The 68,263-nt window shown below is 37.9% G+C and overlaps 2 protein-coding genes across 9 annotated transcripts in view; both read right to left on the bottom strand.

The window, feature by feature from the left end:
• Positions 1 to 8,818: 8,818 nt before the first annotated feature.
• PGM2L1 (phosphoglucomutase 2 like 1) lies at positions 8,819 to 42,242 on the bottom strand. Of its 2 annotated transcripts, XM_016208461.2 has the most exons (14): positions 41,822 to 42,242; positions 31,902 to 32,069; positions 29,198 to 29,304; positions 28,391 to 28,475; positions 25,053 to 25,136; positions 21,633 to 21,826; positions 20,391 to 20,580; positions 19,979 to 20,076; positions 19,009 to 19,189; positions 17,221 to 17,314; positions 16,770 to 16,899; positions 16,383 to 16,572; positions 13,662 to 13,795; positions 8,819 to 12,001 (listed from the first exon to the last, which is right to left on the bottom strand). In XM_016208461.2, the coding sequence occupies exons 1-14, from the start codon at positions 41,930 to 41,932 to the stop codon at positions 11,899 to 11,901; spliced, it is 1,869 nt and encodes a 622-aa protein (XP_016063947.1). In that variant the 5' UTR covers positions 41,933 to 42,242; the 3' UTR covers positions 8,819 to 11,898. The 2 variants fall into 2 exon arrangements, with proteins under 2 accessions (XP_016063947.1, XP_016063948.1); XM_016208462.2 differs by lacking the exon at positions 31,902 to 32,069.
• Positions 42,243 to 68,089: 25,847 nt separating this feature from the next.
• Positions 68,090 to 68,263, bottom strand: part of KCNE3 (potassium voltage-gated channel subfamily E regulatory subunit 3) — an 11,014-nt gene continuing 10,840 nt past the window's right edge. For all 7 annotated transcript variants that reach the window (XM_016208460.2, XM_087822213.1, XM_016208456.2 and 4 more), the window contains one exon: positions 68,090 to 68,263. This exon is cut by the window's right edge and continues 1,756 nt beyond it. The gene's annotated coding sequence lies outside the window, so the exon portion shown is untranslated.

Below are 68,263 nucleotides of genomic sequence, written 5' to 3'. Positions count from 1 at the left end.
ATTTGATATGGCTTCAATGTATGTAAATGTAATACATAAGATAACTCAAAGTTTTAGGCAGCCATAGACCCTCCCTGCCACCATTGCCACTGAGGCCACCACAGCAGGATTGCCTGGGGGAGGAGTGCAGGACAACAGGGGACAAAGAGAGGAAAACATGGTATGTCCCTCCTCAATGTGAAGAGTCGCCATTCCCTCTCATTGAGCCAGACTAGAGGGCTTCTCTTACAGGATTCCCAATCCTCACCTTGGGACCAACTTCTGGGGTTGGGACTACTGAGGATCAAAAAGGGGAAACTCACTGCCAATTTAGTGGTGCTTCAAATTCTGGTCTTTCCCCCCAATCTACCTGCTATCATTTACTTTTGAGACTACTTAAGGGCCTGTTCCATGCATTCTGTCCAAGTTTTATAGCTTCATTCAGGGGGTAAGATATCTTCCCACAATAAGAACTTCCTACATTATAATATTTTAATTCTGCATCAGAGAGGACTTTTTGAAGACACTCTAAGTAACAACAGGATTCCAAGTATAACTAAAACCAAACTAAAATTTAACTTAAGTGTGCTACAAGTACAAATAATTATGTGACAACAGAAGAGATATTTTCCAAACGTGGCTAAGTTTGTGAGGGCTCAACTTATGTTTCTGTTTGGTATTTAGCAGAGTTTTTTTTTTTTAACCTTATTATTAGCCAATCACTATTTTTGAATGTCAAAAGCCAAAAAATATACAGGGTGTCCCCCCAAAGTGTATATACACTTTAACCGCTGATAGCTCAATTTTGAAAATAAAATGTATTTTAATAAACACTGCCTTTATAATTATTCAAAGTGTGTGCATATATTTTGGGGAGACACCTTATATAATGGCTTTGAAGAGACGTTACTATTATTATTAGGTTTTTCATGCAAAAAGAAAATTAAAGTAGAAATAAAAAGGGTCAAGGAAAAGATCAAGATTTTCAAATAAATAAAAAGGCAGGAAAGAAGAAAGGCTTTTCCAGAAATAATAAACATCCTTGGCTTCATGTGATGGCAGTCTCCCCTGCTCACTCCACACCAGCCATGCTGGCCTTTGGCCTTTTCATTTCCTGCTCCTGCCAAGCTCTTTCCTGATTCATGCGTAATTTCTGACTAACTCCTACTCATCCTTTGAGTCATTTCCTCGAGGACATTTTATTTATCTGCAGACTAGGTTTGAATCCCCACATTATTCAAAGCACCCCCTATATTTTCCCTTGGTAGCATTTATTACCATTATAATTCCTTATTTCTATAATTAATGGCTATCTGCTCCACTAGATCATAAATTTCAGGTAGACAGGACTGCTCGGCAGAATGCCTGGCAACAGTAAGCACTCATTTTAAAAAGTAGAATGGAGTAGAAAGAGCACTTAAAACTATCCTATCAATCAAGCTCTTTATCAGGGGTCCTCTATGTGTCAGTCCTCTGCTAAATCTTTTATAATATCTATCTCCTTTCCCTTAGAATAAGCCTATGAGGGATGTATTTTTCTTCTGCATTTTGCAGTTGAGAACACTGTAGTTCACTGACGTTAAGTGATTCAGCTGCAAGGTGGTAAACATCGAACCCAGGGTCTCCAACTCCCAGTTGAGCGCCTTCCTCCATTGCATCATTACTTCAGGTTGTTCATTATCAATTCCTGGGTCACATTTAAGGAGAGTTTCTGGGGGACTCACTTCTGCTCACTTCTCAGTTTCCTCCTCTATATCATGACAGGATTCAACTAACGGATCAATGTTTCTAAATGTGTGGTCCACAGTCCATCAGCATCAGAATCATGAAGGGAAGGGTGGATGGTCTTATGAAAAATTCAGATTCCAGAGCCCCACCCAGACTCATTGAATTAAAATATAGGGAGGGGGAGGCAAGGTCCAGGAACAAGCATTTTAATAGGTTTTTGAGGCAATTCTTAAGCATGTCTAAGTTGAGAACACTTTGTTAGTTTCTTTTTTCCCCAAAGTTCCTTTCAGCTTTGATAGTCTTTGCTTCTAAGACATTAAAATTTGAGGATATGTCTTTGTATCTCTATCATCTTTTACAGAGCCTGGAACTCAATATGTTTTTAGTGAATGAATATATTTGAATTTGGAAGACAGATTCAAGTACTTGGTTTGGTGTTTACCAACCATGATGCCTGGGAAAAGTACTTCACCTTTTTGACCCTTAGAGTTGCTATTTTTCAGATGAAAATAATAATAACAGTCCCTATTCTGGCTCCCAACAGTTCATGTGGAAGATAAATTAAATCATGTTTTTGAAAGCTCTTGATTCCAATTTGAAGATCATTTCAAGTTGAAGAACCAGGTATAAAGTGAACACCAACAGGGGTAATACTTGAGTCTTTCAAATTCACAGATGGCTCATCCACAGCTCTCTCAAGTGGACTGATAGGGAGTTTATTGAAACACAAAACAAAACAAACATCACATTTGAAAAATACCACATTTGAAAATCACATTTCTATTCAAAGTAAGTAGGGTCTTTCCTGAAAACAACCTGATTTTTTTTTTTTTTTTAGGAGAAATCTGAGGCATTCCCATAGTGCCCCCTGGTGGAACTAAGAAGCTAATTCAGATTTACAGTTCTTGTCACATATTTGCTATTTGCTTAGCAGAGAGATTAATTTATCAATGTATGTATCTGTTCTCCACCTAGACTAGAACCTTTTGTGGAGGTTTTTATCTCCAGAGCCTAGCATTCATTTGTGCATGCATTCCTCAATCATTAGTGAGCATCCATGGCCCTGCAGCTGTGCTTGGCACCCAGGGATACAGCTGAGGAACCAGATGGTCCCTGCCCTTAAAGCCCTTATGGTCAAGTAGTGGTGACAGAGAAGTAAGTAGCCAATAGCAATAGTCATGTATGCCACGTAGGAGGAGGTGCAGGGAACTATAGAAACCACTTTCTTTAGCAAAACACAATGATAAGTTTGGAGAAAAAGCATGGCACGGTGAGGGATGGATGGCAAAAAATGGGGCATGAAGCGTAAACAGAAGCCAGATGGAGTTCGGAGTTTAATCTAAGGTCAATGTGAAGCAGCTGAACAGTTTTAAGCAGAGGAATGATGTGGTTAGGTTTTTGTTCTTTAAAAATCATTTTGACTATGGGTAGAACTGAGTGGAGGAGGCAAGACCAGAGGTAGAAAGGCCAGTTAGGAAGCTGCTGCATAGTCCAGGTGATAAATGTTTGGTTAGGAGCGGCACACAGGGAGTTTAAAATGCATTGGTAAAATTCCATTTCTTTCCCTGGGTGAGGTTTAAAGGTGTTTTATTCTTTGTATCTTACACTACATTACACAAATTCTGCCCTTGCTCCCTGCCCGCATGGGAATAAGTCTCTTCTACCTCCTCTCCACTCCAGCTTTCCTTATTTAGCCTCAGGTCAGTCCCTCCCACCCCCCTGCAGCTTATCTTATGACTTTGTTGCAACCCAACTCTGGCTGGAAGCCCTCTAGCAAGTCTCAAGTACTCCTGCTTCCCAGTCGTTACTCATATTTTTCCTTCGAGGTGAATTTATTCATATACCATGTGTGCCCCCTCCCCTTTGCTTAATCACAGACCACTTGCCTTTCAAAAATCAGCTCGAATTCCAATTCAGTTCACTTCAGCTGAACCATTTTTTTCTGAGGGTTTATTATCTGCTTGGCTTGGTTTTGGGCACTGGGGGTGGGGTGGGGTACTGCACTGAGCCAGCCAAATCCAGCCTTTGGGAGTTCAAAACTGACAAGCAGAGTCCAACACACAAACAGACCATTTCCTCATGGCCGGGAAAGTGCTGTAACAGAGGTTGGCAAAGGGAGCTATGGCAGTACAGAGCGTGGGGACCCCTGCCCTGCTTGGTTGGTGGGGTGGGGTGGGGGTAGAGGGACAGGCAGGAAAGGCTTTTTGGAAGGGATGATGCTTGAGTTGAAGGTTAAAGGAGGAGTTGTTTGCAAAGTGAAGAGGTGTCAAGGAGTGAGCTGCAGGCTGAGCCCCTCCCTGCCAAGTCTGTTGTGCTATCCCTGTGACAGGTAGAAAGCCCACCTCTAGCTACTCTGGGCTGGTACCCCCATTTCTAGAGTATTATATTCATTCTGGGTCCAGCTCTTTGAAAACTGTCCTTAGGATGATCAGGAAGGTAAGGGGGAACAAAAACTGAACATACAAGGAACAGTAGCTAAATTATGCATATTTAGACTGAGGGGAAATTTTTTTGGGTGAAAAGGAAATGGGCTTTTGTATAACACTGAGTTTCCAAGTGTAGCCAAAGGGCAGAAGCTGTTGGAGGCAGATTTCAGCTGAACACAAGAAAGAACTCTCTATTGGCCTTTCTTTAAAAGAGAGTAACTTGTCTTGGCAGGTTGTCACTGGAGAGGTTCAAATATGTATCTCCATTTGGTAGTCATATTGTAGAAAATGATGAGAGTTGGACAAGATGACCTTTAAGCTTCTGTCCAGTGCTGCATTCTCTCACAGCATCTTCCCCACTTTCACCATCATCTCTTAGAGACCTTCTGCGTAAACCTTTCCGTGACCTTCATCGCCTGCTGATTGAAGTCCATGCTCCACAGCATAGCACACAGGGCCCTGCTTCTCCCACATCTCCACTCACATCCCTACCCCAAAACAAAGCAATATCAAAACACTTAAGGTTCTCGGCACACTCATGCTGTGCTCTGTGCTGAAGATGTCCTCCCCTCTTCCTTTGCCTAGCTGTTCTGACACTTTCTCCAACATTCTGTTCTGGCACGGAAATGGATGCTTGTCTCCTTTTTTTTTTTTTTAATATTTCTTTATTGATTTGAGAGGAAAGGAGAGGGAGAGAGAGACAGAAACATCAATGATGAGAGAGTCATCGATCGGCTAGCCCACAACCCGGGCATGTGCCCGGGCCAGGAACCGAACCCCAATCGCCTGGATCCCAGGTCAACGCTCAACCGCTGAGCCATGCCTGGCCGGGCTGGTTGTCTCCTTTTGTCTGCACCATAATTTCCTACTGGTAAATTGTGTCTTGATGCAAGGGTGACTGCAGTGGCCTGCCTCCCATTGCCACTCAGAAGGAAGCTGAGGGGGTCAAATCCTTCCCTATCAGTCTCTAATTCCAGCTAAGAGGCAGGCAGGCATCAATAGACCAGCCAACTGGGCCTTCTCTCCAGGTGCTTTGAATCCAAAGACATAAGGAATAGTTAAAGGCGATTTATCTGGTGGTGCAGGGGCAGGGGAAAAGGTGTCTTGAACAGGCTGTTCCAGCAGTAACGTGTTTGGTGTGTCTTGTTTTCTACTTAATAGCCTTTTGAAGTGCCCTTGATACTTAGGCATTTCTAGGTCAATAAATATTTATAAAATGAATCAAGCACAGGGATAAAGGTCAAAGACTAAATTTAAAGCAAATTACATGCAAGGTTGGAATATTGAATGATCAGAACCAGAGGTAAAGAGAGGGAAATAAAGATAAATGACCCCATCATTAAAAGAAATGAGGAAGTGCTAATTTAGCGAGGACGGAGGAAGAATGGTGAATAAAAAAATTTTATTGCAGTCCCTCCTCCAAGAGATCTCCATTTATGTTATATACACTCTTCTCCGCTGGGGATGACAACAGTTCTATTATTTTAGGTTGAGTTAGCTTCCTGGTCCCTGTTTAGATGGGCCTCAGGCCAGTGGCCTTGCCCTTACCCTCAGAGACTGTTAAAGAACTTGTCAAATAGCACACAGCGGCAGGAGAAATCAAAGATGACTTGGAGGCTTCAATCCAAGAGGAGCCACTAAAAAAAGGCTGGAAGAAAATGCTGAACTCGAGATTTCAGCATGATGTGGGTAGTGATGACTCTGAGGCAGCAAGAAGTAGGTCATGCCTGGATGACACGTTGATTGAATGGGTTTACAAATCTCTAAAGCCGGTGCTATCACTACTGCATATTCCTCACCACGTGCAACTCTGTCCACAGGCAGAATCAAGAATTTAGTGTTTTTCTTCTGCAGACAGAAACATGAATTCATTCTATATTTACTGGGCACTGACTCTGTGCCTTGTACAGTTCTAGGCAGTACTAAAGTGGTGAAAAAGCTACACTCATGGAGTCAGGTCAGAATACTACTTATTTGTTCACTTGTTCGTGTGCTATGAACAACAATATTATGTTAGCAGATGCTAACAACATGGACAAATTAGGTCAATGGAAGGAGAGAAAGAGAAAAATAAGATGGACAAGCCTTTATATTAACTCTTTCTTCTGGGACTTTGGATGAACCAATCAAGAAATATTAAATAATAAGGTAGAATATTTATTTAGGCTAAAAGTAGATTCTAGGGCATGCTACTCATATATTTAAAAAATGTATTCTGTTTGGATAGCAAACTTTATGAGCTATACAGTATCTAAGATATAAAAATTACACAGAAATTCATGCGTATAAGAGACCTGTTTATTACGGACAACATTTCATTTGGCTACAACCACAAGAAATCCACACACAAATACTTAAAGTGCAAATTCTCACAGGCAGTATTTACGATACACCCTGGTGTTTTCTTAGGGAAAAAACTGGAAGATATTGACAGAAACTGTTAAAACAAGGGCACAATTTTGAACTACTGCTACAGAGTCAGGAAAATAATTCATTCTTAACTGCACATATTTTATCTGGCATGGTCAATGATGTATACAAAGAGTTTATTTTAGCCCACAACAAGAAGGCCTCACCATATATAGATGCAAACTCTGGAGTGGCTCTTGTCAGATATATGCTGAATCATAACATTGAACAAAAATATACCAAATAGTATTAAATTAGTTGTGACTCACTTGGAAGGTAGCACAAGTAGGCTCAAATTGGCACTTGTATTAGTGATATTAAATCTACATAGACACTTTCTTAGCCTTTTTGGCCAATCCCTTGCTTCGAGTGTAAAATACTTGGCGTTATACACAATTTCCAAATAGAAATATGCTCTGCTTTCTCCAAAGACACTGAGTATTTGAGTGTGTGTGTGCTTAATAAACATTACTTATAAATTTCAGTAATGAGAGTTGGTTTAATAAATGCTAAATTAAAAAACTAATATTGTTTTTTTTCTTGAATTATTTGCTTCTTTAAAATAAAAATCCCTTTATTACCATTATCACCAATTATGCACTCTATAACAGGTACTATACTAGGTGGTGTGGATATGAAAAATAATAAAGGGAGCTGAAAGTCAAGAAGGATCTTGAATTCCAATAAATTAAAGAGAATAAACTGGCCAATACCTCTGACTATAAGGTTCACTGGTAACATAACTGTTTCAGGTCAGTTTAACTTGGCATTAATACTTTCAAAGGTCAGCTACTAAAGGGCAAAGAATATCCTATATATGTTCTATGTTTACATTTCTCACACTAGAGTCAGTGTGTGTACGCCCAGGGATATGCAACAGTTGAAGGGGGACTTGGGGGAGAAAACTGAGAGGCCACATGATAAACAGAGTGCTCCTTTCTGACACTACCAGTTTTGTTGAAGACTGAAGGAATCATTTTTATATCAACACACTTTTATTATGGAGGATTCAAAATTCACTTACATTTTTGAGACAGACCATGACATTTCTTTGCTCTCAGGCCCCTTCCCCTACATGACCCTTCTGCTTGAGGGTCATGCTGGTGGAAAAATTTGAGAGGCAAACTTTAACTATGTCACTTTGCCCTTATCTTGGTTGCTTTACTCATTCTTATATGTTTTTTTTTTAAGTACATAGTCTTTAATTAATAAAGAGAGAAGATGGCTTAATGAACAGAACAGTATGATGAATATTTTAAAGTAACCGATGGTTAACGCTAACTTTGTTTCCAACTAGAACTAAAGTCATGCTGTGAACTGAGACAATGACAGATTCTCTTCTTTCTGCTTAGATTCCTTATAGCTTATGGTGAGTGCTTTGAAGCACAAATATAAAAAAAATATATTTCCTCAAATCTTGTGTTTTGGATGCCCAAAGTACATGGAAACTGAAAATAAAATGCTAGATCAACTGAGCATTCATTTTGGTTAGTACGACTCTTTCCTCATCAGTTTCCAGAGCAATCTCAGAAAACAAGTGAATTGTAAAAGGCCATAATAATTTAACATATAGCATCCAGATAGACCACAAAAAACTATGAAACAGATTTAAAATTACTTCTTACAATGTCTTATTCTCACAATAACAAAACATCCAAAAGTCCATAAACCAACTTAGTTTATGAATAAGTTTAAAGCATTCTGACAGCTACAGTTAGGATTTCTTATTGGTGAGGTAATAGGGCAATAGCATTTCACAGTAACAAAATGTGAGAGGGTACCTAGGGAAAGAGGGAGGTAGAGAAAAAAGGCATAAAATTAAATTTATTCAAGCAGAATTTGGATTTGGATTTTTCAAGCATCATGAACAACAATGGAAAAGATCTGAAAGAAATACCAATAGCAGCGCCTCATAGAACAATTTCTCCATTAAACTCCAGCAATATCTTTGTTGCATCAATTTCAGAAGCAATCTGCTTAAGAAACAGAAGTTCTATTTCCTATATAAATATATTCCAAAGTATCCAAACTCTTAGATACTCTCTGCTGAAGTTACTACATCCAAATAACAATACTCTAAACTTAAAACAAACCCCTCAAATATCCTATAATGCTATACATTCTTCAAGATGAACAAAACTGTGCTCAAGTCTCACTTAATTTGCTAAATTAAACAAAAAAAATAACATGTAAGCAGGTCTTTATTCGCTGCACTCATGCATCTACTACTCAACATAAAAAAAGAACAAAAACTGTTGTGAGCTAAATTCTTATGGAGTGAAATTCAAATGTTACTTTCAGTGCTCTTTATGATATCTTTGTTCCAACCTGAGTTTAAAAAAAAAAAAAGGTTTAGAAGGAACCTGTAAAAGCCATTTAGTATATCTTTTAATATTTAAAGTTTTTATTCTCTTAAAAATAAAAATTCAAATAAAAGGCTTCATAATGATTCCTGCCCAAGTTTTAAAATCTTAAACTATTCATGTTGCCTTTCTCCCCCTTAAAAATCCTTATACCCTCCCTCCTATTTTATCCTTGCTGGAGATGGAGAACAATTTGTCACATTGTTCTTAGTTTAAGTTGTTCAATAAAAGGCTCAATAACTTAAGATTTATTAAACTATCTCGACAGCTTTCTCCTCTCCAGAGTTAAATGATCTTAATTGTTTTACTTTTTCTCAGAGGTCTTATTTTCCAATCTATATTTTATTCTGTTTTTTATTTCTGTTATATCCCCTCCCCAGTTCCCATATGATCCTAAGAAAGAACATTCTCTCAGAGACTGAATCAGTAAGAGGGGTACTTTTTCTCTTAAACTCTTTTGCCTTATACTTGTCCTCTTTAGTGCTCACTAATCAAAGAAAACAAAAGGTTCACTATTTGCTCATCAACACAACAGATAAACACAAGTAAACAACTTGCCCACAGTGAGTTTTTAGGGTGATAAACTTGCCCTTAACAAAAAGCATTTCCTGTGCCACCTAATTGACCTTTCTATTGTTTGCTTAGGTTCTGTTTATTTCCATCCTATGTTTTAATCTTGTCCCACTAATTTCTTTCCTTTTCTCAGAGCTCTAGAAAATCCCAGTTTTGATCTGCACACTCAATGAGAATGCGTTCATTTCCATGACATTGTTCATAAAGAAAAAGGTGAACAACGCAGAGCCCAAGGCTGAGACCTACTGGCCAGCACTTCCATCTGGCCTGGTTGGCTTGGGCTACTGAATTTATCTGTTAGGCAAGTGTACACCCACTATGTCAAGTACACACTAAATATCAGAGACAGACTTGAGAGTTTGGCTAGAATCAAATAATTCCCTCAATCTATACACTTTTGGAACACTTGTAAAACTCTGTTAATTTTAACTCTGGATTTTTAAATTTTTGAGATAAGAATCCAAGCTTTAATAACTTTTTGCCTTGATTAAGATGACTTAAATGCGGCATTAGATTAAAGCACTCAAATAAAACAGTTCTCTGTCCAACAGGATGACAATCAGAACATGGCTTTAGGGATTATACATGGGCTAGTATATCATTTTAGCTCCACTTTGTTCTTCAGTCAATGGAAAACAGACACTGAAACCAAATATACATATTTTCCAGATACTATAGCGCATTGCTCACACCACTTTGTAGAATATAGGCCATTTCCTAAATTATGGTCTACATTCCTAAAAGCAAATAAAACAAAAAATTCTACACAATTTCTTTTTCAGTGCAAAGCCTTTGAAAACAAACTCACTTAGAAATATGTGTTCTACATTTAGCTAGCTGTCTATTATCTACAGTCACACAAGATCCAGCTATAAGAAACTGAGAGAGGAACAAATTAACAATAGTGGCAATATAATAATTTGAAAATTATATTTGGATTACATGAGTTCAACCAAATGTGAACCAATAGCTACAATAAACCAAACCATGATTTAACAAATATTCTAATCAGTTCAAATTTTATATCATTTTTTTTAGGAAATAAATTCTCTAATACCAGTTATCTTCCATAGTAATTTGTTTAGATGATTACGCCCAAGGCCTTGTTATTGTTACCTCTTAACCGTACCACATATGTTTAAGTATTCTGTGAACTATATACAACAGGATACACTTTAAGAAGATTAAACAGAGCTTCTCTATTGTCTTTTTAGAAGACTGCAGAATCAACCAGTGACCTTACAATTTTTTTTCCATATTAGATAAGATAGTTACTCTTGTGATCAGAAATTCTATAGAAGCCAGCAAGATGTTAGGATAAACTGGATGTTAGTTTGAAAAGAAGTAGTATAGTGTTTCATAATACCTAAAATCTGAATGTTTTATTTCTTAGTAAAAGTAGCATTACTTCATCTGATAAAGGAATAAATCCACTTATAATATGTAATTTAAAAGACTTTTAAATAAATTCAGAGCTCCTTTCTCAGTTCAGATTTTTTCTTTACTCAAAGGCTGTGATAACTGACACTTAATTCTAACATGAAGATGCTTAACTAGAGTTACACTGAGCCTGGTCTTATTAAGATTTTTATATATGTTCATAAGATTTTAAAGTCAGCAAACCTGTTTAATATCGAGGGAAAGCACCTATGTAGTTTGGAAGATTTTCCTTAACTGTCTGAAAATCAATGCAGAAACACTGTTTCAGTTCATACCATACCCTGAGAAGGCACTGAGAAATTTGACAAGAACAAAGCTTCTAGGAATGTTGCCACTATTGTTTTATGTTCAGTAAAGGTTGGAATTTTAAATACACTGAATAAATTTACATTGCACCAACAGCACCTGAAACAGAAGAGCTGGACACCACATTTGTAACATCTGTTCTAAGCTAGAAATGCTAAATACCCTATTTGAATACTCTAATTTGTAAGTCACTATCTACGATATAACAATGACACTTCCACAGTATTCTGAGAGCAGCACTGTTTTCTTGCCAACTTTATGAAATAATTTCCTTAACTAACTCTACAATTATACAACACTTATCTGCCTATTTAAAAAAACACACATGCTATACACAATTACAAGAATATGAAACTAAGCTTACTTAATCACACTTTAATAAGAAAACTGGCTTTTGCACTGTTTTATTTCTGTTAAAGGAAGAATGACGTGTTACTATAATACTTTGAACATAATGACTTTTGTTCAAGATTATGAAAAAATTTGAATCATTTTCTCCAGATGATTTCATTTCGAAGTTATACAGTTTTTTTAGTCAGCCAACCAAAAAAGAAAGAAAATGAAAGGAAAAGGATACTTGGCCAGGTGAGATAGAGAGAACGCTTAACACAAGTTCAACGCATGGGGCTCTCGGTTGGTCTGTTCCATATGCCGGTGCAAAGAAACGGTGTCCACTACACACAACGCCAGGTCAGTCCATTTTTACTGGGCTCAAGAAAATTCTCAATCAAAGCTTCAATGAGTTTCCTCAGTTCTTCTTCTAGTAAGGCGGTGTCACTGAGGAAAAAGATTAAGAGTTTTAAAATTCTTGATTTTCATAGCCTTACATTTTTAATTGTTATAACTTTTTAAGAAGGCATATACCCGATGGAATGATTAAATAACTGGTAAACAAAAGATAAATACACTCAGTTAAAACAAAATAAGACCAAAGTGGGGGGGGAGGGGGAATCACACATAAAGAAATATCACAAACTGAAGTTGAACTGCATTAAGAGGAGATCCTTGGTACATGACACATGGATGAATTATAGTGCATCTAAAGATTTCTCCTGGGTGAAGCGATTTAATGGCTTGGAACACCAATACCAGGTATTAAGAGAAAACAGCTTCCTGACATACTTTGAAGAGTATCCTGCGGAGATATTACAGGATGATATGGCATGTCTTTCAGGTAGCAAAGGGAAGTATCACTAAAAGAATGAGATGTTTAAAAAAAGAAATGTACACTTACAAGTATGCCCTTCAAAATCATCACCTGAAGAGCTGCTGTTGCCCAAAACATGTCCAGAAAAGCCTCTTTTAAACTGCTTTCAGTTATTTCACATGTCATTCAACAAATCAGTTTTTGTTACTTTCATAATCATCCTTCATTTTTAACCAAATATAGCATTACCCAATTTGGTTAACTTTAAACTGTGCTCTTCCCCTGCCCCCAAAGAAAATGCAAAGATTTAGGGAAATATAAAATAATGTACCTTGAAGGCAATTCCAAAAAAATCTTTCCAAAAATATATTGATCAATGACAATACTATAGGAGGTACTACTTTTAATAAGTTTAAATAGCCTTTGAATATGCTTATTAAAGTTATTTATTCACATACTCTTAAAAGGAAATAAATTGGGCAGATTAAATCAAATCATATTAGATGTAGAAAATGATATTTGGCAATAAACAGATTATTGATCATTTCTTTATGTTCATCATTAAAGCTCAGAGAGCCTCTCTAGGAATATAAATTCACCAAAATTTTAAAATTCAATTCCCAAATGGTACAGCTGCTTTGGAAAATTGCCTGGCAGTTCTTCAAAAGGTCAAATATAGAAGAACCACCACAGGATCCAGCAATTCTACCCCTACATACATACTCAAGAGAAATGAAAACAAATGTCCACATAAAAACTTGTATACAAACACTTGTAGCACCATTATTCATAATAGCTCAAGTGTGGAAATAACCCAAATGTCCATCAACTGATAAATGGATAAAAAATGTGTTATATCCATACAATGAAATATTATTGGACCGTGAAAACACTTTTTTTTAAAAAAAAGGAATACAATACTGATTCATTCTCCAACATGGATGAACCTTGAAAACATTATGCTAAGTAAAAGATGCCAGTCACAAAGGATGATATATTGTATAATTCTGTGTCTATAAAATGTTCAGAATAAACAGCGGATCTATAATGGTATATAGTAGACTGTGGTTGCCTAGGGCTGGGAGAGAGGGCAATGGGAAATGACTGCTAATAGGTATGGGGTTTCCTTCTGATGTGATGAAAATGTCCTAAAATTGATTGTAGTCATGTTTGACAACTCTGAATACACTAAGAACTATTGAATTATACACTTTAATAGGTGAACTCTTTGGTATATGGATTATATCTCAATAAAACTTTTATGTATATATTTAAAAGGTCAACACTCACCTCTGGTCAGGTGAGGCGCACATTTCTGCATAATACTTTATCTTTGGTTCTGTCCCACTTGTCCGAAGAGTAGCAACACAGCCATTTTGAAAAGTAAATGTAATCATCTGGCTGTTTTTACTCACAGGCAGCACCTATGTACAATTATAAAAACAGCTTAATTATAAAATACAAAAGAAGATTACATATGTAATTCACAAATATACATTTACTGAACAATTATAATAGTACAGGCATTGGGTTATATACCTTACATACATGCTCTCTGGGTCTCAACAATAATCCTGCAAAGCAAATATTACTGCCAATTTATAGGCAAAGCTCAAAGAGAATAAATGATCTGCTCAAGGTCATCAGCTAAGTGGGAGAGCAAGAAGTTGAAGCCAGATCTGTTTGTATCAAAGTCTAAACTGCCTCTACATTTGCAAAGTGCTTTATAATTTTAAAGTACTTTCACAGTTTATTAATAGTCACCAAAGTAGAGTAAATATATCCTGGAGGACAGGCAAAATACTTCACTGGGGTGCAAAATTTTTAAAAATACTTTTTACATAAAAAGTTTAAATAAAGAAACAAAGCTTTACTGACAGTAAATATATGGATTAACACTGGTACCCTTCACAGATCGGTCTGTGAAGGCATCTCAAAGGAGCTGTGGGGGTTGTACTAGGACAGAAGGGTTGACAGAGGGGTTGGCAGTGGTGCCTCTCCTCAGGTGTCCCAAGCCTGGTCCTCTCCTTGAGATCCCTCTCTTGGTCAGTGCTACCACCATATACTAGTTGCTTAAAAACAGAGACCTTCCTCCCCTTTTTCACTCATAGAACATCAACTAGCAAATTCTGTCTATACTATTCTTTATTTTACTCAACTTTGTCCAGTTCTCTCCATGACTACTGCTACCATATTAAGTTCTGGCTCCCATTATCTCTCATCTCAATTACTGAAACAGCATACTAACTGATCTTCCTGCCTGGAAGTCTGCCCCTCTCTAACCTACTCACCACACATGCCATTTTTCCTCGCACCCCACACTATAAAGAACTACTTGTAATTATTTTTTAAAAAATCCTTACCCGCGGGTATGTTTTTATTGATTTTAGAGGGAGGGAGGGAGGGGGAGAGAGAGAGAAACATTGATGTGATAGAGAAACATTGATCGGTTGCATCCCATATACTAGTTGCTTAAAAACAGAGACCTTCCTCCCCCCTTTTTCACTCATAGAACATCAACTAGCAAATTCTGTCTATACTATTCTTTATTACACGCCCCGACCAGGGATTGAACCGGAAACCTAGGTATGTGCCCTGACCAGGAATCGAACAGGTAACCTTTTGGTGTGTGGGATGACGTGCCAACCAACTGAACCAGCCAGCCAGGGCTACTTGTGGTTCTTAAAGGAGAACATGCCTTCTCACCTCCAGACCCAGCACTTGCTGTTCTCTCTGCCTGAAAACATCCTCTGTTCCTCCTACATTTGGGTAACTCCTACTCCAGAACTCAGCTTGCAGAAATCCTCCAGAAAGTCTTCCATAAGCCCAACGAATCTGAGTAAGGGCCCTTCCTATGCTCTTCCATAGCACCCTATGCACTTATCATTTTGTAAAGTAATCTATCACTATTTACTTGTTCATTTCCCCACTGGACACTGAGTGCAGAAACAGTGCCTTTGTTATTGCTGTATCCCTAGTGTGCCTGTAGCATAGAAGGGTTTTGATAAATGCCTGTAGAATACACAGATGAGTATCAATCTGAAGTGTGGAGAAGAAAAAACTCAGAAAGTCTTTGACACTTACTTTGTGACCATCGGGGATTAACTATATCTATACTACCTGCCTTACAAAATTGTTGTAAGCATCAGTGAAGAACAGATAGAAAAGCTCTTTGAATACAAATATACACTTAAAAATGAGTTAAGAGGAAAAAAAGCATAACACAAGAACTACTCTAAGTACAGCAATAATAGAAGCGAAAAAATCGGCTCTTCATGTAGTTTACAAAGACACAAAAATAGATACACACATACGTGCATATGCACAAAATACCAATGACTGGGCACCAATATTTGTATATACACAAAGGGAATGTGGGTAGTATTCTCCACAGATTTCCCCAAATATATCATGCCCCTAGAATCTTGAATCAACATTAGAATATTATAAATGAAAATTTAGGCTAATAATAACAATAAATATGACTAGCAAACTATGGCATTTAAATATTTGTTGAGCCCCTGCCATGTAGGCAGGACCTCTGAGAGGTATATCAGAAAAGGATATCAGAAATGGATCTGCCATGTACAACACAGATAACATATGACAGAAAGGGTTGAATGACAAGAGGAAGGCACAGTATATAATCAAACCTCAGGAGAAAGATATTTGCTCATGGGACCTGGAGGGTATGTGAAAGAGGCAACATTTGCTTTAAGTCTTGAGTAATGGCAAAGGTGTGGACCTACGACAGTAGGAAGAAAAGGTAGGCTGAGGAAATAGCTTGAGCAACAATAGAGAAATGAAAAATAAAAGTATATATGTAAGAAACTATAAGTTGTTCTACTTGGCTGGAGGTATAGGGAGTAAAGTTGGAAAAGGGAGGTTACAACTAGAAAGATATGGAGTTTTAAAATTATAGGCTTTTAGACTTCATTTTCAGCATTATTTATTTAGCATCATCACATATTCTCCCTCCCTCATTCCTTTTTAAAATAAAAAGATACTTACTGATTTATTATTAGGCTGGCTGCTGTCATATCCAGTGGTAATGTCCCGTATATGCAATATAGCAAATGTCCCACAAAATTTTGGATATTCATTTGGAGAATCAAAATTGCGAAGCCTTTCAAATATACTTTTGATGGTATTTGGATCATAACACAAGAAATATGAAGTTTTTGAAATATGATAACCATACCTGCACAAAGATTTAAAGTGTTAAAATCAGATTTCAGATCTCTTTAGAAAAGTATATTATAGTATTATGTAGAAAGTGGCAGTCCTTAATTCAGACAGTTTTAGTACTTTTAAAAAAAGATTATTCCTTGAAAACAAATTTAACTGAAAGTAAGACAAAAAAACTTAGCATGTGAAATTCATAACAGTAGGGCTTACTTTTCATAAACCTTAACCAGTTGCTGTTTCAATGTTATATTCATGGTTTCCAGGTAAGATGCCATCTCAGCAACAACAACGGCTGCACTCACCCCATCTTTATCCAAAACTGAAGTTCCACACAGAAAACCTGAGAATTAAAAAACATCTTTAAAAAAGAGTAAAACTTAAGCTTGTAATAATTTCAATAGTTTTACATTTCTTCAGAAGGACCAATGAATTTAAAGCCTAGTAATAAATGAAGCCCATTGATACTGAAGGTATTTAGGGGACCTTTAAGGGTCATTTTTTTTTTCTGATGAGAAATGAATCTACACATTTCTGAATGCTCTGTGGTTTTTACCACAATTCAGAATACAAAATCAGAAGACAAAAATTCCTTTCTATAGAATTATTACATTAAAAAAATGCTCTCATTCAAATTTCAAAGATTTTAACATTTACTACATACCAATAGACTCTTCAAATGCAAAAAGGACTTCTTTCCCATTTTCCAGGAGGTCTTTTATTCTACTTCCAATCCATTTAAAACCTGGTAATGTTTCCTGAAATGCAGAGGAGGCCACTCTTGTTAAGTGACTCTCTCATAATACATATTAGAGAAAAGCCTGTCACTAAATGCACTACATAACACTCTCATAGAGATCTTCGGTTATGGTTTTTGGTCCACAAAGATTTACATAGTGGTAAAGATATAGTCATACGTGCACAGATACACGCACTGCCATGAATGATGACCTATTTATCAAGTATAGTAAGAGGTGATTTACACCAAATATAATCCAATATTTACAAGTGGTGATACATATAGTCACAAAGTAATGTATTATGACCATCTACTATTTATCGAACAGTGTAACAATTGCTTTACATCATTATCTTTTTGCCCATTATCTTTTTTAATGCTCATAAAAACTGTTGCTGAAACTGGCTCAGAGGTTCAGTAATTTTGCCCAAGATTATGCTGCATGTAAGAAATAGAGGCAGGATTCAATTGCACTGCTTTTCAGAAACTGTCCTTTAAGCTGTATTATAAACACTAATATAAGAGTACTTATGAAGGTTGTGATTTAGTCCCCTTGAGTAATCAAAGGCCATAAAGCTTTTTAATGATGCATTTTCAATATTATCACAACATATGCTTGAATCAAGTGTTCTTTACCGTAACATCAAGTCCTTCTTTAGTAATGAGATTTGAAAACTTTTCATCTGATGAGCTAGTGTTCCCTTCATAGTCATGAACTGTTTTAGAGTCAACAGAAAGAGCATGTGATACACACTGACTCTAGAGATCACCACTACTAATTTAAGATTCCTAATTCACCTCTCCATCTCCTCACTGGAAAATAAAATAAAAGCCCAAACCACCTGCCACTCCTACTCCCAACAATCAAAACAAGGAAGCAAATTTATAATACTGGTTTTTAGAATCACTTTTTTCTCTTTTGTGCTCATTATACATTTTTCTTGCCATAAATATAAATGATAAAAATGTTAACATGACTATAATTCAGAATCTTAGGCTTAAATAAATTTTCAATTCCTTCTATTTTGCTATTTGTATTTTAGAAAGCCTGAGGTTGAAAGCTCTATTTCATTAAGACAAGTACAATTTTCTTTTATTCAGCCAATTAACGTTAAGACCTGTAGCTTGACTGTGGCTCAAGAAAAATGTCCAGAGGTGACATTTTCGCTGATACTTGGCAAAGATGGTAGAGGAAAAGCAATTTCATTGACATCAGTCCCACTAGCTGTAAAAATGGTCAGTTTAACTGCCTGAGGCTCAAAAAGGTTAGTGACTGATGCTGAGAGGCATAATTTGTTTTTTGGAAGTAGAATCACTGGGTCTTAATTTGCAATTTAGAAGACTACTTAAAGTTTCTGAAGTCTGAATTTGAAGAGCCTAAACAAGTGGTGCCTGACACCTACCATTTATTGGAATGGAGTTTATGATACTGATGAGGTCACCAGGAGCCAGATTTTCTCAGTATGGAAACCAGATGTTGTTGTATGGAATAATAAGCATTAATGCAATTTTTAAAGAACATCTTATCTTAGTTTCAGGAATTCACACACTGGATGAATTTGGCTCAAGTGTAAAAAAGATTAAGTGTTAACAAAATTAGAAAAAAGTGGGACTTATAAATGAAATTAATAAAATTTAGTTTTGGTGGGGAGATGGCTTTAATTTCTAGAAACAGGTTTAGAAAAGTAGCAAACAGATATTATCTATTCTTACTTCAAAATGAAATCCTTCTTTAAGTGCAATTGCCTTCAAAATTTTGGAAGAGACTGTGGTGGCTAACATATAAATGTTCTTCACGTTAGCATTTCCTGATTTACTTTTCTTCCAGCAATCAAACATCCACCACCCAAACAGAGCTGCCAACTCATTTCCTGTGAAAACTTTCCAATGACCACTGCAGAGAGAATAAAAATTCAAGTCAAGAACTTTATAACTTCTCACTAAAACTTCTTGACCCCAAGACCTACAAGTTATCAGCCTCCACATAGGAAGACCCAAACACTATTGTATGGAATTTTTGAGAAAACATTTACTACTACTTTTCCAACTGACCAGGGGTGAGCTTAGGGTAGAAATGGAGCAATGTCTTTTGAAAAATTGTTACTTTTATTACCCTACTTAATGAGAAAAAAGTGAATAATATGATGTCCTTTCTATGTAAAGACAATTGTTACATTATAATGGCAAAAATGCACAGCAACTCAAAGGTCCAAGATTAGGAAACGATCCCATTGATAAGCAATCTGTGGTGATATTATGCCATTTTAAAATTTAATATTTTAAACAATAATTAAGGACAGGGAAAAATGCTTACAGTATGATATTAAGTGGAAAATTATATAACATATACATGGTGGGCTAAAAGTAGGTTTACACTTGTTCGTATGGAAAATAATACAAAAATAAACTATGTTTTGTGTACTCACAACTGTAAACCTACTTTTGCCCCAACCTGTATAGTATGATCACAATTTTGTAAAAACAAATATCTTAAATATTTGAGTAGAAAAAACATAGAAAGGAAATGTTAAAATATCAACCTAGGTGGTTATACCTGAATACTGGGCTTAGAGGAGATTTATTTTCTTATTTCTTATATTATTTCCAACAAGTCTATAAGACTTAAAATAAAAAATTGTTTTTCAAAATTTAAGCTTTTAATCAAATAACAGGTTCTACTGACTTCTCCTGAAGTTCTGCCACTGCCAGTCGGTCTGCATCAGGATCTGTGGCTACCACTATCCGGGCATTTTCTTTCTCTGCCAGTCTCAAAGAAAGTTCCTGAAACAGTGACCAAAAAAGCTGGGTTGTATTTAAGATGTTAAATTCAATGTTAATATTCCTAAATGCAGGCACTATACTAGTGATATAAATTTTAGAAGAAAGATAGTTCAGCTAAACTTAAAATAAGCCTAGAAGTAGGGATATCTACCATAGAGATTTCAAACAAAACAGTATATATGGCTCCAATATAATTTGAAAGATGTAAACTAATGGTTTCTGCTTTCGTAAGTAATCTTTGAATTGTCAATGAGTTCTAGCTATTTGATGAAGTTTAATACACTAATAATAATTTAAATATAGAAGAAAAATACCAGCACAGATTCCCCCTCTTCAGGATTTGGGCATTTAACGGTAGAAAAGTCTGGGTCAGGATCTTTTTGTTCAGGTACTGGAATTGGAGGCTTAAAACCAAACACTTGAAAAGCCAACTGCACATAGTCATGTCCGACCCCATGAAAAGATGTATGTACAAATTTCAAGGTAGTCTTTGCGTTTAATTCCCTGTAAAGGAAAATCATCATTCAATCAATCATAAAACTCATTACTTGTGATATAATTAAAACAAGCTAGAGAAAAAGCAAAAATCTGTTTTGTAGGATAGGGGAAATACACCCAGCAAGCCAGGATGCTTTCTAGCAATAGTGTTAGCTATTTACGAAATAGTTATGAAAATATGGAAATAGAAAAGGAAAGATAAATTTTTAGAGAAAATTTCCTGATCATATACAGAGAGAATACATATATTTAGCTAAACTTTTTTAATAGCTCTACTGAGAGGTAATTAATATACTATACAGTGCATCCATTTAATGTGTACAATGCAATGGCTTTCACTATATTCAGAATTTTTCAACCATTATCATAATTAACTTTAGAACATTCTCATTACCCCAAAAAGAAACTCCATACCCCATAGCTGCCACTCCCTAACCTTCCCATTCCTCCCAGGCACAGGTAACCCCTTAATGTACTTTCTGTCCGTTTCTATCTCAATAGATTTGCCTACTCTGGACATTTCATATACACAGAATCATATAATATGTGGTCCTTGGTGACTGGCTTCTTTAGCTTAGGATAATGTTTTCAAGGCTTATCCATGCTGTAGTATGCATCAATATTTCATTTTTTAAAAATATACCTTTATTGATTTCAGAGGGAGGAAGGGTGAGGGGGAGAGAGAGATAGAAACATCAATGATGAGAGAGTCATTGATCGGCTGCCTCCTACACACCAACCACTGGGGATCGTGCTCGCAACCCGGGCATGTGCCCTGACCGGGAATCGAACCTTGATCTCCTGGATCATAGGTCAATGCTCAATTGCTGAGCTACGTCCAGCCAGGCAATATTTCATTTCTTTTCACTGCTGGATAATATTTCATTGTATGGATATGCCATATTTTATTTCTCTCTTCATCAGTTGATGGATATTTAGGTTATTTCCACTTCTTGACTATTATGAACAGTACTATTTAGCTGTAATTTTAAATAAAATAAACAGCCAATGCATTTTTATTGTGCTTTCTTTCCCTTATTTGTTAATCTCATTGATACCTGTGAAAACAGATCTTTTTCAGATCTTCCATATATCTCCTACAAATGTCCTGCAGAGGATCTTTCTTCAGTGGGCTGGTATCCACTAAATTATCATTCCAGGAACCATTCCAGGGTTCCACACATTCTTCTATACATTTCAGAATTTCTTTATCATGAGGAGATGTGATCTGAGCACCCGTTTCCCAATAAACCTAGATAATAGGTAAATACAGTTATAAATACTTGAAATGTTGGCCAGATATTTTCTTAGCTACAGTAGAGATATTTGATTTTAAGAAGCACACCAAATTAATCAAGTAGAAAATGTCAACATGGGGCTAGTTTAATAAATACCAAAGTATACTGATGGAAATGATTAAAAGGGACTCTTCAACAAAATGATCATGTATAATTTTTTCTTTTAGAAGTATACTTTAATAAAATTAGGGCCTTGTTATGACAACATTATAATATGCATAAACCATAGGATCCAATCATACTCTTATATAACTATATACCTCTGATAAATCTAAGCAATCATGGAATATCCATAAAACTTGATATTATAAAACTTGAGCATTATAAAGTGGTCCTGTTATGTGATAAAGAATAAATTATTTTTCAGTTATAAAGTAGAATTTATGTCACACCAAGTAAAGTCTAAATCAGGAAAGACAACATGTTAATTTTAATATATGCATTTTCAGTATTTAATGAAAATACATATACTTCATTAAGTTGTCAGTTTGTCAAGTAGTTTGATCAACAAGACATTAGGGACAGTTAACAAAAAAGGCAAGAAAATGTATTTCTGTAATTCATGGGATCTCAAAGTTAGAAGGGACTCTGATTAGAGAGTATCTATACTGACTTCTACTTTGTATATGACATGAATTCCCTCTACTGCATCCTGAATGAAGAAAGGAATACAATTGAATAAGTATTATGTACAAGTTCTGTGCCAAGCAATATGATGAACTAGATGACCTGAGAATTCTCACTCTATAAAGACCTCAAAATGCTAAATACAGTAGAAAAAGTATTATCTAAAATGCATAGCTTAGTTCACAAGAAGGAAAGGGAAAACTCCAGGAAGTGGGGAACAAAGGAAAGAAGTGAAAATCAGAGTGATAAGGCTGTGGACTGATATATGGCTGCCTGGGGTTTAAGAACTGTCCATTTATTCAGTTCTTGAGTTGTAATGCCCATGTGGAAAGGAGGAAATTGGAACTGAGTCCTCCCCACTGCTCTGGTGGAAATATAGAATAGAAATAGTTCTGCCCATTATTATAGAGTTAATATGGAATCTAAGGAACAAAATAAACCGATGAACAAGATAGGACCACAGACATGGAAGCATGAAACAGACTGACAGACCTCAGAGGAACGCGGGAAGGAGGGCGGGAAGAGAATAACCAAAGAACTTACAAGCATATAGGCAATAACCCATGGACACAGACAATAGACTGGTGGAGGCCTGGGATATGGTAGGAGATGGGTGGAGGGTGGCAAAAGGGCTAAAATGGGGGACATCTGTAATACTCTCAACAATAAAATAAATTACAAAAAAAAAGAAAAAAAGAAAGATAATGAGGAAGCCATGTCTGTTTTTTCTTGGGCTCTGGGTGATTTAAAAAAATTCAAATCTGAGGTCTAAATTAACACAGAAATTGCTCCCAGTCAGTGAAACTCTAAGGTTCCTGAAGAAATTAAAAACAAAACCAAAAACTGCTGTGAAGGGATGTTCCTATAGTCCAAGCCACAAGAAAGATTCTATCCATAGGCCCTGAAAGCTCTCTGTGAACATTTATAAAACATGAGAAAAAATCCTGGCCTTTCTTCCTGCGCACTTTTTCTTGCCTTGTATGTGGACATGATGCCTAGAGATACAGCAACGATTATATGATGACCACACTTGAGGGAAAGGCCAAAAAAACTGCAGAGATGCTAGGCCTGATGCCACTGAGCTACAGAACCATGCCAGCAGCTACCTACCGCTGGACTTTTTGTTAAGGAAAAAAATGGACTCCTATCAGCTTAAGCCACTTTTCTGAACTCACAACAAAAAGTATCCCTACCTGACATAGCAACAAAAAATCCATGCAACAAAATATACCCAGGAACAAAGCTTTAAAAGAAATGTTAAAAAAATCTATTAAAAATTTTTTTAATGTTACTAGAAGATCTATAAGAAGTCTTGAGAGAACAGAAAGATAAATTCTGTTGATGAATAAGGATACTCAATAATATAAAAATATTGAAGCTTCCTGAATTAATCTGCAAATCACATATGATACCAATATAAATGCCAAAATAATCGTTTTTCCAAATGGAAAAGTACCATAAAACCATGCATGGAAAAAACAGCAACAACAACAAAAACAAAACCAAAAACCATGCATGGAAAAACATCAAAACATCTATCCCTTTGGTTTTTATGACACCAACATTTTCTGGTCTTTCTCCTATCCCAGCACTTTTTCTTTCTCCATTCCCTTAAAGTTGATACTCTGTAGGGATCCTTTCTGGGCCTGTTTTTCTACTATATACTGTCTCTGGGCTGCTCATCCAAGTAAAGAGCTTCCAAATACACTTAAGTACTCTAATATGTATGCTGACCCCAAAATCTATAACTTCAGCCCAAATTTCTCCCCTGAGCAACAGATTTATATATCTAACTGCATATAGGACATTGCTACCTGGTTGACCAAATATCTCAAACTTAATATATTGAAAACTGAATTAATCATACTTCTTCCTTACTTATGTGACTGGTAATACTACCCACTTAGCTGGCCAGGGCCTAAATCTTAGATTACTATTAAATCTTATTTTCCCCAGTAAACAGAGCTCAGTGTACCCGAAGACTTTCCACACAAGAAGAAAAGCAAATATAAGATCATGGAATCATCACCCAGGAGCCCAAACACGGGCTCAGTATTGTGCTATGTATTTTCTATTTGCCCCTCCAGGGCCATTCTTCACCCTTCTCCACCCTGCTTTCTGTCACAGAGGCTGATGCATCAGGTGGATCCTGTGGCCAATGGGAAGCCCTGGTAGAAGGTTAGAGGGAAAGAAGAGTGGCGTCAAGGTACTATTCCTCTGGCTCTCTTCCTGAAACTCCAATTCATTTTGATACAATGTGATTTTATTTCTGAAATGGAAAAGGTTGGATTGAGGGTAGAATGGAGAAATCAAGGGCAGTGAGATATTAGATGTAAAGACACCAATAAAGAGACTTTTGTAATAATAGTACATGTTGAGAAGTAATAAAAGCCATTAGGGATACACATTCTTTGAGGGTTGGCTTCAATGTTTTTATCTTCCTGTCTCCAATGTCTAGCTCTGCTCTCCAGTGTGGAAAATATACCCAGCACTTATTATTTAAATAAAACAAGAAAGACACAAATAAGCAAAGAATAGGAGTCCAAGGTTTACCTTGTATCCATTATCTTCTTTGCGGTTGTGAGATGCTGTAATCATTACACCTGCAACTGCTTTGAGCTCCTGGACTGCATATGGCTGAAAAAACAGTGACAGAATAATTTCCTTTTGCTTTCTGGCTACTCACACAACTGACATCAGAATATCTTTGACTACATAACAGGAAAAGACATTAAGATACAAACACCCTAGAACCTCAACAATCAACTCCAGTTCACTGGTTGGGGCCCATTTCTAAAAGGTCACCAATAATTTTACCTGTTACGCTGAATGGCTTTTCCGCCTAGTCTCATTTAACTTAGTCCTATAAATGGTTTTTATTATTTTGTTCATTTAACAAACACTTAATGAGCACCTACTATATGCCAGACATTCCACTAGACTCTGGAGATACGAGTGGTGAATATAATCATAAAATGTTAGAGCTGGAAGTAAATTTAGAAATCACCTAATCCATCACATTTTACACCGAGGTTTATCCAACATTATACAATCATAAGGGAGGAGATTCAAGGGTATACAGGTCTCTTGCCTTCCAATTTGAAAATCTGTATATATACTCTGTAGCCTCTATATCATATAAAGGTCAACTCACCATCTTTGTTCCCAAAGTTAATTCCTAGAGGTTAGATTTCCCTTTTTCTCTGTAGTACTTATTATTTGCTCAGGGTGTTCCCCTTCCTCCTCTACCATTACATCCAACTTCTTTCCTCCTGGTCGTGGAGGGACGCACACATGATCCAGTTCTGACCAGAGTAACTTATCCCTTGATGATTTAATTCAGAAACTGGTTCATAATGCAAGCCTCTCTGCTGAAGGTAGACAAGGAAGGCTGCCTTTTAACTCAAGGTTATGGTCATAAAGGGTATGAATCTGGGACTCCTAAAAATACCTTTCCTACCAGCTGGAGCAATAAGAGAAGGCACACTGGAATTGATAGTAGTTGGGACTGACAATCCAGTGGCAGAATCCTATAGAAATGTTCTAAATTTCTGGATCCTTGCTGGTTTCTGTCATTCATTAGAGCTAACTGTTTAATAACTACTTCAATTCTTTGAACCACTCAGTATATTTCCAATAAATCACTAGTTACCATTTATAGAGACATTATCTCTTCCTCAAACATTTGGTAAAACTTGCCTATAAAATCATCTGGAGTTGGCATTTTTAATTTGAGAAGATTTAAAAAACATATCAGTTCAGTTTCTTTAGTGGTTACAGGTCTATTCAGGTTTTCTATTTCTTACCAGTTTTGATGTATCAATTACTCCAGGAAATTGACCAATTCATCTAAGCTTTCACATTTATTTGCATTATGTTGTTCAGAATATTGTGGTTTTCATAACCTCTACTGTATTTATTATGTACCTAACGACATTTCTTTGTCTTCTCTTTTTTTCTTGAGCACCCTTGCTAAAGGTTTGTCTATTTTATTAGTGTGTTCAGAGAGCCAACTTACACTTTTGTTGATACCCTTTTCTTTATTTTCTATTTAATTGATTTTTCCTTATATCTTTATAATTTCCTTCCTTTTACTTTATTTGAATTTATTTTCATTCTAACATACTAAGTTAAAGGACTATCTCACCATTTTTAAATCTTTTTTTCCTAATTTATTCATGGACTATAAATTTCCCTTTAAGTAGGGCTTTCGTTAGAGCCAATCATTTTTACTATTTATTGTTGCTCAGTTTTGAATACAGGCCGTCCTTGCTTTGCACAGTTCCAATATACACGAATTCCTGACACTGTGTTTTAGTTAATACCAGTCTTCCAACAATATGTTTAAAGTTCAATTACTATGCTCTATTAACTGTGAGTAATGGTATCAAGGACAAACTTGGCTGCTAGCTCTTTAGTCCAGAACAATTATGTAGATGAGATCCATCGTGATCAGTGACCGATCATGTCACTCTGTTAGGCCTGTCAGTGACTGGTCGCTGTGCATGTGTTACTCAGCTCTCGCAGACAGCAACGCGTGCAGTTGTGTTGACTCCTTATTTCTCAGTGATAAACCCACACGACAGCTTGCAAGAAATGGATAAGTAAAAAAAGGAACTGGCCAACAAAGATGAAAATGCAGCAAAAACATGAAAAGTTATAATGGTGGAAATGAAATTTGAATCGAATGTAAATGGAGTTATAGAAAAAAATAACTGGACATGTTAACACTGCTGTCATTCAAGAGACTCTAGGTCTGCAACCAGGCGAGTTTAGTGAAGGTGAACGTGTGGATGTGAGAGAGATGGTTGTGATGAAAAGGATGACGATGTCCCCAGGGGAGGTGACACTGGCAAAAAAAAAAAAAAAAGGAATTCTCAGAGATATTTCACAATATTGAAAGTACCAAGGATAAACTGTGGAACACTGATCCAAACTTAGGAGTGTGACAACTTGCTAAGGCATTGAAAAGATGCTTGTCATATTGTTAAGGGACATGACAAGAAGCAAGCATTGTTCATACTCTTGGCAAATTATTTTACAAAGGAATAAAACACTTTAGTCCTCGAAGTTTTAAATTACAGAGTACTAAATGAATATTAGTTTTACTATTTTTTTCTTTTCCCTATACATTTTTAACTAATAGTAAGTGTTAAGAATGTTTTGACAAAAAAATTTTAAAGTAAGGGTTAAGAGTGTTTTTATGTTTTGACAAAAAATGTTAAAGGTTACAGAACAACTTTTCCTATTAATGATTAAGTTTGATTTGCATGGTTTTATAGTCCTGCACTAGCAAGCAAAGAAATGATTGCCTGTAGTTTCTAATCCTCACTATGATATCTTGCTTAACCCATAAATTACTTATAAAGGCATTTTTAAAATTTCAACATTGGGTTTCTTCATTTCGAATCTTATTGCATTGGGGTCCAGGGCTAGAGCTTGATAAGGAGTTCTCTGGTATTTGTTGAGATTTCCTTTGTGACCTTCTTGATAAGAATGAACACCCTACCACCACTAAATACAGGGTTTACACACACACACACACACACACACACACACACACACACACATCAAACATGTTAACTGTGTTCAAATCTATCCTCAATTATTTTTGCCTGCCTGATAAATGTTTCTGAAAGAATAGTATTAAAATATCCCACCATGACTGTGGATTTGTCAACTTGTCACAGATCAAATTCTTAGGTGATTCAACACATGCTTCTTGAATCAAAATAAATTCAGAGCAACAGTTGTTTTCCTTTGGTTCTTCCTTTGGCACGTCATATCACTTAATAGAGAACTACATGCAGGACAAATATTTGAATCCTTGTTGACTTAAGAAATCTTTTTAAGGACAGCAAACTGTAAGATCAGTAACACAACACACTTACTACAAAAGGTGTAGGAACATATTTTGAAAAAAGGTACACGGGAACATCTTTGGCCAGTAAGACTGCAGCAGTGAGTTTAGCAAGCCTAAAAAATAAAAATTTAAAGTTTTCACTTAGTCTTACCATACTTTTTAAAAATCAACCTTCCATAATAAATGTTTCACATTACAATTATTCTGAATATATAGTATCCTAATACAACTAATTCCTATAATCACTGGTTATTTAAGCTTCATGCTCAAAGTTAAAAATGTTAAACAAGTGAGATTTTTTAAAAAGGAGCTTAACAATAAAGAAAATTGACATTTTCATTTCTTCCTTTTTCCTCATTTATCTTTTTATGGCTCTTTTACTAAGAAATAAAACCTGAAAAAGGCAAAAATAATGGACAAAAGTGATATGAGACTTTAATAAACACAATATGCATAACTACCTTGTGAAAAAAGTTATTAGTATATCATGATTATCTATGTGTAAAAATACCCTAAACTAATCAAATAAGACTACAATGAGCAAATAGAAGCTACATCATTACTCCTGCCCAGTGCCTTCGTCAAAATACAAAGTCATAAAATAAGCCATGATGACATTCTAAATATAAATTCTAAATACTTTTAAATATTACTCCTTTCTGTAAAAGCTAAAGCTTAACTTGGAAATGCTTCTATTTCAGCTCTAAAATAAATATTAGCATGTGATCACATTTCTATTTGACAGCTTCCTGGTTCAGATATCCTACTACTAGGGGGAAAAAATTAAGGTTTTTTTCCCAATCCATTTTAATCTCTGAAACAATTAACACTGTACCTCTGGCTGCTGCAACTGCTAGTCACTTGCCCACGGGTATCATACCCAACGACAAAGCCTCTCTGCTTGAAGTCTGAGAAACATCTCTCCAGGTATTTGTACATCCCCTGAATCAGATAAACACAAAACATTAGCTTCTGACTAATGCCTGCATTTTTCTACGACTTAAAGTCTATTATTTTTATGTGCAGTGTGCAGTTTATGGGCTCCTGGGGATCTGGCTTCTGCCTTTATGCCCATGTTTACCAATATTGTTCAATCCTCAAAGGTGAGATGACAAACATTATTTCCTGGAGTTTCAGACACATGTAATACCAAAGAAATATCAATTAAGTAACCATTAAATCCAATGTTACATAAAACATAAGGGGGGGGGGGAAGATGGGACATGAGAGTCAGTATGCTAAAAATATTGTTAGAAGAGCCAAAAGAAATTGTTTCTTGCCTTAAGGCTCTAGAGAACAGAATTTGACCAATTTAGGCCTTGCTAAATCACAAGATGAAAGCTAACCAAAAGATTTCACCTATTTATGACACAAACATTTTAAATTAGCAACATAAATCTTCATTAGAACATTTCTTAAAATGGCTTATCCCATTTGTAGTTCCTTGGTTTTAAAATCTCACAGAAAAGAAAATCCTATAAACTAGGAATATTAACAGTTAAGGGTGATGAAAAAATGAAGTATTTAATATTGAAAACATCATGGCAATAGCTAAAACCATTTAACTATCTTATGAATGATTTGCTAACTTTAACACTTTTGTTTCTAAAAGTAAAACTTCATATTGTTACAGTCCTTTTAAACTACTTTCACAAATGTTGCCACACTTAATCCTTGAAAACTCTGAAAAGAAAGAAATGCAGATACCATTTCTGTTTTTGTCTCTTTCAACATCTCTTCAAAAAGGAAGCAGAATAAGATTGATGGTCCACTTAATGGTTTGCCTAAGGCCGTTCATTCAACTAAAAACTAAGTTATACTGATTAAAGACCTACTATATGGCAAGCACTGCTATAACTATGTGGCAGCATCAAATGAGGCCTCAGTGACTTCTGGACCTTTCTTTCAAGGCTCTTTCAAGAATAATTATTCTTGCCCTGGCCCGTGTGGCTCAGCTGGTTGGGTGTCCTCCCATGCACTGAAAGGTTGCTGATTTGATTCCCCATCAGGCACATGCCCAGGTTGCAGGCTCAATCCCTCGTAGGGGGTGTGCAGGAGGCAGATGATCCATGCTTTGCTCTCACATCAATGTTTCTCTCCCTCTTTCTCCCTCTCCCTTCCTCCCTTCCTAAAAATCAATTTAAAAATCTTTTAAAAAGAGAATGATTATTCTTCCCAACCTACTCTCTGAGTGTGTGTGTGTGTGTGTGTGTACATGTACATCCAAATTGGCTAGTTTCACCCACTTATTTATTTCTAATGATTATACTATCCTAAAACCTCACAGAACCTCATATTATTCTATTATTCTCTGGTATGAAAATCCATTTTGTCTTATCCCCCTATACCTAGATTCTGAAAGGGTTAAGGCTGAAGAATCAGATTCCATCTGACTTATCCACTTCACACTCAACTCCTATAAAAATCTGCACTTCTACAGAAATTGATTTTCAAACAGTTCCTCCACCCCATTTTATAAAGTCAAGGAATCTTCATTTAAACAGAAAGCTTATGAGCAAACCCAGTATATAAAAAAGACTGAACTGAAGCATCCTAGATGAGGAGACAGGGTTGGGGAGGTGGTATCTTGTCATCCCTTCTTCTCCATCTCCCGCATTAGCCCTTGGCTTTAGAAAATTCCCTCAGAACAAGGCTAAAGATGATTTACTATTTGGCAGGATCAGTTAGAATTATGACTACTGAACATTTCTTTAGTCCAGAACTATTTTTAGTACATGCTAAATGCATTTTGGCCTTCAAGTAAAGTATAGTTCCTTTAAGCAGGGAGGATGATTCACTGGAAAGAGAAGTAAATTGTTTCCAAAATAAGTTGCATAAAAGGAGGAGAAATAAAATAAATAGTATCACGTCATACACTGTCTTAAAGAACTCTCAAATGGATATGAAGAACCAAGGGAAATATTTTCAACTACATTTTCCAAATACTCTGGTTAACCTTTATCAATGGCCATATATCAAAATGGGTAATCTAAACTGGAAATGTCAATATTCATTTCCTGGGTTTCAAGTGCAAAGTAACACTGTCAAGAAGTTGACAATGACAACCAAAATAACTCCTAATGAGAAAGTTAGCCTGTGACCTTGAAGATACAGAAATGACTTCTAAGAGAAATCAAATGTCAGAATTTATTTGACTTGTGTTTTTAACCTACAAGAGAGTATCTTCCTGGATACTAAGGTGGGGTTTTTTTTTGTTAATTTTTTTTTTTTTTTTAATATATCTTTATTGATTTCAGAGAAAGGAAAGGAGAGGGAGAGAGAGAGATAGAAACATCAATGATGAGAGAGTCATCGATCGGCTAGCCCACAACCCGGGCATGTGCCCCGGCTGGGAACCGAACCCCAATTGCCTGGATCCCAGGTTGACGCTCAACCGCTGAGCCATGCCGGGCTGGGCAAGGTGTTTTATTTGTTTTGTTTTGTTGTTGTTGTTTGTTTTTATTTTTAGAAAGGCACTACTTAATTTATAAGGCAAAAAAACAGAGTGATAAAAAGTGTACATACTTTATAATATTTACCTGTGTTGACTGTATTACTGTAAGGTCATTAATATAACAAAATCCTGCCCCCATAGCAGAACGAAGTCCTGCAGTCCCAAAAGTCATTCGGCAACAAAGACGATCCCGCAGTTCCTTGTTCATTCCATTTCGTAACAGATTTTCAATTTGTTCTTTTGTTTTGGGATTCTATAAAAAAAAAGTATTAAAACTTAATCAAGATCATAAGCAGATTCCTAATATGAAGTTTTTCTGCGGAGCCAATAAATACTATGCATATATCACAAGATTCTACATTCACTATAAATTCCGTAGTGCTATTTAGTATTAACATGTATAATAAAATAATACCTGCCATTTACTGAGTCCCCAAAAGAGCCTGTGGTTATTTACATTAAGGGTGACTTACATTATCTCTAATTGTCACAGTTCTTTTCATAACATGTTCAAGAATGTTTTTTAAACAAATTGATAAACTTAAGAGCTATGGATCCAAAATAAACCTTAGTCAAAAAAACGACATCACTTAAATTAGAGTCTATATTAAGTTTTAAAAGAAATATAGAAGCTACTGGGTATATGCCATCAAAACATGCCTACCAACTAGCTACCTAAACCTCTGCAATTCAAAATGACCAGATAAGCTACTGTTCTTTCAAGTCACAGAAAACTTCTATTTTATCTATAGTAAGAGCTGACCATAAAAAGTTCTTAGGTGTTAAATGTGGACTTAGTTAAGAATGAGAATGAAAATTCAGTCCAAACATGGCTTGTGAGGCAGGATATGCCAACAACTATATTTTAGGATTCTGTATTTCATTAGTACATACTTTAACTTATTTTCATAAATCTCAAGGATGTCTGTGACTAAAAGTAGTGCTTCACAAGAAAAACTAGCAAGTTTCAAATAAAATGCAATTTTAATAAGACCAAAGCTTTACTGGAATTTTCTACTATTTTCTTTCTAGGAGAAAGAGTCAAATATTAAGAAAGTAAGGTGAACTATAATATCTGCTTGAATTCTCAGTGCTTTATAAAGCAGAGGTTTTTCCCCCCAAAGGACATGAATATTAAAAAAATAAATATACTTTGGTGTGAATTGTACTGTAGCATAATATCAACTCTCTTACTGTTAAGTTTTTCTTTATAATTATGTAAAAGATCCTTGATATTGGGGGGGGAAGATGTTTAAGTCATTTGTTTTATGTAAGTGTGAATCTAATTTTACAGAAACCACAAAAGGAACTTATTTTTGTAAAGTATGACATTTCTACTTAGAGAACATCTTAGGCTGTATTTAATATGTTATTTTATTGTTGACTTTCGTTCTGTTAAGAAGCTATAGCTTCTGAAATTCCTATGGAGTACTATTTAGAGATAAGTTAATAGTATCCACATTTTCAAAAGTTATATACTAAGTATTTATACAGTATAAGAAATATAATACTTCAATTTTGTTTGAGTGCTTTCAACCATTAAAATAGTTTTGACTATTTGATTTTTTTTTTTTTTTAAGGAGCTATTTAACTTCCAGGGTTATTTTTATTTGAATAAGTGAAAAGCAAAACAATTTTTTAACCAAATGGGAAATTTAAACAAAACTATTCCTAGATTATGCCTTGGTTACTTTGGAGAAAGGAGGAAGGGGGAAGAATGGGATCAAGGAAGTGAATACGGGAAATGAAACTGAATCTGTAATTTGCTTATCTCTTTAAAAAAGAGATCTGATTCAACTTTAGCAAAATGTTGTGATTTAACAAAATGGGAACTGTTTCTCATTCTCTGTATTTTTAAAAAAGAAGAGAGAAATCCATTTATTAATAAGTCTCAATACTTCTTAATTTTCTTAGAGGGCTCTATAGGCACTCTAATGTAAAACTTTGATACCCATATTTCTAGAAGAGTCTCCAGGCTACCTACCCTCCACAACTCCAATCATCACATCCCAATTACATACTGCAGCCAGATTAATCGTCCAAGGACCAACAATAGAGTCCAATTCTGATCACATCAAATGTAAAGGTTAGGAAGGGTGGGACCAGGTTCCAAAGGGCAGAAAAGTTGAAAACCATTTTGGATTCTAATATTCTCTTTATTTCTCCGAGTCTGAGTTTGTGTATAGGTTAAAAAATGGAAATAACTACCTCAAACAATCTTTAAGAGGATTAAAGAGACTTTTTACATGGAAGCATCTAGTATAATGTTTGGCATATGATTACTCAAAAAACACTAGTTTTCCTTCATCTATTCATAACTGCCACAGCAGTCCAAAAACATACATTATACTTTAGTTTTTAAAAATCTCTTCATTGTTCTTACATGCTCTTTGTTCAGTTTCATTTGCTGATCAGTTTCATTTTCCATTTTTTAATTTCTCCCATCTTGAGTTTTCTACCTCCATTTCCATTATCTATTCCTATCCTACTTATCCATCAGGGCCCAGCTCAAATTCTACTTTTTATGGAAGGGCTTCCTGACTTTGAACTCCTATTGCTCTTAAGAACTAGCAGTCAAACAGCTGACTACTTAATTGTTCTTAGTTTATATTTTAAATTTTATTTTTAATTATTAATTACAAACTACATCAATACACTTTCCTTGTATAAAAACTTACTAATAATATAGATAAAACTACAGACATCTTTGACTATCATCTTCATTCCCAGACTCCTGCTTTGGGGGAGCCAGTACTGATGTGATGCATCCTTCCAGAACTTTCCCTTCATCTACATACTTAGGGAAATGTAGTTTTGCTCTCTTTTTATTATATATATGTGTGTGTGTGTGTATATATGTTTATATATGTATATATATGTGTATATATATATATTTGTATATATATACATGGTATTAAATTGTACATGGTGCACTATAACTTGCTTATTTCACTGACTATACCACGGAGGTCCTTTCAGTACATGTAGATCTACGCTCTTCTTTTCAACTACTGCAGTTTATTTATCCTTTGCCCTATTATTGGTGGGCATTTACGTTTTCTCTAATTTTTACTTGCATGAATAATAAAATACTTCAGAGGGAAAATTACATGAGAAAATTCTGAAGCAGAAACCAGAAAATAAAACCACCACTTACAATGAATTTATTGAAGAGATTTTCTAACAAGATTCTGGTTAGCTGAAAGCGAAAATGCCTTTGTATGTAAGCAGCACAGTATTTATCATTTACACTATAATTTTCATACTCTTTTGAGCACTAAATATGACCATTTTCATAGTTTCATTTGGTAAGATACAGCGCTCACTAAATTGTTTGGTGTAAAAGATCCCACGCAGAATTGGATACACTAATATCTTTTCTTTCCACCAGCATTAATCATTTTCTCCATTAACTCCCAACACCAGAGGGCAGCAGCCTCAGTACTAATTAACAATAATGCAAAGAGTGATTTAATGAAAAAATACTCCTCTAGTAAAGTCTGCACTAAATTACTAATCGACCTTTTATTTGGGGAAAAAATATTTCTTAAAAAAACAGAACAGACATACAAGTAGATAAAAAACAATTAAAACAAGCAAATAATGTTTATTTTCTTTGCATAACTTAATCCTTGGTTAGTCATTGACATTCAGATTTTTCTGGAAAGCTGGTATGGGTTTTCTCTGTTTTTGTATATATAGGCATATTTTCTGCCAGTCTCCTCTTAAGGAGAATGGCCAACTGAGAGCTGTTTTTAAGAGGGGCTTATTGTTCTGCAGACTTTGTTAGCACTAATTACATTACATAAACTTTTAAAAGAATAATGAAAACTAATAGCATAATGAAATTTAGGGGGTGTAAAGAAGTGTGAATTAGCTCCCATTTTTCATAGCATGTATTTGACAGATAATATCTAAAATAAATCAAGGAATAGTGGTACTCGTATATTATTTAGTCTTTTGATGGTAACCATGAGAATAACTAAAAACAAAGTTAAAAATGGCTTCTAAGGAGCAAATTGCAGATAAGAAGAGGAAGTGAGAAACATTACTTTCCTTTATAATCCCTTTTATACTATTTTTTATCATAAGCATGTTTTTTTTGAAACACAAATACATTAAAAGAAAATGGTAGAAACTGGGGAAAATGTAAAAAATTTGGAAATAAAAAGAAAATTTTTATTTTTAAAAAGGGAAATAAATCCAAACTCTCATTTGTATGTACTAAATTTCTTGGACAGAAGGAGAATGTTGTTGCCAAGGAGACCAAAGCAACTGTTGAGAAGCAAATTTAGCTCTTTAAAAAATTTCATGGTAATTTATTCTGCTGAATATTACATCCAATTCTAGCTTTAAAAAATGCCAGTAAAATGGTTTTAATGAGGTCCTTGAAACACAGTATATGATATGTCACTAACATTTACTAAATATGCAGATTATAGAGTCTAGTACAGTGACAAGAAAATTAGAGTGTAGGTCAAATGACCTGGGTTCTAGTCCCAACTCTACTACTTAAAAGCCATGTATCTTTGAGCAAGTCATTTTCCTTTTCTGAAACTAAATTTCTTTACTTGTAAAAATGGGATAACCACTACCTAGCCTGCCTACCACTCAAGGTTGCTGTGAATATAAAAATTTTTTAGATCATTTTACAAAGTTTGACACATTATACAAGTAAGTTCAAGTAGTAAGTACTAATATTTCCCAAGGTTGATAAAGCCATATGTATTCTGTACTTTTCATTGATTAAATGCCAAATTAAGTAAAGTACTACAAAAATGTGAACAAAACAATGTAATACGAACTATTATTGTAAAAGTTGGATTGAACTAGGTGGCGGATCCAAACTCTGGTTCAGGCTCTACCACAACTGGATAGCTTCCATAATTTCTTTTGGTCTCTACATGGTGAAATTGGACTAGACCACCTTGAACTAGAAGTGCTTCATGGTATATTTTCCATCACATGATGATGATTTAAAAGGGAATTAATTCACCACATTTTTATCTGGGCTATATTTTGCTTGAAAAAATTTCACTGCTGGATGTCTGAAAGTCACTGGCTTTGATTGAAGTCTTATTTCTATTTTCAGGCATTTCGTAACCTTATCTAACCTAATCTATCTTTAACTTTTCATTCTACTCTTTCTCAACATAGACCTACATTGAGACCAGAGTGCTCTACTCACTATTTTTCATAATGTCATGGCCAATTTCTGTCTCCACATTGTTGTCAATATTTAGCTGTTGCTGCTACAGCTGGCTGCCGGTTGTGGCATCTCACTCGCACCAAAACTTGGCCAATGCTTAATACCCTGGATATAAGTTTGCTTTCAAAGTTAAAATATATAGTGGATCAGAAACAGGCGATAACTGTCATGTTAAAGAGAACCTAGCTTCTAGGCCAGCAAGACTGGTCTGTAATTTGATAGAGTGTATGAAAACATAGAAAGAAAGAACTAGGAAGGAAGTGAAAACCTTGGTTAGCCCTAGGGCATAGAAGGGACAGAGCACTGTAGGAGAGTCATGTGTGTATTGCATGGAGGAAGAACACCTTGATCTATGGACTTATTGGGTTCTAGTGGTAGGATAGTACTATCTTAGAGATGTACTACTTATTGCAGGCTGATGTTAAACATATGCCATATATCTGACACCCTGTGATTTGATTTCATAATCTCTAAAAATCTTCTGATTCTTTTACTCCCCTTATGGTGCATCCATAAAATGCCCTGACTAGAAACAAATCCACTTATGTTACATTTGTACCATAAATTAATGAAATAGAAACTGATGAATTCAAACATCAGTTGCTGTGACCTTGCCTCAGTCTGTCCTGAGACAAGACAGAATAAAAAACTATTCTGAAGGCATAGGAACCAACAGTCAGATTCTGGACTACGGCAGATTTACCAATAGAATGCCCTCACTGAAACTATATGAGATACTCCAAACTACCCAATAAACACCTTGTGTTGCACTATTTTCTTTTTAACACTTACACACACCTTTATTTATATAAGGCCACTAAAAACATATTATAGTTGACTCTAGAGCATGCGGTTGTTAGGGGAGCCAGCCTCCCTAAATTCCCTGAAGTTGAAAATCCACTTTTGACTTTCCCAAAACAATAGCCTACTGTTGACCAGAAGCCTTACCAATAACAGTCAATTAACACATATTTTGTATGTCACATGTATTATATTCTGTATTCTTATAATAAAGTAAGCTAGAGAAAGGAAAATATTAAGAAAATCATAAGGAAGAGAAAATACATTTACAATATTATATTTATTTTTAAAAGTCTGCGTATAAGTGGACCCGCAGAGTTGAAACCTGTGTTGTTCAAGGGTCAACTGTAAAGGCTTTCTATGACCTGGTCTCTACATGCCTTTCCAACAATTTCTCTTTGTACCCTAAGCTACAGCAGAGACAAATGTTCTAAGTACACACATATAAGGATAACATTCACTTGCAATTTAGTTATCCCTGCTGAAGATACACATTAAAGTTTTAATCTCTGCTTGGAAAAGTCTAAATTTTAATTAATTCTGAAAGTTCAGCAGAAACACCACTTTTTTCATGAAGACTTTTCAAAGTACACCATCCCACCAAGGCTAAAACTAGCAATTTTGGTGACTTAGGCAAGTAGCAAATGGCCCTCTGATCAATTTATAAATTATGTGCCTCACTTAGAGTCATTAGAATCAGTGGCATTTGGTAGGTTCCTTCTTTCACTAACTAGGTAATAATCAGGTATTAAACTCAGCTTCTCTATGCTAAAAGACTACATATGCTGTGAACATGTAATGTGATAAATGCTATAAATCTGACCTATTATTTTATATTTTTGCACTCTATATTTCAGTGCCCAGGAATACAGCCTAGCTTACCTACACTATCAGTCTACAGTATATACACCTTTATTTACCAACTAAAAGTATTTTCTCCCATTAAGAGGGATTAATTAATCTTTATTATTTTTATTAAATAATTCTAAAAATTATTTAAATCTGTTCCTCTGTTAAGGGCACCTATTACTTGCTCGCTGTATTATATTTGTGAGCTTTTTTTTATCTTTCCTTCTATGTTCTTTAAAGATATGATCCATATCTATTTCATCTTTGTATTTCCCACAGGTTTTCAGCCAGTGCCTTGTATATATAGAGCATTTTAAATATAAATTAAGATTTTCTCTTCCACTTTCAATGAAGGCTGGGTCTCCTCATTCTGTTTATGTGTATTCCATCTTCTTAGAAAGTCTTCCTTGACCATCCCAGTCCACAGGTCACTCCTACTCTTGAACTCCTAAAACAGCTGTCTATAAATCATTTAATTACCACCAAAACTACTCTAGCATTATCTTTTTATGTTTATATGTATTTTATGGTCATTTTCTATTTCAGTACATTCCAGCAATATCTAGGCACAGCACAGACAATTAATCTTTAAAAAATCAATCAAGAGATTCATTAAGAAAAGTATACTCAAAACTGGCACCTAAAGAGAACAAAATATCTCATCCATGGCAATGAAAAACAAACTCCTATTGTTTAAGGGCCAAAGGCTTTGACATAGACTATAGTTACCAGTAAGTTAAATTGTGTTAGAATTCTACAAGTGTCTTTGAATTTCATAAATCTTCCTTTCACTTTAGGGAGATATAAGTACAACCACATACATTTACTGACAATACCAATGAAAGCAGATGACTTTAAACAAAAACAAATAACTATATTAAACATATAAGGATAACATTTATTTGTAATTTAGTTTTCTCTCCTGAAGACAGTCACATAGTTAAGTTAGTTTGTAGTATATATCACTTTACTGTATGCTAAGCCTTAGCTCTTTTATTTCTATTAGGTTTCCTCCTCCCTAATTGACTAAAAGCAGAAAAGCAATCTTTGAATCTTCACTTCTTTTGTATCCTTCCACAGCAAGGAACTATATTCACAGCAGGCATTTTATAAATACTGGTAAAATGGCTTTACCAGTACATCCTTATGTTAATTAATGAGATATCACAGATTATGTACACTTAATTAAATACACACATATATATGTAACCAAATCCTACAGTAAGAGAGTTGGTTCTCTAGTTTATTTCCATCAGAACACTCTAGAGCAGTGATTTTCAACCCTTTTCATCTCATGGCACACAAGCTAATTACTAAAATTCTGCAGCACACCAAAAAATATATTTTTTGATGATCTGACCAAAAAAAAAAAAAAGAGGTATAATTTTGATTCATTCAGACTGGACAGCTATTGTGTTGGCTGTTGTCATTTTTGACCATCTAAGGGAAAAGAGGTCAGTGCCCCTGACTAGTCAGGTATTGCATGTTTTAAAAATTCTTGTGGCACACCTGTTGAAAATCGCTGCTCTAGAGTCCTGCTACTCAAAGTGTGGTTCACACACCAGCAGCATTGGTATCACCTGGGAGCTCATTCTGAGGCAGAATCTCAGGCCCTACCCCAGGCTTCCTAAATCAGAATCTGCATTTTAATATCCCCTGCTGATCTGTAAGCACTTCAGCGTTTGAAAAGCACTGGTTTAGACTCCAGAGGAAGAATGAGAATGTCCAAGATGCATATGATCAAGTAATGCTAACTAATTCGTGATTGCTTACTTGCTGGTCTTCCTAATCTGCTAACTGAAGGCTTGTTGAGGGCAGGAACCCTTTCCTATCTTCCTCATCAGTAGTATTCCCTGGACCGACAGGCCCTGGAATATTACCTGTGCTCAGTAAATTTTTTTAAGTTTTTTTAAAATCTTCACCCGAGGATATGTTTTCTTTTTTTTAGAGAGACAGGAAGGGAGGGAGGGGGTGGGGGAGAGAGAGAAACATAGATGAGAGATGTGAGAGACTGGGGATCCACCCCACAACCTAGGTATGTGTCCTGACCTGGAATGACCCTGCAACCTTTTGGTGTACCAGAGATGCTCCAATCAACCCAGTCACTGTGTCAGGGCTCAATAAACATCGTTTGCTGAATGCGTGAATGACTAAGCAAAGTGAAAATAAAACTTTTTCATAAACCTAATCTTTTAGGAAATTATTTGTACAACATGATTTCGCATACTACCACACTAATTATTTAAGTCGGTATTATTCATTCCATTTTAAATGTTGCCTTCTCGACTTCAACAATGCATTTAATACACTCGACAAAGCAAAAGCTTAGATCACCTTCCTTTGTTGGAGCCACCAGGGGCCTCTTTTACAAGTGAGGTAGCTGCATTTTCATTCTGCTCTCACAGATCCATCCCACATGCCCGCACCAGATGAAATCACCGCAAAACTTGGAGGGGGTGGGGAGAAATAGAGGAGGCATGGGTAAAGCAAAAACCACTCTGTATCGAAAGCATCATATAAAAAACCTGGACAACATGATTTTTTTGAACAGGATACTTCCAGAAAACAATTCCTGGCTAGGGAAAGGAGGAGGTTAGAGAACCCTTACCTTTCTCAAGAGCAAAAGGTGATACCATGGAATGATAAAAGACCAGCGGCTACCTAGCGACGAAAGGTGGAAACACACTAGACCAGAGCTAAAGCGGATAGCGGTTAGCAACGTCGGAGAAAAACCACTTTCAGGTTTAGAGAAGGAAGTCAAGGGAAAAGAAAGGGGAAAGGAAATAGCTCTATGGCGGGTACAACTTGCGATGATGGCGAATTATTATTTATTATTATTATTATTATATTTGAGAGAGAGAGATGACATGCACTTGAAGGGAGGGGGTGGAAGGAAGAGAGGCGGCGATTGCACTCACTGCAAAAGGAAGCGACTAGAGGCAGGCGTCCCTGCCCAGCTCAGACGGCCCCAGGGAGGCAGCCCAGGCATAGGTGGGTGGCAACGCCCGGCTCCCCAGGCTCCCTCCCGGTGGCCTGAGCCATCTCCTCTGCAGCCGGCCGAGACCAGGTGGGGACAGGAAGAGGCGGACGGTGAGGGTGAGGGCTGCGGGAAGAAGGCGCGGATGCTGGGCTGACCAGGTACCCACCTTATCCCAACGGAGCCACTGCGCGATGGCCGTGTCTAGCTGAGGGTCCCCGGTGTGGTAGGGGGCGTGGAGCAGGTTGGAGTTCAGGTCCCCCTCTGCGTTTTCAGCCATGGCAGGCAGGCTGGGGTGTGCGAGCCAGGGGGGCCGATGAAGACGCCGAGTTGGGGGAGCCTGAGGTACGCTCACCAGGGTCCGGACGCCCCCTCCTCACTGAAGGGCATCGGAGACCAGCCGCAGGATGTTCGCGCCAGCTCCTGCCGCAGCTCTGAGAAGCAGGAGAGAGGAGGAGGATGCGGCCACTCGCTCCTCGCCACACCAGCTCCTGGGCTGCTTCTAGGCGAACGGGCTGAAGCGGTCGCGCCAGGAGAGAACAACAACAGTCCCAGATGCCTGGGTCTTGGCCGCGGCAGCCGCCGCCGCCGCCGCCCTGGCTACCTTAGGCTCCGCCCCTCGCGCCTTGGGCCCCGCCCCTCCCCGCCCCAGCCGATTTAAGCCGGGTGTGTGTCGCTCGAAGCAGGAACGGGGTAGCGCGCTCCTGATGTCTCAGCAGTAACGCGTTAGGGAGAAGTGAAGCACGCCTCTTTTTATTTTTTAAATGGCGGCCTTTCGCCACGGGTCTTGGCCTTGTTACTGTTCCCACACACTCCCACGCGTCTCCTTTTCTTGACCGGCTACCACGAGAGCGCCACCTCAGCGCTCGCGCTGCAAGTCCCCGGCGTGGGCGGCGTGCGCGCAGGCCCCTCTCCAGTTTCGTCTTGGGGCACGTGCCTGGCGGCCGGGAGCGCGGGGCTGTCCCCGCACAGCCTTACGGGACTTGTAGTTCTTTTCTTTCCCCGAGGTGTGCGGGGACCGCCGCAAGGACTACGATTCCCGGCAGATCCTCACCCTCCCTTTCCTCAAAGGAAAAAGCTACCTTGAGGCTGTTCTGTACGGGCATTCCCCGTACCTGTGACGCTAGGGCGTGTGGCCCGGGGCTTAAATTAAATTAAAAAAGAACTGATTAAGGAAGGGGACAGCTGATATCCACTTAGTGCTTTACAGTTAATGAGTTGCGTTCTTTCTGTTCAACTCTCCTATGAGGTAGGTGGGCGTGATCATCCCCCTTTCACACAAAGAGGAAACCGCCTTTCTGAGAGTGAACCGACTTTCTCAGAAGCGATGTCCGTAAGTGATGGAATCGGGGTTCTAACCTGGTTTCAGTTCTCCTCAGCTGGCGGTTCATTTTGCTCTGCTGCTACAGAGGACTAGAAGGTAGGGAGAACAAGTGACTGAAAAATCAAGAAGTGAAGGAGGGAAGATGGGTCAGCATTTAGCCGTAAGGAACAATGCATAAGCGTCATGAGAGAGATACCAAGAGCAATGGGAATTGGAATACAGAGGAAGAAGAAAGATTATTGAGATAATTTTAAGTGTCCTATTTTGGCCTCTTCCCTTCTATGGAATGTTCATCTTTCAAGTCAACAGCCTGAGGCCTGGGAGATGCTGAGAAGTGCTTACCTGCTACTCATTTGTTTCTGAGTTTCTTGGTTCAGCCTTTTCACAGTGGCTCTATAATTTTGACCAAGTATCTTACAACTCTTTCCCTAGTCAGCTTTTTTTTTTTTTTTTTTTTTAAGGATGGTGTAATAATATTTACACCATGGCTACAGTAACTTAATAAGTGGTTTTAGAGTGCTTTGAGGTTCCTAGATAAAAGACAAAGTATTTCTTTCCTTTAAAGCACCATTTACCATAATAAAATCCAAACTACCAGGATACAAAAGGATCATAGTGTCAGTTCCTGGAAAATAACATGCCATAGTTTGGAGTTAGAGTTTTTGCTCAGCAGCTGTTTCCTTTAATGGAATCAGCAGGTTCTTTTAATTACACAAGACCTGGGAAACAACCATGTATCCTGGAGAAAGATTCACCATTCACCATCATCACTACTATTGCCCATGACAAGCATTAATTGAACATTTACTCTATGCTAAGTATTATTCGAGGAGCTGAGGCTACAAGGAAGTATATAACATAATCATTTAAAAAAATAAAGTCTCTCTAGGTAGTCAGGATCTATGCAAGAAAAGGTAGCCCATGATAAACAGCAAATGCTTGCTGCAGACAACTGTTAAAGAATTTGGAGCTAAGGTGGTCAATAAAAGCAACAAGCAGCAGGAGAGAGCAGCACTGGGCTTTGAGGAGCAAAAATTAGTAAGTGGTGCCCTAGCCGGTTTGGTTCAGTGGTTAGAGCTTCGGCCTATGGACTGAAGGGTCCCTGGGCCAGTTCCAGCCTAAGGGCACACACCTCAATTGCAGGCTCAATTCCTTGCGTAGTTGGGGCTCGTGAAGGAGGCAACCAATGTGTCTCTCTCACATCGATGTTTTTTCTCTCTTTTCCACTCTCTCTGAAAAGCAGTGGAGAAAATAAGTAAAAATGAACACTGGGAGTTTAGGGGAGGATTTCAATAGAATATTCATCAGTTAAAAAAGTAAGTTGAGAAAATGGTAGAGGACATTTTAAACCCATGGACTGTTGGTTCTCAAATCTTGCTATGAGTTTGTTTAAAAAGTATATTTCTGGACACTGCCTCAAAGATTGAATCAGCACATCAGTATAGGGCCTAGATACCTACATATTTGACAAATACCTATTGATCCTGACATAGGGGACCCTAATCTTTTTACTCATAATGTGATACGAGCAGTGTATTGGTATCCTCTGGGAGCTTATTAAGAAATACAAAATTTCAGGCCCCATCTCAATTCTACTGAATTAGAATCTACATTTTAACAAGATCCAATAATGATTCGTGCTTATGAAATACGATAAGCAGTGTTTTTGTAAGACAATTCTTAATTCAGTTTTGAGAAACATCACTTTAATAACAACTTTCAAGAGATGGAATTATATGGGGCAAGTATAAAACACAAGAGAAATACAAGTTTTAATTCAATAACAGAGTCAACCAGCTCTCACTTTTAAAAATGTGTATTGTATTGATTTATTTTTTAAAGTATGTTTTTATTGACTTTAGAGAGAGAGAAAGGCAAGAGGGAGAAAGAAAGAGGGAGAAGCATCAGTCGGTTGCCTCCCACATGCACCTGCAACCTGGGTATGTGCCCTGACCAGGAATCAAACTGGCAGCCTTTCAGTTCATGGGATGACGCTTAACCAACTAAGCCACACTGGCCAGGGCCAGCCCTAACTTTTATTAGCAAGATCGTGACAGACACGAATTGGTTACCAGAAACCTTGCCCAATGTCTTCAGCTTATTGCTTAGGAATTGAAGGGTAACCAAGGAGACCCAGAATTCATCAAATCCACAAATAGTGTTTAAGTGTGTCCAGAAGGGGGAGTATAATAGTTTTCCCAGTCAGGGAAAGCTCAACTTTCATTTTTGTTGGAATTTGCCCAGGGTGTCCTGTATTTTTATTTGCTCAATCTGGCAACCTAACTCGTTATGAAAGAGAATCTCTCGGTCCTAATATTTTAGGATCATGATGTACCTTATCCTGAAATGGTTCAGAAAAATGCTGTGTACATACACGTATATACATAAATATGTTATATAAATATACATACAAACATATATAAATAGCAAATTACAAATGGGAAATATTAATAATAGATTAATCTGGATAAGGACAGGTGGATATTGTTTACATTATTTTAATTTTTGCAGCTTCATTTGAAATTATTTCCAAATAAAAACATTTAAAAGAAAAACCTCAAGTGTATAAAAAATAGCCATTTATTGTTTTAAAAAACCTAAGAGCCTCAAAGTTCTCATTCTGTCAGGGTAGCAAGAAATTAAATTTTCATCAACATCAGGAACTCCCTTCTCTACCCAGGGTTTATATGGTACTAGGGAAACAGAAAGAGGTTCTAGTTCCTTAAGATTTCTGCTAACATGTCTATTATTCAGGGTCAGAGTGGTGTCTGGAAGTCTGACAGCTTTCTCCTTGCATGTAATTCATAAGGTGCGGCCAGGAAACAATTAAGGCTGTGAACCCCAAAGCCTCTGTCTAGGTTTACCACATGGCCATCCCTCTAAAATCTTGCCAGTTTCTTGAAGTGCTTCTGCTGAGCAGAGATCAGGGTCTCTCTCTTGCATCACCCCCCTATTTAAAACTAGAAATTTTGAAGAAATTTGTCATTCTGTGTGATTGCTCTGAAAAGAGAACTATTTTTTCTTTTTGTTCATCACAAGGATGCTTGTCATAAACTATAGTGAACTCTGTATTAAAAAAAAAGAGGGCCTGGCCAGAGTGGCTCTGTTGAGCCTCACCCTGTGCACTGAAAGGTTGCTGGTTCCATTCCTAGTCAGGGCACATACCCAGTTTGAGGGTTCCATCCCCAGCCTGGGCATTTACGGAGAGCAGCTGATAGATGTTTCTCTCTTCCTCTCTCTTTCTCCCTCCCTTCCTCTCTCTAAGCTTGTCCTTGGGTGAGGACTGAGAGAGAGAGAGAGAGAGAGAGAGAGAGAGAGAGAGAGAGAGAGAAGAAAAGGGAGGAGAGGAGGGGAGGGGAGAGGAGGGGAGGGGGAAAGAGAAAAGAAAGAAAAGTGTGATCAAGCACTTAAAGGGGGGGAGAGGGGAGGAAGGAAGTACAAAAATAAAAAAAAAGAGGAAGGGAAGTAAGTACTAACTTGCAAACAATTTTCTACTTTTAGCCTTCTTACATAAAACTTCTGATGAGGCAATGGGATACAACAAGTAATAAAAAGTGGTTATCTTTGTGTAAGGGGGAAAGGATGCAGAGCCCACCTGGCATTAGTGAAGCAGGGCAAAGAACCTAGGGTGCAAAACCTAAAGAGGCACTCCCTTTCAAGTTTGTAGACGTGCAGGATTGGCACCTGAGAGTGATTACCTCAAATTTTTTAAAGTTTTATTGAGAGCTAATTCACATACCAAACAATTCACACATTTCATGTATACAATTGATTTTTTTGGTTATACATATTCACAGACACATACAAATATCACCACGATCAATTTTAGAACTTTTTCATCAACTCAGAAAAAACCTTCTGCCCTTTAGTTATCAGCCCCTTATTGCCCTATTTCCCATTTCAAGGCCTAAGCAACCACTAATTTACTTTCTACCTATATAGATTTCCCTGGTCATGATAATATTCTTATTTTAATATGTTGCTGCATTTGGCTTGTTAGTGTTTTGTTGGGATTAATTTGTCCATATTTATAATAGATATTTGTAAGTTTTCTTGTGATGTATTTTTCTGGTTTTGGTATCAGAATAATGCTAGCCTCATAAAATGAGTTGAGTAGTGCTCTATCCTCTCCTAGTTTTTGGAAGAGTTTGTGAATAATTGGCATTAATTCTTCCTTAAATTTTTAATAGAATTTAGTGATGAAGCCATCTGGTTCTGAGCTTTGTGGGTAGTTTTCTGATTATTAACTCAATCTCTTCACTTGTTATAGGTCTATTCATTTGTCTATTTCTTCTTGAGTAAATTTAGTAGTTTGTGTCTTTGTAAGAATTTGCCCATTTTATTAAGCTTATCTAATTTTCTAGCATACGATTATTTACAGTATTCCTTTATAATCCTTTTTCTCCTGTAAGGTCAGTAATAATGTCATTTCCTTCATTTCTGATTTTAGTAATGTGAGTGTTTTTTATCAGTCTAGCTATAGGTTTGTCAGTTTTGTTATTCGTGCCCTGGCCATGTGGCTAGGTGATTGGAAGGTTGTCCAGTACACCAAAAGTTTGCGGGTTCAATTCCTGGTTAGGGCACATACCTAGGTTGCAGGTTCCATCCTGTGGTTGGGGCACTTATGGGAGGTAACCAATCGATGTTTCTCTCTCACATCAGTGTTTCTCTCTCTCCCCCTTCCTCTCTCTCTAAAATCAATAAAAACATATCCTTTGGTAAGGATTAAAAAAAATTTTGTTGTTCTTTTCAAAGAACAAACTTTTTGTTTCATTAATTTTCTCTATTTCTTTCCTATTCTTTATTTCATTAATTTCCACTCTGATTTTTATTATTTCTCTTCTTTCAGTTTCCTAATTCTCTTTTCAACAGAATCTAATCTAAATTGGACCTTGAGTTTGTGTGTGTGTGCATGTATTCCAAGAAAACTTTATTTACAGCAGCAAGAAGCAGACCAGATTTGGCCTGTGGGTCACAGTTTGCCCACTCCTTATCCAGAGTAATGGTTCCCAAACCCTGGATGAACAGCATTTTCAGGAATTGACGCCAGATCCTCACCCCCTGAGATTCCAATTCAACTGATCTGGATTGGAGCATGGTAATCAGTGTTTCTTGCTTGTTTGTGTTTTTGTTTTAAGCTCTCCTAGGTGTTTCCAATGCACAGCTAAGGCTGGCCAAGAGCCATCTCTTCAGAGCAGGGATTTTACCATTGGGATTTGTTTGTTTGTTTTTGGTTTAAAACAACAGAAACTTATTACCTTAGAGTTTGGAGGCCACAAGTCCAAGTCAAAGTGTCAGTAGGGCCAAGCTGATGGTTTAAGGGAAGATTCCTTTCCTGCCGTTTTCAGCTTCTGGTAGCTCTAAGCATTCCTTAGCTTATGGCTGAATAACTCAAATCTTGGGTTCCGTCTTCACATGGCCTCCTCCTCCAACTCAGGGACAGCCAAATGGAAGAGATGCATAGGCCAAAGTACAGGGATAGGGTGTGGCTTCCATAACTACTCAGGGTGTGTCACCCTCCTAGTACCTGGTTGTGTTCACAAACCCAGAAGCTCCACTTTTGGGGATTTAATTTCAGTTATTCTATTTTTTATTTTTAGAATTGTTTTATATTCTTTTGCAAGTTTTCTATAGCACTTTTTATGGTTTCCTACTCTCTAGATTCTAAATGCACCAAATAAAAGACAGATTTTCAAAGCAGGTCAAAAAACAAGACCCAACTATATGTTGTCTACAAGAAATCCACTTTGAATAAAGACACATGTAGATTAAAAAGAAATAGTTGTAAAGGGGACACCTGTAATAGTGTCAACAATAAATTGGAAAAAGAAAATAAATAGTTGGAGAAAGATATACCATGTTAACGCTAGTCAAAAGAAAGCATGAGTAGCTGTATTAATTTCAGAAAACAGATTTCAGAGCAAGGAAAGTTATCAGATTTGAAGAGGGACATTACCAGATGATAAAAAGGTCAATTATCCAAAAAGACATAATCCTTATCAGACTGTCAGAATAAGTGAGGCAAAACCTGATAGAACTGCAAGGAGAAATAGATGAATCTGCTATTATAGCTGGAGAGTTCAATTCTCCTCTATTAGAAATGGACATATTCAGCAGGCAGAAAGTCTGTAAGGACATAGTTAAACTTAGCAATACCATCAATAAACTGGATGTAATTGACATCCATAGACTACATATAACAATAGCAAAATCCACATTTTTCTCAAGCTCATATGGAACATTGACGAAGGTAGACTACATCCTGGGTCATAAAACACAGACATGTAAAAGAACATCTGCTTTCAGACCACAGTGGAATTAAACTAGAAATCAATAACAGAAAGATAATCTGAAAATCCCCAAATACTTGGAGATTAAACAACATACTTCCAAATAATACATGGGTCAAAGAAGAAAACTCAGGAGAATTTTTAAATATTTTGAACTAAAAGCAAATGAAAACACAACTTATCAAAATTTGTAGGATGCAGTGAAAGCAGTCCTTAGAGAGAAATTTATAGTATTGAATATACATATTAAAAAAGAAGATCTAAAACCAGTAATCTAAATTTCCATTGTAGGAAACTAGAAAAGAAGAGCAAATTAAATCCAATGTAATCAGAATCAAAATTTTAAAAAAATTATAGCAGGAATCAATGTAATTGAAAATAGGAAACAATAGGAAAAAAAATCAACAAATCCAAAAGCTGGGTGTCTTTTTTAAAGATTGAGTTGATAAAACACTAGCCAAGCTAACTAAGAGAAAAAAAAGAGAGAAAAGTTACTAATATCAGAAATGAATAAGAGGATATAACTACAGATTCTGTGGACATTAAAAATATAATAAAGAATACTATGAAGAACTCTATGCCTGCACATTTGATAACCTAGATTAAATGGACCAATTACTTGAAAGACAAAATCTGCCAAAACTTACACAAGAAAAAAGAGACAATCTGAATAGCCCTATATCTATTAAAGAAATTGAATAAACAATTAAAACCTTCCAAAACATGCATTATTTGTTTTACTTATTATTTTTATAAAAATATTTTTATAATCTATGTTATCATCTGGGATTTTCTATGTTACTAAATTTTTTTGTCACTTAATTTTCATTCCTGGTTAATATTCTATTAACTGAGCCCTGGCTAAGTGGCTCAGTTGGTTGGAGCATTATCCCATACACCAAAAAGGTTGTGATTTCTATTCCCAGTCAGGGCACATACCTAGGTTGCCAGTTCGATCCCCTGTCGGAGGTTGAAGTTGGAATGCAATCCAATTTATCCCTTGACACAACTCATGTCAGGGGACCCTCTCCACACAGCCCTTTGAGCTTCCGATTCCAGTAAGTGCTACTTCCCCTCATCCCTTCAGACTTCAGAGGTAGCATCTCCCAACCAGGCTGTTTCTAGCCCTGGGGCACTCTATTATCCTCTGTGGTATTGCCATCATTATCTTTAAACATACTCTCTTTATTAAACTCTCCTCAGATTACTCAATCTGAAAGGCCTCTCTTGCCTGTCAGCATGCTCAATGATACACCGAGGTAGCAGATGATCATTTACTTGCCACCTAGTGGAAAAGGCATGTCTACAGTAGAAGAGAACGAGAGAGAAGGAGAGTGCAAGATTCAGAGGGAAAGTCCTGCTGCCACGGAGATAGGAATTCCAGTCCTGGAAGCACTCGGCTTCTGCAGCTCTTCTTTCCATTCCTCCAGCTACCTTAGTATACTCCACGGCAAACAGGCAAGCAACAGGAAGACCGTTCATGTCTAGACCAATTTGAGTTGAGGTTTCTGTTATTAACCATAAAGTATACTAAGGTAGCTCATGGCTTAATTAACCACAAAGTCCAGAGATAGGTTGTGCTTCAGAATTAGTTGATTTAGTAGTTGAACAATGTTATCAAAGACCCTATTTGCCGTCCACAGTGTCAGCTTCATCCTAAGGCTGGTTTTCTACATAGTTGTAAAATGGCTGCTGTGTCCATTCTCCTCACTGATGGGAGACAGTTGCTTCCAGATACTTTTCCAGAAAAATTTAGGAGATTCTTTCCTGGAAACGCTCAGCACACCTCTCCTTGCTTCTCATTGGTCCACTTAGTGTCACATGCCCATTCTTAAACCAGTAACTCTGGCTGGAGGTGGGATTGTGCTGATCAGTGTAAATATGAGCATAAGCCCTTTTCCTTGAAGCAGCAGGATGGATCAGTTTCTCCAAAAGCACGTGGGCTCCGCACGTGGGAAGGAGATGGAAAGTGGATTATGGACAACAAATAGGAGAGGTACCAAGAGAAAAGGGAGTAGATATTGGGGAGATAACCACAATATCCTCTGTACTTCCCAGCTGTATAAGCCAAAAGTTTATTTCCTGTTTAAACTATTTTTTTTTTAATGTCTTTTTTGATTTAAGAGAGAGGAAAGGAGAGAGAGAGAGAGAAACATCAGTGATGAGAGTCATTCATCGGCTGCCTCTTGCACATCCCCCACCAAGGGTCCAGCTGGCAACCCTAGTGTGTGTCCCCACCAGGAATCAAACCTCAGTCTCCTGGATCATAGGTAGATGCTCAACTGCTGAGCCACCCTGGCTGGGCTCCTGTTTAAACTATTTTAAGTTTTTTTCTTGTCTTGAAAGAGCCCTGATTAATACAATTAGGAATATCATGGTTACTAGTCCTACCTCTGCCATTTCCTAGTTGTGTGACTTTGGACATGTCACACAAGCCATCTAAGCCTTAGCTTCTGCTTCTGTAAAAATTAAGATGAATAACATGTGCTTGACAAGTTTGCTGGGAGCTCAAATGAAATGAGAGATATGAAAGCACTTTGTAACCCATAAAGGGCTATGCAAATGTGAGGGTTCTTTATTAGCAGTAGCTTTGTTCTTGCGATACCCTGGAGATCATGGTGCTCTCTCTAGTGAGCAAATTAAATGCTCCCACCTGACTCAGAAATGCTAAATTGCTAACAAGCCCCCTAAGGTTTATCATCTTCCCTTTCCATGAGAGACTTCTCCCTGAGCTGCTAAGAGCCAGAGTTGGATTAAATTAGAGGGTTTTCTCCACTGTCCTGGAAGAGAACCGAGGTGTACGGGCCATTCTAGTCAATCCGAACGGACTTATTAAGCACTTTCTGCTGTCTCCTACTGTGTTAAATATAAATATAACCATAACAAACAATTAGTGTGAATTGTCACAGAGAGAGCAGCCCCTATGCAGCTGGGAATTAGTCAACCAGCAAACATTTATTGTGCTATCTTCCAGGCATTGAGTTCTTATCAGTGTAAGGACTCTATGAGTTGATGGTGATAAGGAGGAAAGCACCGAAGGAAATAATGATATGGTTAGGAATTGGCGAGGTGGGTTTTGTTAAGTAGACTGTAGAAAGCTTAGGTCACCTATGGATCTGTGCTTTCCACTCCAATCCCCTGAAGATGAGAACTCTACATTGAGAAAACAGTTATTGGGTTCAGTTTAATAAAAATAACTCTAGTAGTCAGGATAATCATGGAGATATGGAGAAAGATGCTTTCTCTCTGCAGTGGTACAAGCTGTTCAAGTTAACTATCCTGAATAATCTCAGAGTCTAATGCTGTAGCCTAATGCTGTAAAACATTTCTCACCAGGAAAATGTTTTCAAAATACATCTCTATCTCACTTGCCCTCCCATAGTAGACTACCTCAATGAGTAAGGAAAAGGAAGAATCAGGCCTGTGTATTTTGATAAAAAGTTATTGCCTCCACCTTTGAGACCCACTATCCTAAGATAATGAGCTTTGAGTACCCAGGGGGCCTCATGCTCTTCACCCAGTGTTTTCTCCCATTGTACCAGAGAAGCTCAATAGATAAGTAACTTGTTTGTCCAGAACCACAGAGTCAGCACATAAGCCTAGAGCCTGTGCTTCTAAATCCAATTTTCTTTTTCACTGTTTGAAGCTGCTCCATGCTTGTTATTGACATAAACCTCAACAGGGAGTGTTTGGGAAATATGTATTGTCCTTCTCTTATGCTTAGTGCACTATGATAAAAGTACAGGATACATTAAATTTTATATATATATATATATATATATGCATATATTTATACATGTGTATCTATACATATCAAGATCCTTGGTTTTTTTAGTGTTTTTCATCTAGTTAGGAAGACAGAACATGTCCTTAAAAAGATTTAAAAATAAAGGAGCATGTGCTTAATGCCAAATGAGTGATTTAGACCAGTGAAGCATTGAAAGTAATTTGTTGCTAATAATGAAGCAAATTTTGCAAATGATTTACCTTTATAAAATAAATTAGAACAGATTATAAGGATAATAAAGACATTCTTATTCATATTTCAGAATGCCTTCTTAAGTTGGGGAGAGGGGTAGAATTATATGCAGCTAGCCAAAAATTACAAATTGTGCATAACAATAACTCATTTCACAGGAAGCTGGTCTAGCCTTATGGAGGATGAGAGGCCACATAGAAGGTGCCTCAGCAAAACCAGACATGTAAGTGAGGTTATGGTGAACCTTCTAGCTCCTCAGACATGACAGCTCAGTGCAGCCCCACAAATGAGTTCATTTGAAGCTAGCATAGGAACTTCCCAGCTGCTCCACATGATCATGAGAAATAATAAATTGCTATTGATCCAACTGCTAAGTTATGGAGTGGTTTGTTACATGTACAGCCATAGATAACTAAAACAGCCAAGCTTTGATTTTTAGGTCATCTTTGTTCCAAAGCTGGTATTCTATAAAATAATCTATAAGACTCCATTGAATTTTTAATAGAAATACATTCCAGATGCATGGAGTTCAAAAAGTCCAAGATGTGTTTGGATAATAGGAAGAGGCCAATCTAGGTAAGGTGGAAGGTTGTAGAAGAAGTAGGAGAAAGCAGAGTCTGATAGCACAGAGATTAAGAGCAAGAGCTGGGTTTGAATCCTAGCTCCACCACTTGAGTGTTGTGATTTTGGTCAAATCATATAACCTTTGTATCTTGGTTTTCCTATCATTAAAAGGTAATAAAAATAGACCCTTCCTCCTAGGGTTGTTGCAAGAATTAAATGAGACAATGTGTGAAAAAACTTAAAACAGAGACTGACTCAATATATGTACACCAACTAGAATGAGGAAGAGACCAGGGGCAGAGTCCAACCTGCCCTTGAGGTGGGGGTACTGTCACAAAGGCAGTGCTTGAGTCTGGTGATGATATTTGCCTATGGCAGGGCGCTTCTAACATTTAAGTCTTGGAAACTTTTGTGGATGAACTGCTGAATTATATTATTTTATTTTTTTGCATCTCCATGTCAGAAGCAGAGAAAGTTTTTATTATAGTGATAGCTGGTATAATGAGTCTTTTTAACATAATATGTCCTTAACATCTACATAATATGTTCAACTATAAAGTATTCACATCTTTTTTGTCATTTGATCACTACTGTGCATATAATTAGGAATCATGGAATCAGAGTTCTAATCATTCATTCAATAAACATTTATGCAACATCTGCTATGTGTTGGGTCCTAGAGGAAATAATAGTACAAGGGAAATAGTAGTTTCTGTGCTCAGAGAAGTTACAGTGGAATTGGGAATAGAGACAAAGTGAACAGGCAGTTACTATCCGGGGAGATTATTGTTTTGTTGGGGAAAATATGTGTGCTTATAGGAGGTATTCCTCACCCAGCCTGGGGAGACGGACCAAATAAAATACATTTCATTTCTTGAAATAGAGTGGTCTAAATGGATATCTAAGAGATAAATAGGAATTAGCCAAGATGATGCCTGAAATTTTGCCACAAGTCAAGACTAGTTGAAGCTGAGGAGCAGTAAAGAGAATACTGCATAATGCAGGTTGTGTGCGTGTGTGTGTGTGTGTGTGTGTGTGTCCAGTATCAGAATTTTATTCCTGATAGCTGAGGAAAAGACAACAGCTAGTTGACTGTAACCTAGAGGTGACTAAACAGTAATACAGTAAAACTGACCTAAATAAGTTATCTCAGTAGGTGACCCAGAGAGACAAAAGAAGGGAAGAAGGTGAGATTAAGAGATATCTCATCTTTCAGGTCATAAATGTGTGGAAAAACAAAGGGTGGTACAATGGGAAAAACAAGTGTCAGATGAAATGGAGTCCGATCTTGGTTTGGCCATTAACTTTTCGTATGTGATATTGGATAAGAAATATTCCCTCTCTGATACTGCTTTCTCCATCTATAAACTGTGTAGGTTAGTCTATTTGAAAGGAAACAAGAAATGAACGGAACAGAAAGTGAAAGTGGTCAGACTAGCCATAGAAGTCCATATCAGTAACATTGTTATCTGAGGCACAACCTGGCCAATGCACAGAGGACTTTAAGGTTTGATGCTCAAAGGGGAAGTCAGTAGTTACCACTTCTAGAAAGGGAATTTACCTTTCTACTTCTCTGATTACTTACTAAAGGTTTTCAGAGGAAAGTGGACTGTGATTTTTATTTGGTTGCCTGTCCCTCTCCCTGCTCTTGTCACCCTTCTGCTCTCCTCCTTCTGTTATAGGGAACTCAGAGAGGTATTGGGCTGGCTCTGAATATGTTTCTTATTTGTTCAACAAATATCATTGAGCCTGTGCTAGGGCCAAGTACCATTCTCAGGACTAGGGTACAGTATTGAACAAGACACAGTTTCTGCCCTCACAAAGCTAATAATCTAGTGTGAATATAGACTAGTAAATTGACAATTAGAATAAATTATGGTATATGTGATGGTAGGAAGAGGACAGGGTCCTTCTAAAACAGATAAAATAGGATCAAACCTGATCTGTGTCTGGAAAGGCTTTTTGTGAATTAAAAAAGTGCTTTTTACTCAAAATACTTAACTGCAAACTGCTGAAAAATTGTCATAAGAATATGTAAATCTTTAATGTCTTTGCTGCGATTGGCATATCCTAGGTATGTGCAGTGTGCAACCTGCATAACTGTGTGTGGCACCCTGCTTCCCAGAAGAAATAATATTAAAGCTAAGATCCAAAGGGTGATGGTGAGTTAGCAGACTCCCTACCCAAAGGCCCCAGTCTACTGCCCAACATGCCATTAATTATTTAGGCAGCACATTCCTCCTGTGGCTGCTCTTGTGTCTTCATGGATGCTGCACGCTTTCACTTCAGTCTGGTCTCCCAGGGAGCCCAGAGCACTCTTTCTCTTTGGGTCATTTAATCTCCCTAGACTTGTTTGTCTACTAGAGACTAAGATAAGGGTTTGTGTTTCAGGACCTTAACCCCTAGTGGTGCTTTATTCAAAAAGGAAGAACCCCCAAGAGAAAACCCGATCCTCTCTGGGAGGGGCTAGCCTGTGAGGCACAGTAAACAAAGCCTGGGGATTGTCGAGTCTTCTCCTACTCGCTGCTAATTATGCCATTCCTTTGACTGCAGTTTTTTTATTTTTGTTTTTTTAACTGGGGTGTTCTTAACTCAAATAGGAGAAATAAATTAGAAGGGAGCATGGAACCCTATTGTTCTTAGAATCCTAAAATATTAGCCCTGGGAAAATCCCATGGTACACTTTCCCCTCCCAGGATTTTTATCTAGGCGAAAGTAAACAGCAAATGCAGATTTACAGGCGAGTAGAAATGGCTTGTGTTTACTGGAGAAAACTGGAGGAGAGTTTAGTAAAGGACAGAGACAGTTCCATCTTCTTTGCTTTGATAACGTTTAAAGATTTTCTTCATGCCAATTACTGGACATTACAAGGAGGAAGGAGTTCATGTGTAGATGGAATGTATATGAATCTCAGGTCTTTTAGAACCCCCTGACAGTTGGAACTATTTTCCTTCTTGGATCATCTGCACCTCTATATAAAGATAGAACAGAGTCACATTTCGATGCCCTGGATTTCTTGATCATGAAATGAGTTCCACTTTAGAGATACAACATATTCCCACACTCTAGTAGTGCCTATGTTGTGTTGTGTTGTGTTGTGTTGTGTTATGTTGCTATGTTATACTTTGTGTGTTCCATGACATTATTTTATAGTATTCCTTTATCACTGGAAATTTTTTTCATCCTACACTCCATCTCTGTCATGCCTCTTTGCAGGTTCTAACAAGATTATTTTAAGAAAGCTGCTAGAATCTTAGACTGTTCAAATGGAAGAACTTTAAAAGAGTGTCTGTTCTAGCTCTGAAGATTGATTACAGCCAAGGAGCACAGGCCCAGAGGGGCACTGAGTGACAAAGGTCAGCCAGGGAGTTAGAGGCCAAGCTTAGGTATCATGCCCAGTGTTCTCTCCACCACTGACACTATCTCTTTTGCCAGGTGATTAGGTTGGGATAAATTTTGGCATAGTTCTGGAAACCCTGCTGTCTTTTCTCCCTAGCTACAAATCCTTCTTTCCCAGTTCTTTCCTTTCCCTTCTTTCTCCCTCTCAAATTTTGACTCTGATCCAGGAGCCACAACAGGTGTTGGGCCTGCTTCTCAGCAAACACTGAAGTTTGGCTGGCAGGGTCCTTGGGGGTGGAGCATGCCCTTGTGCCACCCATTTGGTTGGCAGATCAGTTTCAAGGTCTCTCTGTTTACCTCAAAGGCCAATTCTTCTAAAAGGCTTCTTCCTCCTTGTAATGTCCAGTGATTGGCATGAAGAAAATCTTTAATAGTTTCCTCTGAGCTCTCTAACTAGGGAGGAAAGTTTTATTAGATTCACCTTGAGCTCCCTAAGGATTGTTCTCTTTTGTACTAAGCTTGACACAGTATTAATATACCACAGAGGCTATTAAAACATGCCTGTTGTTGACAATAGTGGTAATAAAAACTCACCCGATTATCTGAAACCTTCTCAGACTCAGTCATTCCATTGAAGAAGGTGGGGCTACTGTAGTACCAAGTGCAGTACCATTTATAGGCTCCACAAGCCTTTGTAATAAATATGCACAATAGGCCTCAATTTGAGCTTAAATTATGTCCATTCTTTGAATTTACACAGGTGTGTGCATAACCAGTGTGGCAGGCATGGGGAGTGCACTGCTCAGATCTCCTGCACAAAGAGCGTGCTGGTGGAAGTGGAATTAACTGACTGCCTCTAGCACCTTCAGAACCTACTGCAGCGTTTACATCACAGTCATGCTCTTCCTGTCCTTCCCCCTCTCAGTGACTGAGCGCTGCAGACATGCTAGAGCCAAGTCATTCCTGCCCAACATGGGGCTCTTCTAATGGGCATTCTTTGCTCTGCTGCTCCCCGTGAGCTTGGCTGAGACTTTCTCAGAGACTTCATTGAAGGGCAAGAGATTTACCTGTGAAGGATAAAGAGGCGAGGGAACAGGAGAAGGTGGGAGAGCCTCCGACTGCAGTGCAGTTCTCACACCTGTGAAAGAAGAGGGGGAAGGAAGGAGGACTCCAGAAGGGTTAGTGTCACCTGCTGTCTCAACAACACAGTGTGTGAGAACCACTCTCTGGGCCTCCCAGAAATTAAGAGGAACATTTCTCAAGGAGCTAGGGTCCTTTATTAATGAGGCAAGAGCTTGCAAAACCATATACAAATTTGAATCACAGACTATCAGATCTGAAAGGAATTACAGAGATCATCCAGCCTACTAGTTCTCAAACTATATTCCATAGAGATTCTCAAGGGCCTGGGGGAGGAGTGCTGCAATTGAAATATAAGTGTCTGGTAGTTCTAATAAGGGAGAGGTTAATTTAATGCAAGAGGGTTTTCAGTAAAAGTAAAGGGATGAGCAGATGAATTGACTGGTTTAGGCCAAATGGCTGATAAGTGGAGGAGCTAAGATGAAAATCATGATTTCTTGGCTTCTTGTGTGCCTCTGTATGTATGGGACTTTAGCTGCTGCTTTTATAATATGGTGGCTGTAAGCAAGTTATTCAGAATGGAAAGAATTTGAGGGTCATAAACATGTTTTGTCTCTATATTTTTGCTCCTGGGAGAGTGCAGTTTGTATCTCCCTTTTGGATGCAACTGGGTGACTCTGAACAAGTATGTTTTTCCTGTAGTCTGGTTTTTATTATTTTCTACCCTCAGGCTAGCAAGTCAGCCGGGGCAGAGATTCCAACAGAAAGGCCTAATGGAAGGAATATGTTTGCTTCTAATTTAGAATAAGAACAACCACACCCCACAGATCAAGACCCATGGAAACTTCCACTGCCCTGCAGCAGTGTATAGAGCAGCATTTCTGAGTGAGTTCTAAGAGATACTTAATATGCTCCTGAGAAAGGATTCCATATCAATACTTTGGGGGATGTTCCATGTTCTCTCCTTGTCTTGGGGGTTCATTTTGCACATAGGAAAGTCTCTGAAAAGTTCTGCAAAAGATGTCTATTTAATATTAATCCAGTGCTTTGCAAATATCCTTGTGTGTGGAAACTTTTATTCGTAGAATATCTATTATCATTGTACAGAACACACTTGGGAAATGTGTGAGGTAAAGACTACTAACTGGGTTGTGGTCCTGGCTCTGCCAACTAACTTGCATTTTTCTCTCTTTGGACTTCATTTTTCTTGTATGCAAAAGAGGGTTAAAATCAATGACCTAGAGAGACTACAATTTTTTGCATACTTACATTGCACCAGGTACTGATGCCATCAGAGCCCCTTATTTATTTATTTATTATTTATTTATTTATTTATTAAAACATATCTTTATTGATTTCAGAGAGAGGAAAGGAGGGGGAGAGAGAGAGATAGAAACATCAATGATGAGAGAGTCATTGATCGGCTGCCTAGTCCGCAACCCGGGCATGTGCCCTGACTGGGACTCAAACCCCGATCTCCTGGGTCCTAGGTCAATGCTCAACCCCTGAGCCATGCCCAGCCGGGCAGGGCCCCATATTTAAAAGGGCTCCATACTTGGTTTAATCCTATGCTGTCACCATCTTGAAATTTTTAAAAATCTTTAAATAAGGAGCCCTGCGTTTTCATTTTGTACTGGACCCTGCAAATTATGTAGCTGGTTTTGTGTAGATAGATAAATAGATAGATGATAGGTAGATGGATGGGTACTATTTCTAATATTATCTATAATCTTCACATCAGTCTAATGATAATGTATGTACATTATTATTTGTGATATACAGTATGGAAGCTGAGAATAAAAGAGGTTAGATAAATTGTTCGAGGTCCCGTAGGTAGTGAACAGCAGAGCCAGTATTGTAATTCAGTCCATTTGGCTCTAAAGTTTTTGCTCTTTTCCACTAGAGCAGCTTCTAGTACAAACATTCTATGATTCTAAGTTTCTTTTGTTCTTCAAACTACTACTAGATCTATCTCACTGTTCAATAAATGTATTAATCCCCATTCACTGCCTGAGTGAATATTTGGCTAAATGAATTAGTGAGTGATGACTAGATGTCAGTGAATGAATAGCTATAGAACTTAGACATGGAGTTTGACAAACCTGGTTCTGACATTTACTAGCCATGTGACCTGGGGTGACCCACTTGACCTCTCTGTCTTGTCTACCTCATAGGTGTGTTGTGAGGATTACATGAAATAATACATTGCTTAACACATGATAATCCCTCAAAACATTGTTATTGTTCTTTTATTTACGTGGCCAGGTTAGATTTGCTATTGTGATATCAGAGCTTCAAGTACTAGAACCATTTGATTTGTTCATTAGCAAGGGCAAGAACATTAGATTTCTTTACATTTTTTCTAAATCAAATCAAGTTTAATTTAACTATACCCCCATGTGCCAGGTTGGTGGGATATCCAATTTCAGAGCTTTTTGTAGGGATGCAGAAACCCCAGGGTGTACCCCAATCTAGAAAATCTGGGGAACTGTCTTCAGTCCATTATGTTGTGGCTCATTGTCCAAGGAGGTATGTTCCAGTCAGATGTATCTGTCCTAGTTGCTTAAGGCATTTACTCCTTCCATTCTAAATCTGGTCACCAACAATTCCTATAAAGCTCCCAAAGCCATGGCTTGGTGTTCATTCCCTAGGTGTCCTGTAGTCATCACTGCCGGAGATACTGGGAGAGAGCCACACGCAGGTTCCCACCTCCCTGCCATCCTCCTGGTTTCTCAGACTTCAACTCTGCTCCCTGTTAGTCTTCAGAGTTTTACCCTCTCAGATAATCCAGCTCTGTCCCATCAAGAAGGTATGTGTTGACTATTACTCTATTACTGATAGCCTATTCTTTATGAAAAACTTTTAAGGAATAACCTTTTTTTCCTGTTTTATAAATTCCCATTGCTACAAGGGAGTATTTCAACTATATGGTATTTTATCTTTTAGCTAAACATTTTTAGTTTTTCATTTGTTGAAATTCTACTTACTTGCATTTTTTGTCCATTTTACTTCAAGCCAGTGCTTGAATAAGTAACACTTATAAATAAACCAAAATAATGTTTGCAAAATTCTATACCTAAATTAAAGCCTCCAGATGTGTTTCACATGTCTTTCCATTTTAGTTACAGTTTTGTGAAATTTTTGTGTAATCTTCAAACAGTTAATGTACAATATTGTAAAAAATTGTGCATGGCTTTTACACAGCTTTCATAAATGTCAAATAAAGTGATACAGATTCAAAATAAAGTAAGTTGCTCATAAAAGCAAAACAGGAAATGAAATTCAGAAACTTATAGAATGTGGATGTTTCTATTTACATATTAGATCAGGCACAAAGTGGATTTGAAATAAACTATTTTGTTGCTCAAAAAAAAAAAAAAAAAGTATTGAAAACAGAGACCTCTCAATGTTTTCCCCCTGACGTAAAAACTAACAAAAGACTAACTGTCTTTCCAAAAAGTATGGAGAAAAAATTTTAAAGTCTTTTTACCAAGTACATAGCGGAAAAAAATTAATTAATTTAATTTATTCCGTTATTTAGTGTTCTCAAACTGTTTCATCTTCTGTGATGACTCCCGTGACCCCTTTCTCCCTTGGCCACCATCGTTCCTAACTAAGCCTGCATGTTTTATCTTTACTGCAAACTAGGGAAGTGAAAGGGCGTGCAGAAAGTGACAAGACTGGACAGATTCTATTACTGATTCTCTCCATTTCGGGTGAGAATCATCAGAACCAACTGCTTGGATTCCACATTTCTGATCTTTAGAACCTGTTGGGAACAAAGAGAGCAGTTGATGATGAAAAACCTCAGTCTTTGGAAGCCTTGATTTATGAAAATACATTTATTTACGTGTAATGGCACCAAGGGCTTGGTGACGGTGTTGGAACAGAATAGGTCACTGATGTCCCTGGAATAGGTAAAGAAGAAGGAAGTGTTGGGCCAACAACTCCCCACCCCTAGTGCAGACAGTTATTCTGGTGTCTGCCAGGTCAAGGGCAAAATTAGAATTCTGCTCTGAAGTAGCAGCAGAGTTGTGGATCTGTAATGCTGGGCCCTCTAGTGGCCATTTCTTATTCAATGACCATAACTGGCTGTTTTCTGCATGGCCAGTCTCTGTCATTGCCTTGTCTTTTGGTTTTGCTGGAACTACTAACTGCCTCCATCTATATTCTATCATCCTGTTTCTCTGTCATCCCATTCTTCTGTCATCACTGACACCAACTTTGGAACAGGCTCAGTGCTAGGGCACAGCTCTTGAGGGAGAAATTTATTCCCTTGGAAACAGACTGAGATGGAGAGTTGCATGCAGGTTTTTGGGAGAGTGCTCTTGGGAGATACACCAGTAAGGAAGTGAGGAAGTAGAAGTGGGCAGAAGGAGACGCTAACTCACAATGTGGTTGTAACTGAAGCCTCAGCTGATCGTATGGGGAGTTCTGGATCTGAGATGGCCACTCAGAGTTATCCCAAATTGAGGCCATGAAACCAGACCTTTGTATCTCTACATTAGTCTCATTGTGAGCTGTCCTCTGGAGGGACCATAACCTTGGGTGAAATAGTTCCCTGTGGTCCAGGGCAATGTGCAGTGAGGGATGCAGCTGTGAGCTGCCAGCAGCTCATGTTTCTGGCAGCTGGGTAATGGATGCAACTGCCCCAAGTATCTGTGCAGAACACACTGTGTTCACTCCTAGGAGTTTGCAACCACTTTGTGGGCTCCCAGAATGCTTTTTTATATCTATCTTTTGTTAGTTTCTCCTTCTTGCAGGGAGGAAAAGTCCAGAAATGAAGTCAGGAGACAGATTCTAGCTGACTCCAACTGTGTGGGACCTTAAGTACATCACCTAAATTATCCTGGCCTCAGGGTTAACAAGCGAGTTCAATAACAATCCTTCACTCCTTATATTTTACAAAATGCTCTTGCATCCACTTTTAATCGAGTCCACTGGACCAAACTCTCTAAATCAAATGAGATATTGGAGATGGAAATACTTCAAAGGGTTGGAAGCACAGTACACATGTGAGAGATTATGTTGCATAATACTTATAATAATGTTGATTCATTCCACTGATATTAATTAAGCATCCACTTTGTGCCAAGCCTTATCCTGCTGGATGGGGGCATAGAGATGCATTAGACATGGTCCCTGCCTGCACCCTTGCACTGTTTCTAGGAAGGGGAAAAGATATGCCAAAAGAGTACAATGTGATAAAAAATTATAAAATTATAAACAGGGTAGTAAGTTTAGTAAAAGAAGTCTCCTTCACTTAGAGAGGGGCTCAAGTGGGTGGGGGCAATGTAAAGCTTCATAGAAACTGAAATTTTTTAAAAAATATATCTTTATTGATTTCAGAGAGAGGAAATGAGAGAGAAAGATAGAAACATCAGTGATGAGAGAGTCATTGATTGACTGCCTCCTGCACGCTCCCGACTGGGGATTGAGCCTGCAACCCGGGCATGTGCCCTGACCGGGAATCGAACCCTAATGGCCTGGATCCTAGGTCCATGCTCAACTGCTGAGCCACGCCTGGCCAGGCAGAAATTGAAAAACTGAAGTGGGTGTGGTGATCCTTGCTCCATGAAGGAAAGGACTCTGCCTATTTTGTTTTCTTCCGTATTCTTAGAGCCAAACCCACTGCCGGACATCTAGGAACTTCATAAATACCTGTTGAATGAATGAATAAACAATGGATCGGGAGCAGAACTGTAACCCTACAGCTATCCCACGGAGCCCCCTTGAGATTGATTTAGATAATCTCCTCTCCCCAACTGAGGGGGATGCACCAATGATTCACATTAGATCCTTTCTAGGGATTAAACCTTCCAGATCTCCCAGCAAATTTAGTGGCTGGCTTCTTTGTTCCCATTCTGGAGAGTCAGCATTGTAGGGACTCAGGGGCCCTCACACAAGAGATGTGCCAATTAGTTTATTATCCCCATAAGCATTGTGACAATGCCATCTTTTATTTTTATTTTTATTTATTTATGTATTTTTTAAGGCACTTGGCTGGGGGTTGAAGGAGCTGGGCAAGGATAGATCCTGCCTACTCGACCCCTGAAGGGGATCAGAGAGGCCAGCCACAGGGTCTGCCGGGAGAGAGAATCAGATGTGCTCAGAGCTCTGCTGGGGAGCACACGGGCTTAGAATCCAGGCAAGTTTGTGCTAAAAATCTAGACAGCTCCACGTATTCAGTGAATATTAAACAAGCTATTTCGCTTCTGAGCTTCTGTTTCTTCATCTATAAAATGGGGATAAAAATAATTACCTCAGGAGTTTTTAAAAGGGTAAAATAAGGTAACATGCAGATTCCCAGCACAGTGCCTGGCAGAGATTCATTGCTCATCAAATATTAGTTTTTCTTCCTTCTTTCTTTCTTGCTTACTAACTTCTGACTCTCCTGCTCCCAGGAGCTCATTCTCTGTCACAGTTAAACCCTGCCACAGATGGGGTTCTCTGATTTCATGCAGGCAGATCACGTTCTTGGTTTCTCAGAGGCACCTGAAAAAGGAGTCTTTTTCCTATACAAGTTTGGCTGAAAGCCTTGCTTTGTCTGTTTCCCCTATGCTTAGACCAATGTCTTAGACATTACCATTCCAATGAGAGGAGAGACCAGTGCCAGAAAAAACTGAGCGAAATTCACACTCCCAGGACAGGTTTAGTTATTCCCACAAGGCACCCCTCCCCCCCAAAAAACAAACACCACACCACACCACACATGATCAAATCAGAGTAGCAGCACTTCTTCCTTGGCAGGCTGTACATTTTTTTTTTTATCATGACCAGTCTTGGAGGAAGGGTGAGAATGGCAGGGTGAAGACTACTAGCTGTCTACCAAAATCCATTAGTTCCTTCCATAGTAATAGAGATTTGGCTGGACAATGATTGCCCTGATAGGAGCCTCGTTTGCCGGCGCCCCTCGGAGCCAGTTGTGGCCACATTACTGAGCCCTCGTCAGTGAATGTGAGCAGAAAGCTTGTATGCAGCCCATGCCTTGCTTAAGAATAAATCTCTGGCCCTGAACTTCTTTCTCTGTCCTCACTAATCAGAAATGCTTACACCATAGTGAACTGGGAAGCTACATATTGAGGATGGTAATCATTCTGGGTCCCTGAATAACTGAATAGAGCAGAGCCATCCATGTACTTAGAACACCCACCACCTTGGACCATACTACATTGGACATCCTAATGAAATCCTACCAGTTCTTCATATCCTTCGTCAAGTGTCCAGGAAACATCCATGAATACTTCCCTTCCTCTTCTAGACCATAACATTTAATATCTGTTCCCCACATTTTCGGGTACTTGACTATACTGTTTTCCAACTCAGTTCTATTTGGTGTTATCCTGTTTTGTTCTTTTTTTGGTGTGTGCTAGAAGGAGCTTCCAAGATGTGACACTCTGCTTCTGCTCCTGTCCCCAAAAGCACAGCTGTAGTGCGTGCTGACAGTCCCACGCAGACTCCTTCCCCAGCTGCTGCAAGTGTTGGCTGCCATCAGCTCAGAGATGCCCCTTCTTCAAAGACTTGGCCTCAGCCAAGGGTGAGCCTCCGAGGTTAATTACCCCCTCTGGCGGCCAGCAGCCAATGATGATGACTGATGTGAGGTAGAAGAGGATAGTCACAGAAGGTGGGGCCAGTTCTGTAATGGAAATTGAGCTTTAGCACCTTCCTGAAGAACCAAGCTGTTGTTAATCTCCAATCAAGACAATTTCCTTGCTTAGCTTTCTCCCACTACTCTAGCCTGCAATAGCTCCAGGTTCCACCCTTCTCCAGAGAATCGCCCTCCGCTGATGGAACCTCCTTACAACCCTCCTCTTGTCCCTGCTCCCCACATGGATGTCCCTCAACTGATGACTGACTGATATGCGGGCATAAAAGGCCTTCCCCCTTAACTCAGGGGGCTGTAATCTTGTCATGTGGTTTATGCCCCAGCCATGTATAACAATTCCCTGTGGATCAGGCCAGGGCTAGACATGACCTGAGTCACATCTTGTTTGGCTTTTTCCCTTTCCTTTCTGCTTCACTCTCAACCTTGCAGGTTCTCCCTGAAAAATGCTCCCTCAATAAGTGCCTATCTCAGTCTCCACTTCCAATTTCAGTCCACTGGTGTCACTACTCTGCCATCACTTCCCCAAATCACTTTCCCATTCACTTCTGGGGACTGTTCAGATCCGTGCTCTGGGCTGGGTTTGCCAACGTGCCGAAACTGGGTTGAAGGTGCTGAAGGAGCTAGATGAAGAACAAGTGGGTTCTATTGAAGTAATTGGAAGGAATCTACTAAATGGGGTTGTTACGAAGGTTTTAAAAGTTAAGTGAGTTAATGTTTGTAAAATGTTTAGACCACTGCCTAATTTGTAGAAAATGCTCTTAACTATTGGACAGAGGTTTCTTTGATCTTTTTTCTTTACTTACGTATTCCATGTGTGCCTAAATGAGTGCTTGGCACATAGTAGGCATTCAATAAGTATCTGTTGAATGAGCAATTACTGAAGTTTGGCTTTGAGGACTCAGGCGATATTCTGGATCTGGCCAGCAGAGGGCAGACCCAGTGCAGACAAAAGAGCCTGTGGAGGAAGTGGGATGGCGCTCAGGACAACTAGGGTGTAGTAGAGGGTGGGAGGGCTGAGGAGAGTAACTGTATCACAGAATATTAGAGTGTTTAAATTATACCACCTTAAAATCATAGAATTTTATTTAGTCCAACCCTGGATGTGTGAGATATACTGACAAGTGAATTCAGACAAGTAAGTAGTTTCATGCCCAGAGATCCTTGGAGTTGCCCTGCTATCTGCAGCATCTCTTTTGACTACCCCTTACTCCTCTCAATACATCCTCTTTTGTGCTTATGCTAATATATATTGGGTTTCTGCAACTTGCAAGCAAAAGAATTTGTATTATTTTATTATTAAGCCCTGTGAGTATAAGGACTCTGTGAAGGGGAGCCTCCTCCCAGGATGGGGACACTTAAATCCAGAGTGGCCACACTGGGCCGGCTTTCTCTCTTCAGGCGGCTGGTCTTGCCCCATTTCTGTCTCCAAGCTTCCCTTGTCTTGTTCCCTTCACTCTGCCCATATAGATCTGTCCTATCTTTCAAAGCCCAGTTCAAATTCTACCTTTCTCTGACTCCTGGATCTACTCAATCTCATTTCTCAAAACTCTTTAAGCATCCATTGCCTGCCCATTTATTCTTACACTTGACTGCATTCCACATTTTATTTGGGATTTGGGTCTGGGTGGTCTTTAAAGTCCCAACCAGCTATAGACTTCTGAGTCTGTTGTCTTCCCATATGTCACATCTTATTATTTTTTATAATACCCAAAGGTATTTTTTCCATTGATTTTGAGAGAGTAGAAGGGAGGGAAGGAGGAAGAAAGACAGAGACAGAGAGAGATCGATGAAGAGAGACACATTAATTGGTTGCCCCCCAGCAAGCACCCCGATAGGGGCGGGAACAAACCTGCAATCTAGGTATGTGCTCTTGACTGGGAATAGAACCGGCAACCCTATGGTGTGTGCACAGGCCGATGCTCTAACCGCTGAGCAACACCAGCTAGGGCCATATGTCACATCTTAAAACAGGTCTCCACCTTCTCCCCCAAGAAGAGATAAGCAAAGGCTTGACCACATATGGACTCAGCACAGATTTGCAGGGAGTGAACATAATTGCTCATGGGAACAAACATGTTCTGTGATTCTCCATGCTAGAAACATATAGGCATTAACATATATGCATAGCCCATGGACACAGACAACAATGTGGTGCCAGGGGCAGTGAGCCGTAGCTGGGTGGAAGGGGGTGCAGGAGGGCAAAGGAGGGGAAATGAGGGACATCTGTAATAGTGTCAACAATTAAAAAAAACACATAAGCGTTTATTTTTAATTTTTCAAAGTAGCTCCCCACCCCCCTTACTATATAAGTAACATACTTATGGTCAAATAAATCAAATAGTACATAAAATTTTAAAGTAGAAAAGGAACATCACCCATAATCTTTCTCCTCAAAGAAAACTGATACCAAAGTATCGTTTCAGAGTTTT

This window comes from Miniopterus natalensis, chromosome 11 (assembly GCF_054644295.1).
Source record: "Miniopterus natalensis isolate mMinNat1 chromosome 11, mMinNat1.hap1, whole genome shotgun sequence".
In the NCBI taxonomy this organism is placed as follows: domain Eukaryota; kingdom Metazoa; phylum Chordata; class Mammalia; order Chiroptera; family Miniopteridae; genus Miniopterus; species Miniopterus natalensis.
This window is presented reverse-complemented; position numbering and strand designations above follow the sequence as displayed.

Excerpts from the sequence above, each read along its gene's own strand:
- PGM2L1 (XM_016208461.2), bottom strand. The coding sequence starts at position 41,932 with ATGGCTGAAAACGCAGAGGGGGACCTGAACTCCAACCTGCTCCACGCC. Across the intron at positions 25,137-28,390 it reads ATGTTCCTACACCTTTTGTA|CCATATGCAGTCCAGGAGCT; the intron begins GTAAGTGTGTTG and ends CTGTTTTTTCAG. Across the intron at positions 12,002-13,661 it reads TGCGCCTCACCTGACCAGAG|TGACACCGCCTTACTAGAAG; the intron begins GTGAGTGTTGAC and ends CTTTTTCCTCAG.